The sequence below is a fragment of the Cornus florida genome, unplaced genomic scaffold (genome assembly GCF_030987335.1).
Source record: "Cornus florida cultivar Cherokee Brave unplaced genomic scaffold, ASM3098733v1 CherokeeBrave_3.0.0_Hap2_Chr04, whole genome shotgun sequence".
Classification (NCBI taxonomy): Eukaryota; Viridiplantae; Streptophyta; class Magnoliopsida; order Cornales; family Cornaceae; genus Cornus; species Cornus florida.
This window is the reverse complement of record NW_026775574.1, coordinates 89,709,156-89,781,244: the sequence shown is the minus strand read 5'-3', so window position 1 is coordinate 89,781,244 and position 72,089 is coordinate 89,709,156. Positions and strand designations below refer to the sequence as shown.

Here is a 72,089-nt window from a genome sequence, read left to right as displayed (position 1 = left end):
GCTGGGCTTCATAATGGATTAAAACAGTTTTGGTATTTAATTAAAATTAAAATCATAAAACAATTTTATGTTAACCATTATGAACCAATGGTTGCACCCTTTTCTAGAATAAACAACCTGCAGTTTTTCCTAAAACATTGTGAACCAATGGTTGCACCCATTTGGAAAAAGGCACCATGTAGCCTATAAATACCCCTCCTTGGGTTCATTCCAAATTACACCAAAATTCAGAGAATTCTTCTCTTCTTCTAAATTTTCTTCTTGTGAGTTCGAACCTTAGTACTTGGATTCGAGCCTTAGTCAGCCTCCTCTCTTTAGTCTGTGAGTTCGAACCTTAGTACTTGGATTCGAGCCTTAGTCACTCACTCCGAATCCAAATTTGAGTCAGAGAGTACTACACCGAACCAGTTCGCCTATTCCTTTGATTTGCAGTGCTATTACCAAAGGAAGACAAGCTGTTCTATTCTAAAAGATAAACACCACTGAATCCGTTAACACCATAGCAGGACAAATCTGTCTTAAGAATATCGAATCAAATTCTAACCTCGACTTTTAATCAGATTTATTTATTTTATAATTTTATTTGATTATATTAAACTTTATATTATAATAAATTATATATTTATAGATTATTATTTTATAATAATAATTATATATATATACATTATATTTTCAAATAATACTTAAATAAATAATATTATAGTGTATTGTATAATTAGATTGTACTTTTGGACAAGATCATAGATAGATATTAGTACATTTTGCTCCAACAGGAAGTATGTACTTGTAACATATAATCAAAGAATTATAGGATTACTAAAGCTACTCTAGCAGGAAGTTTGGTTCGGAAATGCTTGGCACGCTTTCTTGCTGCTTTTCTCTCCTTGGTATCCTTGTGCTCCCATGGAGTTCCTATTAGAAACGGTCTGTGAGAATCAAAAGTAATCTTCTCAAGCATGACGGCGTTTTTGATTAAATACCTTGCAAGCTCAGCATCATTTGTACGCCCAACAAACCCGATGAATTCCACCACCTTAAGATACTGATGGGGCCGAGACGCAAAACTTTGTCGTATTCTTTTCTGCTTTTCCCTGAATAATTCCAACCGTAACGAGGAGGAATGGAGTCATACAATGACATATACATTTAAGTAGATCATTAGCATACAAAACCGAAATACCAAGTATCAAATCGTAACTCAAGACAAGTTAGAATCATGACATTGCTAGACTCAATAGAATAGCCAAAACGAAACGTTCCACAGGCTCCATATAGATTGAACATATTCTGTTATATATATGATTCTACAATCAAATATTTTGTCTTCATGACATTAGTCACCCTGCTGGAGCAACCATAAAATTCATCAAGCATTTAAGAAATAAAATCAAGAAAAGTTTAATTGCTTAGGAATGACAACATGATTACACTAGTATTCCATGTTCGTTACAAAGACACAAAATGATAAAACCAAAGAAGAAGAGAATACAACTTTAGAGATGGATTCACACTGTTTTGAAAAGGGTCCTAAGGTAATTGAACAATCATGAGAATAAAGCAAGAACGACCATGTAAAACTCTCGGGCAGAAATATTAAATCAACATGGGAACAACATAATGATATATATTCATTAACAAAATTCTTGATCAATTGGGAGAATAGAGCAAGCTAAACATTGTAAGAGCATTTTTCCTATTACTGGTAAAATTATCATTTGTAAGGCTGAACCTTCTCTCAGTTTCTGAACAGTAACTAGTAAGACTCTTCTTAGAATCACAGGCTCAATCTAGTGGCAGAAATGTTACTGAATGAGTAGCTAAAATTTTCATTTCCAGAAACTATAGGAGTTGATTGAAGTAATTGGTGCAAATTGCTAGATTTGGTCCTGTGGTTTCTAATAGGGGTGCAAAAAAACAAAAAAAGAAAAAAAAATAGGGGGTTGGAATAAGTAAATCGGTACGAATTGAACCAAATTGTCCCTTCAATTTGGTGTTTTATTGTTTGGTTACGATTTCGGTTCCAAGTTCATTAGGATCGAACAGTAGACTATATATATATATATTATAACATTAATAAATAATAATACGTTCACCTCCTCACTGCTGTGAATATCTATATATATTTCTACTAATTAAATCCTCACCGTCAGGTACGGACCCATAATAGGACCAGTGGGGGCCGGATTTATTTATTTATTTTTATTTTTTTTTGCATTTTAAATTTCAATTTTTTGAAAATTTATGAAGATGTTGCCCATTCACAGTCGCGCCTCTTATTAGTTAAAAATCAATTAATTAAGGTATAATTAATGCGTCTTTTCCTATTTTATTGGAACTATAAAATTTCAACTTATAGGACCAAATTACCCTTTTATATTTATTCTTTCTTTTTTTATTCTACTTGTACGTGTATATCTATATTTTTCTATCCTATTTGTACGTGTATACTTATATAATCTTGATTATTTCTTTGCTTACATACCTTATTCTTTCCTCTCTCTCCCTCTTTTTTTTTTTTTTTCAATTGTTTTTAACTATTTATATACTCGGGTTTCTCACTGTTTTCCCCCTCTATTCTCTAGATCCATATTAAAGAAAGAGAGGAAAAAAAAAAAAAAAGGTTTTTTTTTTCCAATTATTTCCTTTTCTTTGTTCACACACATACATAGTAATTTATCTTGTGAATAGATTTTTAAAATTATACTTCTCTTCTTTCCTCTCTCTCTCTTTTTTTTTTCAATTGTTTTTAACTATTTATATACTCGGGTTTCTCACTGTTTTTCCCCTCTATTCTCTAGATCCATATTAAAAAAAAAAAAAAAATTTCAATTATTTCCTTTTCTTTTTTCACACACATATATAGTAATTTACCTTGTGAATAGATTAGCAATAAGGTATGTAAGCAAAGTTTAAATAAGGTATGTAAGCAAAGTTTAATTGAAGTAATATTATAAAATTTGAGTTTTAGTTAATATGTGAAATAAGAGAAGTATGATTTTCTAATTTATTCACAAGGTAAATTACTATATATGTGTTTGAACAAAGAAAAGGAAATAATTGAATTATTATTATTATTATTATTTTTTCTCTAATATGGATCTAGAGAATAGAGGGGAAAAACCCGAGTGTATAAATAGTTAAAGACAATTGAAAGAAAGAGAGAGAGAGAGAGGGGAAAGAATAAGGTATGTAAACAAAGAAAGAATCAAGATTATATAGATATACACGTACAAGTAGGATAAAAAAAGAAAGAATAAATATAAAAGGGTAATTTAGTCTTATAAGTTGAAATTTCATAGTTTCAATAAATTAGAAAAAGACGCATAAATTACACCTTAATTAATTAATTTTTCAACCAATAAGAAGTGCGACTGTGAATGGAGGGCTATGAATAGCATTCCTCTTTTATTAATGATGCTCAAAGAGTTGATAATACAATTAGTTCATAAGATTTCATTTCAGCCATTAGATTCTAATCCATCTAAACCGTTGGTTCTCTAAATTTAAGAGTTAAAATTAAACTCTAGATCTAAAAGTCTACAGAGTGTAGCCCTCCACGTGCGCAACCTATGCAGATCGAATCTATAAAATCTTTTGAGGTTTTATTTCATCCTGAAAAAATACGTTCTGTATTTTTTTTCTTTTTCTTTCTCGTCAAAGACAAAGATTGGATTTCATGAAAACTGTTTTTGTTTTTGTTTTTGAGAATCGTTTTTATAGAATTGATCCAAACATGTCATAATAATACTTTTGAAATTCGGCCAAGCTTAAGTCTTTCGTACTCCCTAACATCTTAAAAGAACAAAAAGTATATACCAATCCGGTGCCCTCTTCCTCAACTCATATATATATGTATATATATATATATATATATATTATATCTTTTCCTCTTATTTGCAACTTTGCAACCATCCAAATTCAGATATTTTACTTTCCAACGAAAAATAAATAAATAAATAAATAAAAACTCAGATCCTTTATCTTATTTTTTTGTCAAATTCTATTTTTTGTCCTTTAGTGAGAAAAAATTGGACGGGTCCTTAATCAGTCTTTGGGACTTTCCAAGTTGGTACAAACCTAATTTAACCTATTGTCCTATTATTATTATTCTTATTATTAAGATAAAGTGCAACAAATTTTCCAGAATTTTTAGGTATTTGCACAAAACTCTTTGATTTAACAAGTAAAGTACCCTCCGGAAGTATTAAAAGTTGCATTCGAAGGCGTATGTAAAATCTCCTGTACCGGAAAAAAAAAGATTACTAAATCATCTGTGAAACTACGTTTTTGGTGATATATAAACTTGTGCTGATGTGTCAAATAAAATTTCAATAACCAGAAAGAATTGGATTTTATCACAAAACAATAACCTACCCCACCACCCTTTTATTTAGCACCTCCATTTAGTCCTCCATCCACGGCCATCACCAACCCTCTCTCCCACAGTTTCTTCTTCCCCCAACCACCTTCACCGTTCACGGGTCCCCCCATCTCCATTTTCCTTCTTCTCACAACACCCCGCTAGCTCAACAACTACACCTTGAGAGCCACAAAAATGGGTTTCGCCGTAACTTTTCTTTCTCTAACCTTAATCTCTCTCCTTGCCGTCAACGATGGCTCAGCCTTCTCAGTGTGCACTTCCGATCGCACCTTCAACGCATTGATTGACCACGTGTCTCACCGAACACCACCACTCTCTCTACCGTCAAAAACCTCTTCGGCGTCGAGAGATGCCGAGCCCTCCTCGGTGCCAACAACCTCCCTCTCTCCACCTTACCCAACCAGCCCATTACAGCGAAGAAAATGATCAAATCCCCTACCTTGTCTTTGCACCATCGACACCTGAATGTCCAACCGCTGGCTGATTTACATGGTGGTCGCCGATGACGTCCTAGACCACATCGCAAGGGATGTATTCTCGATGTTGCTCAGTAGATCTAGAGCGGGAATGAGATTGTGCTGAAAAATATGAACATCTGAGGTTCAATTTTGGTGATCTCGATTTAGGGTTTCAATTTGTGAATTTTTTTTTGGTAAGTATCATCAATTTTGGAAATTTTGTTTTATTTATACACAACAGTTGGGGTAGTAAGGGTAGCTTCGTCATTTTCAAATTACAGCCTGTGCATGTGGTGAGCACCTGTTTAGTCGGAGGAACCAAACGGAACCTATCCAGTGGGTAATTTTTGCAACAATTTCCATAGTTCAAGGGGTTAACCGTAAGATTAGAAGTTTAGGGGGTTTTTTTAGGGAGAGAGTATTGTGCAGGGGGTTTATACTTTACCCTTATTATTATTACTTTCCGTACAAAGACAAAGTTAAATATCAAATTGCACTCTTTTTCTCTCTATCGAACAAAGCAAGCCTCTCTTTTTATCTCTGTGGAACAAAGCAAGCAAGTCTATTTGGATAATCTCTAATCTGTTCCTCTCCTCTTTTGCTTCACGTCTGCAGATGTGTTAAATTATGCAGAAAACTGTTAAATCAGATTCCATGGAGAAAACGACAATACCCACCTCAACATGTTGCGCGAAAAACCAAAGGTAAAAAATTTACACCATCTTTTCAACGTATGTATGTATGGATTTGTATTCCTCTACTTTTTTTTTTTATTTTTTTTTTTATTTTTTTTTTATTTTTATTTTTTTTAAGGCCCCGTCGTTTGTTTGGGTATTTTTTTTATTTTCTTGCTGTGTGGTTGTAGTAAGTATTTTATGAAGAAAAAAAAAAAATAATAAAATCTAATAGATATAACTTACCCATCAATTTTGAGCAAGTTATTTTACACGTTATGTCCTCGACCTCGACCGAACACCAGAAAATAAAAGAAAAAATTTCCGAAGAAAATATTTTATTTAAAAAGGAAAAATTTGGGAAGAAAATATTTTACGGAAATTTGTTACCAAAAATCAGCACTACTGTGGTGTTTTTGTTATTACACTTTCTTAATTATTTTTATTTATTTATTTATTTTTTTTGTGTCTTTAATTGGAATAGTGAGAAGGATGATAAAGGAGGAGGGTTGTGTTTGGAGGATCGCATTAGTGGACTTCCTAATGATGTCATTGTTTTAATCTTGTCACTATTGACAATGAAAGAAGCTGGAAGTAGTAGTCTGCTTTCAAAGAGATGGAGGTACATGTGGACTTAAATTGCTACTTTGAACTTTGATGCCTCACATATAATCGATGCAATTATAGTGGCTGATAATAGTGAAAAGGAAGTTGAAGCAAAAAGGCCTTTGTATTTGAGTTGGGTTAATCAAGTCGTGAAATCGCACAACACTCCAAATATAGATGAATTCAGAGTTCATTTTGATCTTGATGTAATTTGTAGATTTGATATTGACAATTGGCTTAATTTTGCACTGGAAAAGAGAGTAAAAAGTCTTGCCTTAGACTTCACAGGAATGACCGGATTTTCTAGAGAAGAGGGAGAGAATTACAATTTTCCCGACACAAATCACCTTCATTCATTGTCTCCTTGGTTTACTAATTGTCTCCTTGGTTTACTAATCACCTTCAGTCTCAAAAGCATTGGATATGCATCTGATGGACGTGGTTACAGCTTATTTATATGGATCACTAGATAGTGATATATATATGAAAATCCTTGAAGGATTTAAAATGCCTAAAGCAAATAGCTTAAAACCACGTACCATGTATTCAATCAAGTTACAATGATCCTTGTACGGATTGAAACAATCCGGACGCATGTGGTACAATCGACTCAGCGAGTATTTACTCAAAGAAGGATATGTGAATAATCAAGTTTGTCCATGCATTTTCATCAAGAAATCAAAATCTGGATTTGCCATTATAGCTGTATATGTTGACGATCTAAATCTTGTGGGAACTCCTGAAGAGCTCACCACGACTGCTAATTATTTAAAGAAAGAATTTGAAATGAAAGATCTTGGTAGAACAAAATTTTGTCTCGGCCTGCAGATCGAACATTTACCAAGTGGAATTCTTATCTATCAGTCAACATACACCGAAAAAGTCCTGAAGCGCTTTTATATGGATAAAGCTCACCGCTTGAGTTCTCCAATGATTGTCCGATCACTCGATGTGAAGAAAGATCCTTTTCGTACTCTCGAAGAAGGTGAAGAAGTTCTTGGTTCTGAAGTACCATATCTTAGTGCAATCGGTGCTTTAATGTACCTTGCGAATTGTACCAGACCTGATATAACATTTGCAGTCAACCTACTAGCACGGTATAGTTCTGCACTAACTCGAAGACATTGGAATGGGGTCAAACACATTATGCGCTACCTTCGGGGAACGACTGATATGGGGTTGTTTTATTCAAGAAAATCAAAGCTTCAGTTGATCAGATATGCAGATGCAGGTTACCTTTCTGACCCACACACAGCTCGATCACAAACAGGGTACTTGTTTACTTATGGTGGTACTACTATATCATGGCGATCTGTGAAACAGACCATGACTGCAACTTCATCAAATCACTTTGAGATACTCGCAATTCATGAAGCAGGTAGAGAGTGTGTTTGGTTGAGATCTGTTATACAACATATTCGAGAATCATGTGGACTCTCCTTAATCAAAGATAGTCCAACAATATTATATGAAGATAATACAGCATGTATTGCATAGGTAAGAGGAGGATGTATAAAAAGTGACAGAACCAAGCACATTTCACCAAAATTCTTTTCCATACACGAGCTCCAGAAGAGCCGTGATATCGATGTTCGGCAAATACGCTCTAGTGATAATCTAGCAGATTTATTCACTAAAGCGCTTCCAACTACAACATTCAATAAGTTAGTGGACAACATTGGAATGCGTCAACTAAAGGATCTTCAGGGTTGAACTAATGAGGGGGAGCAATTGATTAAAGAGGTATTAGCATATTGTATTCTTTTTCCTTCGTCCATGTTTTATCCCACTGGGTTTTCCTAGCAAGGTTTTAATGAGACAGTTTTAATCTATGCAATATCATACACAAGAATACTGTACTCTTTTTCCTTCACTAGGGTTTTGTCCCACTAGGTTTTCCTTAGTAAGGTTTTAATGAAGCATATTCTTAGTGTAATTCAGTGGACCCCAAGGGAGAGTGTTGTATATATGTTGGTGTGGGGTCCACTTGCAATAAGTTTATATGTTATCATTTTGTGTATCAGTGAAACATATACTAGAAGCTTTGTGTGGCAGTGCAGCTTATACAAGAAGCTGCTTGATGCCCACGACAGTCACGCCTATAAATAGGCTTATAATGTATATAATTGAGTTGTGGTGAAAGAACAAAGTAGTTCTCTTTCTCACTCTCTCTCGTTCTTTCTTTGTGTTCACTTTCTGTATCACTCTCTCTTTATCTGTGTGTGTGAAACTTTATATAACAACTATTACTATATATATACACACACACACATATTCATTACAAATTAACATTTTAACTAAAAACAAATGAACATTGAAGAGTTGGGAATACGAACGGGCCTGGGCCGGGCCAAGTGCAGCCCAACAGACCCGACCGATTGGGCTGCTCACCATACGAAGAATCCATAGTTTAAGCCCAACTGGTTTTTGGTCAAAATTGAAAACATGCCTCCATTTGGGCGTGTTTGCTATAGCAGACCACCCTACAAAGGGGAAGGCCCATCAACCTTCAACCTAGGAGCAAAATGTACGAAATTAGGGCAAGTGTTAGCTTCTATAAATAGAAGCTAGAGAAGGAAAGAAAGGAAAATTATTTGGAGTGTGAGAAAATCTTTTCCTAATATAGAACGACATTTTCTTGCATCTTCATCTAGCGCCGTCTGTGGGAACGATAGAAGGATTCATTAATTTCAAAAACAAATGACACAGCTCCGATTGGGAACTATGATTGGAGAGGAAGGCTCCCGCCAGCAGGAAGAGGACTAACGGGTTAGGCATGACGACCTGATGCAGATCGTGGAGACTCTATGAAAGGAGAACGTTGAGCTGAGATCCAAAATGGAATGGAGAGACGCTCCACCGCTCTTTTGCCCACCAGTTGCAGATGAGCGAGTGGAGCTAACGAACGTTAACCGGCAGGCAAAGAGAGCATGATCCGTCCATCTGGACCCTCAGCACAGAATGCCCGGACCGGAGGAGGAGGTGGAACACGGTGAAGTTGTTCCATCATGCCAGAAAAAATTAATTGCAAACAAGGTGTTCGATGATTTGCGCCAGTCAGAAGTGAGTACTCGCGACTGGAGAGCCACCGGGGAGTAGTAATTGGACCAGAGGGAACCCTCGGCGATCATTGAATCTAATCGATCATCGGCCCGGACAGTCGACTCACCGTTCACAGAAGAGATATTGAAATTGCCAAAACCCAGGAAGTTTTCAATGCCAATATTCATGTTGTTCGACGGAACGAAGGACCCAACCAGGCACATCTATCAGATCTAGCTGAAGATGGCCCTGGATACCGAGGACGACGCCCTGATGTGTAAGGTCTTCCTAACAAGCCTCGTTGGACCTGCACTCAATTGGTTCAAGCACTTACCGAGGGGGTCGGTTGGAAGCTTTCAGACACTTTACAACTTATTCATAGGTCAATACTTTGGTAACCGGTGGATTGAGAAGGATATATCATGTCTTTTCACTATGAGGCAGTAGGAGGGGGTAGCCTTCAGGCCTTTGTCACCAGAATTAATCTGGAAATGAGCATAGTGATTGATTGCCACCTATCATCAGCAGCACATGCGTTTAAACTCGCCATGACTAGAGGGACTTAGTTTTATACGTTCTTGGTAGTGGCGACGCTTAAGACTATAGACAAACATTCAAGAGCGCAAGGCTACGCGCATCTCAAGGAGGATGAGGCAATCAATACAAAGAGGACCACAATGGTTACAATGGAAAACAAGTCAAGAGCAAAGATAACTACTCAGAGACGCCCTAATAACACAACCCCGAATGACGCCTTGGAAAACAAAAAAGAGGCAACGAGAGAATGAGATAGTCACACCACTCAAGGTCATTTTGGCACGGCTGTATCAAGAGAATAAAGGGATGTTCTGAGCATCTCAACCAATCAGACAGCCGATCGAACAAAGGGATCAATCCAAGCACTGTTCGTTCCATAGTGACATCGGACACCAGACAAATGAGTGTAGGAACTTGAGGAGGCAAGTTGAGATGAGAATTGCAAAGAGAGACTTGGCCAACTTTGTCTAGGATAAGGATTAGAACCTCCAGGATGATCACCCAAAGCAGAATGCAAGGGCGAACCCTCACGAGGGACAGCCAGTCCTCATAATTAATGCGATTCATGGGCAACCTAAAGCCGGGGACAAGTAAGAGGAATTAAGATGAACGCGACTCAGGCAAGCTCACAAGATAAGAATGATAGGGAGCGTGAATATGGTCTGCCAAGACAAGGACGTGGCCTTGATCAAATTCGACAAGGATGACCTTCAGAGGAAACAGACACCACATGAGGACTCATTGGTGATCAACCTAATGGTGTCGAATTGCCTGATCAAAAGGGTTTTGATGGATCCTGGCAGCAACACCAATATCATAACCAAGGTGGCATTCTAGCAATTGATGATAGATCCAAGCAGGTTATACAGGGAATCCTTTGGTATTTTTGACGGTAGGAGAGTGGAACCTATTGGAGTTGTCGAGCTGCTCGTATGTGCTACACGACGGAACCTGGAAGAGAACTTCGTCATTGTTTATGTGTACCCTTCTTACAACCTCCTGATGGGAATTTTGAAACATTATTATTATTATTTTTTTGAATTCCGTTTTGGCAAGTAGGTTTAAAAAGTTTGAAACAGGAGCCTCCAAAAATTTTGGACACCGGGCTTGGAGGCCCACTATGTTGTAACAAAATTTGTTTATATATATATATAAACATACAAATCCATACACAAGTAAAAAAGATGTAAATTTCTACCTTGCGTTTTTAGCAAATATTGAGGCGGGTCTTGTGCTTTTCTCCATGGCACTTGACAAATAAATATGCAGATCCAAGATGAAAATAAGAATTACTTTTTGTTCTGCACAGAGAAGAAAAGAGGACAACTTAACCTATAAAACAAACGGGCTCGTTCATACTCTAAGTTGAATTAGGGTTTGCTTGTACTTTTCGTGTCTTTGTAAGTCTAGTAAATTTATTACTCCATATATGGTAAGTGAAGTTTCTTTTCTTTTCTTTTCTTTTCTTTTAATTCGCTTTAATTGGTAAGTAGGTTTTAAGGATTATTACAAATATATGGATTTATGAATCCATATTTATCATTTGATAGAATCAAAGTCATATTTTTTGAAGTTAAAATGCTGATGTATACATTGGAAAGCATTATTTGTTGTTCAAACTACCCTTACTATTTTTATGTACCACTTTTATTTTGGACATAAAGGTATCACTTTTATGCACACCATTTTTTCTACAACACAAAAAAATGATACCGACAACAAAAAGTGGTATGTTCTTGCACAACTGGTACAACAAGAGACACTTATGTTGTGCACAACAAGAGGTACCTATGTGTATAAAAGTGGTACCTCTATGTTCAAAACAAAAGTAATATTTGAAAATAATAGGGTAATTTGGGCAAATGCATGGTATTTTTCTATTTTCACTTCAACATCTTGATCAATTCAAATTTTTTTTTAGGCATTATGACTTTGACTCCCTCGAATGAGTAAATATGGGTCCACACCATGAATGAGCAATAATCCCTAGGTTTGAAAGTTTTGAACCTGCTTCGACCCAATGTTTCATCTGATATCCAATTTATCCCACTCAAGGCCCAATTGCCCAAGCCCCAATTGCCCAAGCCCACTGAGCCGCTGTTACTTTACTCTCACTGGCAGTAATTATATACGCATAATAACTAAGGCTTAAATGCTTTTTTTACCCCTGTTTTCCATTTGATTAATTTTAATTAAGCTATATACCCCAGGTTTTTTTTTTTCCCTCCTCCCCTAGCTGTATACATTAAAATATCTATGTTTATATTTTATAGAACAATACTTAGATCCTTATTAGTGAGGATCTACAACATACTTACGGTTAATGTGGACTAATAATAAATTGACACGTACTATTTTAATTACCAATCATAAATGGTAATCAAATCATTATCTCTAATTTGGTTAGTGAATATCTATCTATCATCTTTGATTTGGTAATTAAAAATCATATCAATTTATTATTGGTCTATATAAGCGGTGAGTATGTTGTAACCTGGGCAGCACTAAAGTGAAGGTAGTGTCCCATGTGCCTTGGTCAAAATTTAAAATTTATACAAATACAAAAACCAATTAATTGAATAAACCCTAACATCATTCTAAGTCATTCTTATGATCCAAGTCCAACAATCAATTATTCTCCGGCTTGTTTTTAAGTTCTTTGCAAACCCAAATCCAATAGGGTTACAATCAATTGCTCTGCTCTCAAATTGCTTTATCTTAATCACACATGACCATGGCGAAATATAAAGTAGGACTATATATATATATATATATGATCCAAAGCCACATTCTGAGAAAGGCAAACCCAAATCCAACAAACAATTGTTCTCCTGCTTGATTTCAAGGTCTTCACGACCCCAAATCCAATACTCAATTGCTTTGTTTTCAAGTTGCTTCATCTTCATCACACATGACCATGATAGAGATATAAGGTAGAACTAATAATTATAGAACAATAACATAAAATCAAATACCCATTCTAGATCTGTGCTAGATGCAAAATTATTCTTAAAATTAAAGAGTGAACATGTAATTCCTTTTTTTAGAAATTCAAAACAAACATGATTTATATATGTATGTCTATATATATAAAGTATATAGTCCACCATTCGGCCTGAAATCACGGCGTCATGAAAAGGCAAACCCATATAGGATTGAAAGTTGAATCAGGAACAGACAGTGAACAAATTCATGTAGTTAGAAGTGTGAAACTAACTACGTAGTTCAACTTCAGGGGTCTCTTCGCAATATTATTTGATAAAAAGCCATAAAATGTATATAATAATGATATACATATACACAATGTTCCAAGTAGTGAACATAAATGATATATGTATCTATATATATTCATTTGCTGTGACATTTCTTCTTTTATCCTTTTGTTGGACTAACCTGGACATGCGTGGATTGATGGGCCAAAGCTGTTTAATGCACTTTCAATTTACTTTAATGATAGGAAAAACCATTAAAACTACTCCCTCTTCCCCAACTTGCTAGGCTAGAAGGATTTTAATAATATTTTTAGTACATTGATATGAGGTGAATTTTCAAATTTATCCTTTTTAAAAGGCCAAAAAGTACCACTCCGTAATAAGATTTTGGGACGAAGCAAGGAGTAAACTTCGTACCTCCACAAAACTATATATATATATAAAGAACACTTTTAATAAAAGGAAAACCTTATTTTTATATTTAAAAAATGTTTATAAATAATATTCCCTCCGTCCCAATTTTAGTGTCACGTTTGGAGAGAAGTAATTTTTAAAGGGACATATGGAACATGCCTTGTCACCCTAGAAAGTTACTAAATTGTTCTTTTAAATTTAGAATGTTTAAGTTTAAAATTTAAAACTTAAAGAACATATATGAAAAGTTGTGAAATATATTATTTAAAAAAGGAAGTTGGACACTTATTTTGGGACAGATAAAAAGGGAAAGCATGACACTTATTTTGGAATAGAGGGAGTAAAAAATTCTTACACTTCTATATGTAGTAAATATAGATCATAGATAGATACTGATACTTGCTCCAACAAGAAGTATGTACTTGTAACATATAATCAAAGAATTATAGGATTACTAAAGCTACTCCAGCAGGAAGTTTCTTTCGGAAATGCTTGGCACGCTTTCTTGCTGCTTTTCTTTCCTTGGTATCCTCATGCTCCCATGGAGTTCCTATTAGAAATGGTCTGTGAGAATCAAAAGTAATCTTCTCAAGCACGACGGCGTTCTTGATTAAATACATAGCAAGCTCAGCATCATTTGTACGCCCAACAAACCCGATGAATTCCACCACCTTAAGATACTGATGGGGCCGAGACGCAAAACTTTGTCGTATTCTTTGCTGCCTTCTCTTGAGTAATTCCAACTGTAACAAGGAGGAATGGAGTCATACAATGACATATACATTTAAGTAGATCATTAGCATACAAAACCAAAATACCAAGTATCAAATCGTAACTCAGGACAAGTTAGAATCATGACATTGCTAGACTCAATAGAATAGCCAAAACAGGCTCCATTTAGATTGAACATATTCTGTTATATGACATTAGTCACCCTGCTGTAGCAACCATAAAATTCATCAAGCATTAAAGAAACAAAATCAAGAAAAGTTTAATTGCTTAGGAATGACAACATGATTACATTAGTATTCCACGTCCGTTACAAAGACACAAAATGATAAAAGCAAAGAAGAAGAGAATACATGCAGCTTTAGAGATGGATTCACACTGTTTTGAAAAGGGTCCTAAGGTAATTGAACAATCATGAGAATAAAGCAAGAACGACCATGTAAAACTCTCGGGCAGAATTATTAAATCAACATGGGAACAACATTAACAAAATTCTTGATCAATTGGGAGACTAGATCAAAGCTAAACATTGTAAGAGCATTTTTCCTATTACTGGTAAAATTATCATTTGTAATAGCAATAAAGAAGTAATTACTTGGGAAAATTGAAATCTTTTAAGCCGAAGTCCAAATGAATCAAAGTTTCCAATTGAAAATTCAATTTCAAAAGAAACAAACCTCACATTTTTAGAAATGAGACTTATTACCTGTAACACAAATTTATTCAAGAAAGGGCACGCCTCTATCAAGAGAGCAAAAACTAGAAGACTTTGATATTCACTTGTAACATAAATTTTCAACTCCAGTTGCTTGAGCTTATCAAAGACTGGAAATTTAGCAAACTTGATACCATTCTGAATAAACCCAAAGAAAAAATAGTAAATCAGCACAAATTGATAATTATGGTTAAAAATGAATAAAATAAAAATTAAGGGGAGGAGATAAAAAGAATTAGTTAAACTAACTAACCTCAACGGAGGTCATGGTCAACGTAAGGCTCTCTAGATGAGAAAGATAGCTTGAAATCTCGAAAAAGTTATAAATTAGATAATCGTAGTAATCACCCCCAATATTCAGTTCAACAAGCTCGTTGACGTTCTTAAATGGCTGGCTTATTTTTGGTCCAGAGTAGTTAAATGACACTAGATTCATAGCAGAAATTTCAATACTTTCCACATTGTCGCAGTAAGTTATCTCCAAGCGCTTCAATTTGAGAGAGTGAACTTTCAGATTTACCAAACATTCGGAGTTCGCCACAGACAACTGCTCCAAAAATGGGCAGTTAGTTAAGAAGTCCTCAAGAACTTGTCCAGTTACATTCACGTCTTTGAGCAGGAGATTGGTCAGCGAATTGCACCTAGTAAACCCAAGGGACAATGAATGCAGGTGATTTGTAATTCGGTCTGTGTCAGGAAAATTGTAACCCTCAGTGGTTCTCCCAGGTTGAAACAAGTCTAAATCAAGCCTTTTTACTCTCTTTTCGATTGCAAAGTTAACCCAGTTGTCGATATCAAATCTACAAGTTTTATCGAGATCAAATTGAACTCTGAATTGATCTATACATGGACCATTGAACGAGTTCAAGACTTGATTAACCCAACTTAAATAAAAAGGCCTACCTTCTTCAAGTTCCTTATCTTCCAGTTCTAGTCCATATATAATATGTGAGGCATCAAAGTTCAAATCAGTAATGTAAGTCCACACATACCTCCATCTCTTTGAAAGCAGGCTACTTCTTCCAGCTTCTTTCATTGTCAATAGTGACAAGATGGAAACGAGTATAACATCAGGAAGTCCACTAATGCGATCCTCCAAACACAACCCTCCTCCTTTATCATCCTTCTCACTATTCCAATAAAAGATTAAAATAATAATAATAATTAAAAAACTGTGAGTTAACAGAAACACCATAGTAGTGCTGATTTTTTGTAACAAAATATCTTCATTTATTTAAAAATAAAAAATATAAAAGAGGCATAGAAATCCATAGATACAGAAGTTAAAAAAGATGGTACCTTGCGTTTTGAGCACAACATATTGAGGTGGTTTTCTCCATGGGATTTGAACTTACAGTTTTCTGCATAATTTTAACAAATAATTCTGCAGATCCAATAGGAGATAGCAGCAGGAGAAGATGAACTGATTAGAGAGATATAAAAACCAAAAAAGAGAGCAAAAGAAAAAAAAGAGCGAGAGCAATTTTGTGTTGAGTCTGGAAAAGAAAACAACTTTATATAGATTAAGGGCGTTAGATTGAGTCTGGAAAGTGATGTTAAATTGGGTTATTACCAACTTGGAAAGTAGTAATTCTGTAGTATGTTTCCTACTAGGATTAGGCAACTAAATAAATAATACTGGTTTAACCGATCTTTTGTTTCTCACAAGAAGGAAAAAGAAAATTTACGGAACAAATTTGCAAGATCTTGTAGATTCCTCCTATTTTGCTGATTCTTAAAAAAAATAAAGAAAAAATCCGATCTTTTGTTTCTCACCAGAAGGAAAAAGGAAATTTACAGAACAAAATTTCATAATGAAAGCAAAACTTACAAGATCTTGTAGATTCCTCCTATTTTGTCTCTGAAAATTTACAGAAGGGATTTTCATGATAGAAACAAAAATTTACAAAATCTTGCGCCTTCAGATCATCATCCTTGAGAGAGAGAGAGAGTTGGGCTCTGAACTGAACATCTCATCTGACACAGGTTATTATTATGTGTCGACAACGGTTGAGATGCTTTTAAATGTAAGGGTTGTGAGATTGGTTAATGAATTAACTTTTTGGGCTTGCCATTGAAATGATGTGAGTTGGGCTCAACCTTTTAATATGGAGAATACTTAGTAAAATACCATTGGGCCTTTCAGTTAACCAGTTTCCAGGGTCTTACGCGGTTTTTTCATCTTGCATAGTCCACCACCACCATTACGTGATGAAGGCAAATAAAATAATTCTCAATTATAAAGGATAATTATTGACGTTTAATAAATAAATATATAAATTTGTAAATTAATCTGTCAAATTTTCTATTAAAAAAAAAAAAAAAAACTTCCAATTTGTGAATTCACGCCAATAAATTTAAACTAATTAAAAAATAAAGTTGATTCGAACGGTAAGTAATAAAATCACAACAAATTTCTTTCACAAATATGTTATAATGTATTATTCATTCACATCCTCACAGACATCCTAGATTTTAAGTGTACTACATAAATCTGGTCCAAGTCGTTTTTCAAGAGAAAAATAGAATAATCACAGGTTTTGCTTCAGGGCATATCAGAAAGGGAAAAAAAAAGCATTGATAGGCTTATTTCTTCATGCGTGTTGGGAAATACAGAAGTATTTGCTAATGTATTTCTTTTATAAATATGGATAAGAAATCGTGCTAATGATGCACAGCCCATTATTATTATTATTATTAAAATAATAATAATAATAAATAAATAAATAAAATCTCTCCACTTTACAATCGTACTAATAAATAGATTATACAAACATATAACTAATTAAAGGATCACCAAAGTTGCTCCGACAAGGAGTTTGGTTCAAAGTTTCTCAGTGCGCTTTCTTGTTACTTTTTTCTGCTTGGTCTTCGTAAACTCAAATGGAGGGTGTGCGAATATCAAAAGTAATCTTCTCAGAATTGAGAACACTCGTGATTAAATACATTGCAAGCTCAAGATCGGTTATTTGAGCAACGAACCCAATGAATTCCACCACCTTAAGATACTGATGGGGCCAACTTCTCACACTTCGCCATTTTCTTCTGTGATTGAGATTGACAAATGCAAGCTGTAACGAGGAGGAGGAGTAATGGAGTCATACAGTGCAAGTAAAGCTTTAGCATACAAAACCATTATAATAATAATTTAAGCTTTAAAAGACCGTGTGTGGATTGATGGGCTAAAGCTGTTGGACCATTTTAATACACTTTTAATTTACTTTAATGATAGGAAAAACCATTAAAACTACTCTCTCTTCCCTAACTTGTTAGGCTAGAAGGATTTTAATAATAATTTTAGCATATTGATAAGAGTGAATTTCAAATTTATCCTAAAGGCAAAAAAATACCACTCCGTAATCAGATTTTGGGACGAAGCAAAACTTCTTGGCCTCCACAAAACTCTCTCTCTCTCTCTCTCTCTATATATATATATATATATATAAAGAACACTTTTAATGATAGGAAAACCATATTTTTATATTTAAAAAAAGTATATAAATAATAAAAAATTCTTACACTTTTATATGTAGTAAGTATAGATTTGTTGGAAACAAGAGCATTAAAAACATAAATTTTGGATGAGATTTTGAATAGATTCTGTTACGAATTATTTTCAGATCTATGGACGAGCGTGTTCCTCTCTGCAAGGAGATGAACCTGGTATATTTACTTCCTCAAATCCGTTTCCGTGTGAATGAGAAATTAGCTCCAAAGTAAGGAATTTGATAAGCCTAAATAGGTTTGCAAGATGTGAGAAATGTTTGTCCCACATCGAAAAAATATTAAAACCAAATTGAGTTCATATAAGCCTAGTATGAGATTTGGGTTTAGGCTCAAGGGTACCCAAGATTTTAAGAGGGGGAGGACCTAGGCAAGCTTGGGTTCGAACCAACTACCACACGTGTGCTGCCCGACCCGGTCCGGTCTAAGGCGGGGCTTGATTGTGAAATATGTTTAATTTTTTATTAAACGAAATTGGGCTTATGTGGTTGGATTTTAATATTTTTTTGCTGGGTTTATTAAGATGGCCGAATTGGGCCAGCTGTTTGCTGGGCTTCATAATGGATTAAAACAGTTTTGGTATTTAATTAAAATTAAAATCATAAAACAATTTTATGTTAACCATTATGAACCAATGGTTGCACCCTTTTCTAGAATAAACAACCTGCAGTTTTTCCTAAAACATTGTGAACCAATGGTTGCACCCATTTGGAAAAAGGCACCATGTAGCCTATAAATACCCCTCCTTGGGTTCATTCCAAATTACACCAAAATTCAGAGAATTCTTCTCTTCTTCTAAATTTTCTTCTTGTGAGTTCGAACCTTAGTACTTGGATTCGAGCCTTAGTCACTCACTCCAAATCCAAATTTGAGTCAGAGAGTACTACACCGAACCAGTTTGCCTATTCCTTTGATTTGCAGTGCTATTACCAAAGGAAGACAAGCCGTTGTATTCTAAAAGATAAACACCACTGAATCCGTTAACACTATAGCAGGACAAATCTGTCTTAAGAATATCGAATCAAATTCTAACCTCAACTTTTAATCAGATTTATTTATTTTATAATTTTATTTGATTATATTAAACTTTATATTATAATAAATTATATATTTATAGATTATTATTTTATAATAATAATTATATATATATACATTATATTTTCAAATAATACTTAAATAAATAATATTATAGTATATTGTATAATTAGATCGTACTTTTGGACAAGATCATAGATAGATATTAGTATATTTTGCTCCAACAGGAAGTATGTACTTGTAACATATAATCAAAGAATTATAGGATTACTAAAGCTACTCTAGCAGGAAGTTTGGTTCGGAAATGCTTGGCACGCTTTCTTGCTGCTTTTCTCTCCTTGGTATCCTTGTGCTCCCATGGAGTTCCTATTAGAAACGGTCTGTGAGAATCAAAAGTAATCTTCTCAAGCATGACGGCGTTTTTGATTAAATACCTTGCAAGCTCAGCATCATTTGTACGCCCAACAAACCCGATGAATTCCACCACCTTAAGATACTGATGGGGCCGAGACGCAAAACTTTATCGTATTCTTTTCTGCTTTTCCCTGAATAATTCCAACCGTAACGAGGAGGAATGGAGTCATACAATGACATATACATTTAAGTAGATCATTAGCATACAAAACCGAAATACCAAGTATCAAATCGTAACTCAAGACAAGTTAGAATCATGACATTGCTAGACTCAATAGAATAGCCAAAACGAAACGTTCCACAGGCTCCATATAGATTGAACATATTCTGTTATATATATGATTCTACAATCAAATATTTTGTCTTCATGACATTAGTCACCCTGCTGGAGCAACCATAAAATTCATCAAGCATTTAAGAAATAAAATCAAGAAAAGTTTAATTGCTTAGGAATGACAACATGATTACACTAGTATTCCATGTCCGTTACAAAGACACAAAATGATAAAACCAAAGAAGAAGAGAATACAACTTTAGAGATGGATTCACACTGTTTTGAAAAGGGTCCTAAGGTAATTGAACAATCATGAGAATAAAGCAAGAACGACCATGTAAAACTCTCGGGCAGAAATATTAAATCAACATGGGAACAACATAATGATATATATTCATTAACAAAATTCTTGATCAATTGGGAGAATAGAGCAAGCTAAACATTGTAAGAGCATTTTTCCTATTACTGGTAAAATTATCATTTGTAAGGCTGAACCTTCTCTCAGTTTCTGAACAGTAACTAGTAAGACTCTTCTTAGAATCACAGGCTCAATCTAGTGGCAGAAATGTTACTGAATGAGTAGCTAAAATTTTCATTTCCAGAAACTATAGGAGTTGATTGAAGTAATTGGTGCAAATTGCTAGATTTGGTCCTGTGGTTTCTAATAGGGGTGCAAAAAAACAAAAAAACGAAAAAAAAAATAGGGGGTTGGAATAAGTAAATCGGTACGAATTGAACCAAATTGTCCCTTCAATTTGGTGTTTTATTGTTTGGTTACGATTTCGGTTCCAAGTTCATTAGGATCGAACAGTAGACTATATACATATATATTATAACATTAATAAATAATAATACGTTCACCTCCTCACTGCTGTGAATATCTATATATATTTCTACTAATTAAATCCTCACCGTCAGGTACGGACCCATAATAGGACCAGTGGGGGCCGGATTTATTTATTTATTTTTATTTTTTTTGCATTTTAAATTTCAATTTTTTGAAAATTTATGAAGATGTTGCCCATTCACAGTTGCGCCTCTTATTAGTTAAAAATCAATTAATTAAGGTATAATTAATGCGTCTTTTCCTATTTTATTGGAACTATGAAATTTCAACTTATAGGACCAAATTACCCTTTTATATTTATTCTTTCGTTTTTTATTCTACTTGTACGTGTATATCTATATTTTTCTATCCTATTTGTACGTGTATACTTATATAATCTTGATTATTTCTTTGCTTACATACCTTATTCTTTCCTCTCTCTCCCTCTTTTTTTTTTTTTTCAATTGTTTTTAACTATTTATATACTCGGGTTTCTCACTGTTTTCCCCCTCTATTCTCTAGATCCATATTAAAGAAAGAGAGGAAAAAAAAAAAAAAGGTTTTTTTTTTCCAATTATTTCCTTTTCTTTGTTCACACACATACATAGTAATTTATCTTGTGAATAGATTTTTAAAATTATACTTCTCTTCTTTCCTCTCTCTCTCTTTTTTTTTCAATTGTTTTTAACTATTTATATACTCGGGTTTCTCACTGTTTTTCCCCTCTATTCTCTAGATCCATATTAAAAAAAAAAAAAAAATTTCAATTATTTCCTTTTCTTTTTTCACACACATATATAGTAATTTACCTTGTGAATAGATTAGCAATAAGGTATGTAAGCAAAGTTTAATTGAAGTAATATTATAAAATTTGAGTTTTAGTTAATATTTGAAATAAGAGAAGTATGATTTTTTAATTTATTCACAAGGTAAATTACTATATATGTGTTTGAACAAAGAAAAGGAAATAATTGAATTATTATTATTATTATTATTTTTTCTCTAATATGGATCTAGAGAATAGAGGGGAAAAACCCGAGTGTATAAATAGTTAAAGACAATTGAAAGAAAGAGAGAGAGAGAGAGGGGAAAGAATAAGGTATGTAAACAAAGAAAGAATCAAGATTATATAGATATACACGTACAAGTAGGATAAAAAAAGAAAGAATAAATATAAAAGGGTAATTTAGTCTTATAAGTTGAAATTTCATAGTTTCAATAAATTAGAAAAAGACGCATAAATTACACCTTAATTAATTAATTTTTCAACCAATAAGAAGTGCGACTGTGAATGGAGGGCTATGAATAGCATTCCTCTTTTATTAATGATGCCCAAAGAGTTGATAATACAATTAGTTCATAAGATTTCATTTCAGCCATTAGATTCTAATCCATCTAAACCGTTGGTTCTCTAAATTTAAGAGTTAAAAATAAACTCTAGATCTAAAAGTCTACAGAGTGCAGCCCTCCACGTGCGCAACCTATGCAGATCGAATCTATAAAATCTTTTGAGGTTTTATTTCATCCTGAAAAAATACGTTCTGTATTTTTTTTCTTTTTCTTTCTCGTCAAAGACAAAGATTGGATTTCATGAAAACTGTTTTTGTTTTTGTTTTTGTTTTTGAGAATCGTTTTTATAGAATTGATCCAAACATGTCATAATAATACTTTTGAAATTCGGCCAAGCTTAAGTCTTTTGTACTCCCTAACATCTCAAAAGAACAAAAAGTATATACCAATCCGGTGCCCTCTTCCTCAACTCATATATATATGTGTATATATATATATATATATATATATTATATCTTCTCCTCTTATTTGCAACTTTGCAACCATCCAAATTCAGATATTTTACTTTCCAACGAAAAATAAATAAATAAATAAATAAAAACTCAGATCCTTTATCTTATTTTTTTGTCAAATTCTATTTTTTGTCCTTTAGTGAGAAAAAATTGGACGGGTCCTTAATCAGTCTTTGGGACTTTCCAAGTTGGTACAAACCTAATTTAACCTATTGTCCTATTATTTTTATTCTTATTATTAAGATAAAGTGCAACAAATTCTCCAGAATTTTTAGGTATTTGCACAAAACTATTTGATTTAACAAGTAAAGTACCCTCCGGAAGTATTAAAAGTTGCATTCGAAGGCGTATGTAAAATCTCCTGTACCGGAAAAAAAAAGATTACTAAATCATCTGTGAAACTACGTTTTTGGTGATATATAAACTTGTGCTGATGTGTCAAATAAAATTTCAATAACCAGAAAGAATTGGATTTTATCACAAAACAATAACCCAACCCACCACCCTTTTATTTAGCACCTCCATTTAGTCCTCCATCCACGGCCATCACCAACCCTCTCTCCCACAGTTTCTTCTTCCTCCAACCACCTTCACCGTTCACGGCTCCCCCCATCTCCATTTTCCTTCTTCTCACAACACCCCGCTAGCTCAACAACTACACCTTGAGAGCCACAAAAATGGGTTTCGCCGTAACTTTTCTTTCTCTAACCTTAATCTCTCTCCTTGCCGTCAACGATGGCTCAGCCTTCTCAGTGTGCACTTCCGATCGCACCTTCAACGCATTGATTGACCACGTGTCTCACCGAACACCACCACTCTCTCTACCGTCAAAAACCTCTTCGGCGTCGAGAGATGCCGAGCCCTCCTCGGTGCCAACAACCTCCCTCTCTCCACCTTACCCAACCAGCCCATTACAGCGAAGAAAATGATCAAATCCCCTACCTTGTCTTTGCACCATCGACACCTGAATGTCCAACCGCTGGCTGATTTACATGGTGGTCGCCGATGACGTCCTAGACCACATCGCAAGGGATGTATTCTCGATGTTGCTCGGTAGATCTAGAGCGGGAATGAGATTGTGCTGAAAAATATGAACATCTGAGGTTCAATTTTGGTGATCTCGATTTAGGGTTTCAATTTGTGAATTTTTTTTGGTAAGTATCATCAATTTTGGAAATTTTGTTTTATTTATACACAACAGTTGGGGTAGTAAGGGTAGCTTCGTCATTTTCAAATTACAGCCTGTGCATGTGGTGAGCACCTGTTTAGTCGGAGGAACCAAACGGAACCTATCCAGTGGGTAATTTTTGCAACAATTTCCATAGTTCAAGGGGTTAACCGTAAGATTAGAAGTTTAGGGGGTTTTTTTAGGGAGAGAGTATTGTGCAGGGGGTTTATACTTTACCCTTATTATTATTACTTTCCGTACAAAGACAAAGTTAAATATCAAATTGCACTCTTTTTCTCTCTATCGAACAAAGCAAGCCTCTCTTTTTATCTCTGTGGAACAAAGCAAGCAAGTCTATTTGGATAATCTCTAATCTGTTCCTCTCCTCTTTTGCTTCACGTCTGCAGATGTGTTAAATTATGCAGAAAACTGTTAAATCAGATTCCATGGAGAAAACGACAATACCCACCTCAACATGTTGCGCGAAAAACCAAAGGTAAAAAATTTACACCATCTTTTCAACGTATGTATGTATGGATTTGTATTCCTCTACTTTTTTTTTTTTTTTTTAAGGCCCCGTCGTTTGTTTGGGTTTTTTTTTTTATTTTCTTGCTGTGTGGTTGTAGTAAGTATTTTATGAAGAAAAAAAAAATAATAAAATCTAATAGATATAACTTACCCATCAATTTTGAGCAAGTTATTTTACACGTTATGTCCTCGACCTCGACCGGAAAAAATTTCCGAAGAAAATATTTTATTTAAAAAGGAAAAATTTGGGAAGAAAATATTTTACGGAAATTTGTTACCAAAAATCAGCACTACTGTGGTGTTTTTGTTATTACACTTTCTTAATTATTTTTATTTATTTATTTATTTATTTTGTATCTTTAATTGGAATAGTGAGAAGGATGATAAAGGAGGAGGGTTGTGTTTGGCGGATCGCATTAGTGGACTTCCTAATGATGTCATTGTTTTAATCTTGTCACTATTGACAATGAAAGAAGCTGGAAGTAGTAGTCTGCTTTCAAAGAGATGGAGGTACATGTGGACTTAAATTGCTACTTTGAACTTTGATGCCTCACATATAATCGATGCAATTATAGTGGCTGATAATCGTGAAAAGGAAGTTGAAGCAAAAAGGCCTTTGTATTTGAGTTGGGTTAATCAAGTCGTGAAATCGCACAACACTCCAAATATAGATGAATTCAGAGTTCATTTTGATCTTGATGTAATTTGTAGATTTGATATTGACAATTGGCTTAATTTTGCACTGGAAAAGAGAGTAAAAAGTCTTGCCTTAGACTTCACAGGAATGACCGGATTTTCTAGAGAAGAGGGAGAGAATTACAATTTTCCCGACACAAATCACCTTCATTCATTGTCTCCTTGGTTTACTAATTGTCTCCTTGGTTTACTAATCACCTTCAGTCTCAAAAGCATTGGATATGCATCTGATGGACGTGGTTACAGCTTATTTATATGGATCACTAGATAGTGATATATATATGAAAATCCTTGAAGGATTTAAAATGCCTAAAGCAAATAGCTTAAAACCACGTACCATGTATTCAATCAAGTTACAATGATCCTTGTACGGATTGAAACAATCCGGACGCATGTGGTACAATCGACTCAGCGAGTATTTACTCAAAGAAGGATATGTGAATAATCAAGTTTGTCCATGCATTTTCATCAAGAAATCAAAATCTGGATTTGCCATTATAGCTGTATATGTTGACGATCTAAATCTTGTGGGAACTCCTGAAGAGCTCACCACGACTGCTAATTATTTAAAGAAAGAATTCGAAATGAAAGATCTTGGTAGAACAAAATTTTGTCTCGGCCTGCAGATCGAACATTTACCAAGTGGAATTCTTATCTATCAGTCAACATACACCGAAAAAGTCCTGAAGCGCTTTTATATGGATAAAGCTCACCGCTTGAGTTCTCCAATGATTGTCCGATCACTCGATGTGAAGAAAGATCCTTTTCGTCCTCTCGAAGAAGGTGAAGAAGTTCTTGGTTCTGAAGTACCATATCTTAGTGCAATCGGTGCTTTAATGTACCTTGCGAATTGTACCAGACCTGATATAACATTTGCAGTCAACCTACTAGCACAGTATAGTTCTGCACTAACTCGAAGACATTGGAATGGGGTCAAACACATTATGCGCTACCTTCGGGGAACGACTGATATGGGGTTGTTTTATTCAAGAAAATCAAAGCCTCAGTTGATCAGATATGCAGATGCAGGTTACCTTTCTGACCCACACAGAGCTCGATCACAAACAGGGTACTTGTTTACTTATGGTGGTACTACTATATCATGGCGATCTATGAAACAGACCATGACTGCAACTTCATCAAATCACTTTGAGATACTCGCAATTCATGAAGCAGGTAGAGAGTGTGTTTGGTTGAGATCTGTTATACAACATATTCGAGAATCATGTGGACTCTCCTTAATCAAAGATAGTCCAACAATATTATATGAAGATAATACAGCATGTATTGCATAGGTAAGAGGAGGATGTATAAAAAGTGACAGAACCAAGCACATTTCACCAAAATTCTTTTCCATACACGAGCTCCAGAAGAGCCGTGATATCGATGTTCGGCAAATACGCTCTAGTGATAATCTAGCAGATTTATTCACTAAAGCGCTTCCAACTACAACATTCAATAAGTTAGTGGACAACATTGGAATGCGTCAACTAAAGGATCTTCAGGGTTGAACTAATGAGGGGGATCAATTGATCAAAGAGGTATTAGCATATTGTACTCTTTTTCCTTCGTCTATGTTTTATCCCACTGGGTTTTCCTAGCAAGGTTTTAATGAGACAGTTTTAATCTATGCAATACCATACACAAGAATACTGTACTCTTTTTCCTTCACTAGGGTTTTGTCCCACTAGGTTTTCCTTAGTAAGGTTTTAATGAAGCATATTCTTAGTGTAATTCAGTGGACCCCAAGGGAGAGTGTTGTATATATGTTGGTGTGGGGTCCACTTGCAATAAGTTTATATGTTATCATTTTGTGTATCAGTGAAACATATACTAGAAGCTTTGTGTGGCAGTGCAGCTTATACAAGAAGCTGCTTGATGCCCACGACAGTCACGCCTATAAATAGGCTTATAATGTATATAATTGAGTTGTGGTGAAAGAACAAAGTAGTTCTCTTTCTCACTCTCTCTCGTTCTTTCTTTGTGTTCACTTTCTGTATCACTCTCTCTTTATCTGTGTGTGTGAAACTTTATATAACAACTATTACTATATATATACACACACACACATATTCATTACAAATTAACATTTTAACTAAAAACAAATGAACATTGAAGAGTTGGGAATACGAACGGGCCTGGGCCGGGCCAAGTGCAGCCCAACAGACCCGACCGATTGGGCTGCTCACCATACGAAGAATTCATAGTTTAAGCCCAACTGGTTTTTGGTCAAAATTGAAAACATGCCTCCATTTGGGCGTGTTTGCTATAGCAGACCACCCTACAAAGGGGAAGGCCCATCAACCTTCAACCTAGGAGCAAAATGTACGAAATTAGGGCAAGTGTTAGCTTCTATAAATAGAAGCTAGAGAAGGAAAGAAAGGAAAATTATTTGGAGTGTGAGAAAATCTTTTCCTAATATAGAACGACATTTTCTTGCATCTTCATCTAGCGCCGTCTGTGGGAACGATAGAAGGATTCATTAATTTCAAAAACAAATGACACAGCTCCGATTGGGAACTATGATTGGAGAGGAAGGCTCCCGCCAGCAGGAAGAGGACTAACGGGTTAGGCATGACGACCTGATGCAGATCGTGGAGACTCTATGAAAGGAGAACGTTGAGCTGAGATCCAAAATGGAATGGAGAGACGCTCCACCGCTCTTTTGCCCACCAGTTGCAGATGAGCGAGTGGAGCTAACGAACGTTAACCGGCAGGCAAAGAGAGCACGATCCGTCCATCTGGACCCTCAGCACAGAATGCCCGGACCGGAGGAGGAGGTGGAACACGGTGAAGTTGTTCCATCATGCCAGAAAAAATTAATTGCAAACAAGGTGTTCGATGATTTGCGCCAGTCAGAAGTGAGTACTCGCGACTGGAGAGCCACCGGGGAGTAGTAATTGGACCAGAGGGAACCCTCGGCGATCATTGAATCTAATCGATCATCGGCCCGGACAGTCGACTCACCGTTCACAGAAGAGATATTGAAATTGCCAAAACCCAGGAAGTTTTCAATGCCAATATTCATGTTGTTCGACGGAACGAAGGACCCAACCAGGCACATCTATCAGATCTAGCTGAAGATGGCCCTGGATACCGAGGACGACGCCCTGATGTGTAAGGTCTTCCTAACAAGCCTCGTTGGACCTGCACTCAATTGGTTCAAGCACTTACCGAGGGGGTCGGTTGGAAGCTTTCAGACACTTTACAACTTATTCATAGGTCAATACTTTGGTAACCGGTGGATTGAGAAGGATATATCATGTCTTTTCACTATGAGGCAGTAGGAGGGGGGAGCCTTCAGGCCTTTGTCACCAGAATTAATCTGGAAATGAGCATAGTGATTGATTGCCACCTATCATCAGCAGCACAGGCGTTTAAACTCGCCATGACTAGAGGGACTTAGTTTTATACGTTCTTGGTAGTGGCGACGCTTAAGACTATAGACAAACATTCAAGAGCGCAAGGCTACGCGCATCTCAAGGAGGATGAGGCAATCAATACAAAGAGGACCACAATGGTTACAATGGAAAACAAGTCAAGAGCAAAGATAACTACTCAGAGACGCCCTAATAACACAACCCCGAATGACGCCTTGGAAAACAAAAAAGAGGCAATGAGAGAATGAGATAGTCACACCACTCAAGGTCATTTTAGCACGGCTGTATCAAGAGAATAAAGGGATGTTCTGAGCATCTCAACCAATCAGACAGCCGATCGAACAAAGGGATCAATCCAAGCACTGTTCGTTCCATAGTGACATCGGACACCAGACAAATGAGTGTAGGAACTTGAGGAGGCAAGTTGAGATGAGAATTGCAAAGAGAGACTTGGCCAACTTTGTCTAGGATAAGGATTAGAACCTCCAGGATGATCACCCAAAGCAGAATGCAAGGGCGAACCCTCACGAGGGACAGCCAGTCCTCATAGTTAATGCGATTCATGGGCAACCTAAAGCCGAGGACAAGTAAGAGGAATTAAGATGAACGCGACTCAGGCAAGCTCACAAGATAAGAATGATAGGGAGCGTGAATATGGTCTGCCAAGACAAGGACGTGGCCTTGATCAAATTCGACAAGGATGACCTTCAGAGGAAACAGACACCACATGAGGACTCATTGGTGATCAACCTAATGGTGTCGAATTGCCTGATCAAAAGGGTTTTGATGGATCCTGGCAGCAACACCAATATCATAACCAAGGTGGCATTCTAGCAATTGATGATAGATCCAAGCAGGTTATACAGGGAATCCTTTGGTATGTTTGACGGTAGGAGAGTGGAACCTATTGGAGTTGTCGAGCTGCTCGTATGTGCTACACGACGGAACCTGGAAGAGAACTTCGTCATTGTTTATGTGTACCCTTCTTACAACCTCCTGATGGGAATTTTGAAACATTATTATTATTATTTTTTTGAATTCCGTTTTGGCAAGTAGGTTTAAAAAGTTTGAAACAGGAGCCTCCAAAAATTTTGGACACCGGGCTTGGAGGCCCACTATGTTGTAACAAAATTTGTTTATATATATATATAAACATACAAATCCATACACAAGTAAAAAAGATGTAAATTTCTACCTTGCGTTTTTAGCAAATATTGAGGCTGGTCTTGTGCTTTTCTCCATGGCACTTGACAAATAAATATGCAGATCCAAGATGAAAATAAGAATTACTTTTTGTTCTGCACAGAGAAGAAAAGAGGACAACTTAACCTATAAAACAAACGGGCTCGTTCATACTCTAAGTTGAATTAGGGTTTGCTTGTACTTTTCGTGTCTTTGTAAGTCTAGTAAATTTATTACTCCATATATGGTAAGTGAAGTTTCTTTTCTTTTCTTTTCTTTTCTTTTCTTTTTTTTTTTTTTTTTTTTTTTTTAATTCGCTTTAATTGGTAAGTAGGTTTTAAGGATTATTACAAATATATGGATTTATGAATCCATATTTATCATTTGATAGAATCAAAGTCATATTTTTTGAAGTTAAAATGCTGATGTATACATTGGAAAGCATTATTTGTTGTTCAAACTACCCTTACTATTTTTATGTACCACTTTTATTTTGGACATAAAGGTATCACTTTTATGCACACCATTTTTTCTACAACACAAAAAAATGATACCGACAACAAAAAGTGGTATGTGCTTGCATAACTGGTACAACAAGAGACACTTATGTTGTGCACAACAAGAGGTACCTATGTGTATAAAAGTGGTACCTCTATGTTCAAAACAAAAGTAATATTTGAAAATAATAGGGTAATTTGGGCAAATGCATGGTATTTTTCTATTTTCACTTCAACATCTTGATCAATTCAAATTTTTTTTTAGGCATTATGACTTTGACTCCCTCGAATGAGTAAATATGGGTCCACACCATGAATGAGCAATAATCCCTAGGTTTGAAAGTTTTGAACCTGCTTCGACCCAATATTTCATCTGATATCCAATTTATCCCACTCAAGGCCCAATTGCCCAAGCCCCAATTGCCCAAGCCCACTGAGCCGCTGTTACTTTACTCTCACTGGCAGTAATTATATACGCATAATAACTAAGGCTTAAATGCTTTTTTTACCCCTGTTTTCCATTTGATTAATTTTAATTAAGCTATATACCCCAGGTTTTTTTTTTTTCCCTCCTCCCCTAACTGTATACATTAAAATATCTATATTTATATTTTATAGAACAATACTTAGATCCTTATTAGTGAGGATCTACAACATACTTACGGTTAATGTGGACTAATAATAAATTGACACGTACTATTTTAATTACCAATCATAAATGGTAATCAAATCATTATCTCTAATTTGGTTAGTGAATATCTATCTATCATCTTTGATTTGGTAATTAAAAATCATATCAATTTATTATTGGTCTATATAAGCGGTGAGTATGTTGTAACCTGGGCAGCACTAAAGTGAAGGTAGTGTCCCATGTGCCTTGGTCAAAATTTAAAATTTATACAAATACAAAAACCAATTAATTGAATAAACCCTAACATCATTCTAAGTCATTCTTATGATCCAAGTCCAACAATCAATTATTCTCCGGCTTGTTTTTAAGTTCTTTGCAAACCCAAATCCAATAGGGTTACAATCAATTGCTCTGCTCTCAAATTGCTTTATCTTAATCACACATGACCATGGCGAAATATAAAGTAGGACTATATATATATATATATATGATCCAAAGCCACATTCTGAGAAAGGCAAACCCAAATCCAACAAACAATTGTTCTCCTGCTTGATTTCAAGGTCTTCACGACCCCAAATCCAATACTCAATTGCTTTGTTTTCAAGTTGCTTCATCTTCATCACACATGACCATGATAGAGATATAAGGTAGAACTAATAATTATAGAACAATAACATAAAATCAAATACCCATTCTAGATCTGTGCTAGATGCAAAATTATTCTTAAAATTAAAGAGTGAACATGTAATTCCTTTTTTTAGAAATTCAAAACAAACATGATTTATATATGTATGTCTATATATATAAAGTATATAGTCCACCATTCGGCCTGAAATCACGGCGTCATGAAAAGGCAAACCCATATAGATTTGAAAGTTGAATCAGGAACAGACAGTGAACAAATTCATGTAGTTAGAAGTGTGAAACTAACTACGTAGTTCAACTTCAGGGGTCTCTTCGCAATATTATTTGATAAAAAGCCATAAAATGTATATAATAATGATATACATATACACAATGTTCCAAGTAGTGAACATAAATGATATATGTATCTATATATATTCATTTGCTGTGACATTTCTTCTTTTATCCTTTTGTTGGACTAACCTGGACATGCGTGGATTGATGGGCCAAAGCTGTTTAATGCACTTTCAATTTACTTTAATGATAGGAAAAACCATTAAAACTACTCCCTCTTCCCCAACTTGCTAGGCTAGAAGGATTTTAATAATATTTTTAGTACATTGATATGAGGTGAATTTTCAAATTTATCCTTTTTAAAAGGCCAAAAAGTACCACTCCGTAATAAGATTTTGGGACGAAGCAAGGAGTAAACTTCGTACCTCCACAAAACTATATATATATATAAAGAACACTTTTAATAAAAGGAAAACCTTATTTTTATATTTAAAAAATGTTTATAAATAATATTCCCTCCGTCCCAATTTTAGTGTCACGTTTGGAGAGAAGTAATTTTTAAGGGGACATATGGAACATGCCTTGTCACCCTAGAAAGTTACTAAATTGTTCTTTTAAATTTAGAATGTTTAAGTTTAAAATTTAAAACTTAAAGAACATATATGAAAAGTTGTGAAATATATTATTTAAAAAAGGAAGTTGGACACTTATTTTGGGACAGATAAAAAGGGAAAGCATGACACTTATTTTGGAATAGAGGGAGTAAAAAATTCTTACACTTCTATATGTAGTAAATATAGATCATAGATAGATACTGATACTTGCTCCAACAAGAAGTATGTACTTGTAACATATAATCAAAGAATTATAGGATTACTAAAGCTACTCCAGCAGGAAGTTTCTTTCGGAAATGCTTGGCACGCTTTCTTGCTGCTTTTCTTTCCTTGGTATCCTCATGCTCCCATGGAGTTCCTATTAGAAACGGTTTGTGAGAATCAAAAGTAATCTTCTCAAGCACGACGGCGTTCTTGATTAAATACATAGCAAGCTCAGCATCATTTGTACGCCCAACAAACCCGATGAATTCCACCACCTTAAGATACTGATGGGGCCGAGACGCAAAACTTTGTCGTATTCTTTGCTGCTTTCTCTTGAGTAATTCCAACTGTAACAAGGAGGAATGGAGTCATACAATGACATATACATTTAAGTAGATCATTAGCATACAAAACCAAAATACCAAGTATCAAATCGTAACTCAGGACAAGTTAGAATCATGACATTGCTAGACTCAATAGAATAGCCAAAACAGGCTCCATTTAGATTGAACATATTCTGTTATATGACATTAGTCACCCTGCTGTAGCAACCATAAAATTCATCAAGCATTAAAGAAACAAAATCAAGAAAAGTTTAATTGCTTAGGAATGACAACATGATTACATTAGTATTCCACGTCCGTTACAAAGACACAAAATGATAAAAGCAAAGAAGAAGAGAATACATGCAGCTTTAGAGATGGATTCACACTGTTTTGAAAAGGGTCCTAAGGTAATTGAACAATCATGAGAATAAAGCAAGAACGACCATGTAAAACTCTCGGGCAGAATTATTAAATCAACATGGGAACAACATTAACAAAATTCTTGATCAATTGGGAGACTAGATCAAAGCTAAACATTGTAAGAGCATTTTTCCTATTACTGGTAAAATTATCATTTGTAATAGCAATAAAGAAGTAATTACTTGGGAAAATTGAAATCTTTTAAGCCGAAGTCCAAATGAATCAATGTTTCCAATTGAAAATTCAATTTCAAAAGAAACAAACCTCACATTTTTAGAAATGAGACTTATTACCTGTAACACAAATTTATTCAAGAAAGGGCACGCCTCTATCAAGAGAGCAAAAACTAGAAGACTTTGATATTCACTTGTAACATAAATTTTCAACTCCAGTTGCTTGAGCTTATCAAAGACTGGAAATTTAGCAAACTTGATACCATTCTGAATAAACCCAAAGAAAAAATAGTAAATCAGCACAAATTGATAATTATGTTAAAAAATGAATAAAATAAAAATTAAGGGGAGGAGATAAAAAGAATTAGTTAAACTAACTAACCTCAACGGAGGTCATGGTCAACGTAAGGCTCTCTAGATGAGAAAGATAGCTTGAAATCTCGAAAAAGTTATAAATTAGATAATCGTAGTAATCACCCCCAATATTCAGTTCAACAAGCTCGTTGACGTTCTTAAATGGCTGGCTTATTTTTGGTCCAGAGTAGTTAAATGACACTAGATTCATAGCAGAAATTTCAATACTTTCCACATTGTCGCAGTAAGTTATCTCCAAGCGCTTCAATTTGAGAGAGTGAACTTTCAGATTTACCAAACATTCGGAGTTCGCCACAGACAACTGCTCCAAAAATGGGCAGTTAGTTAAGAAGTCCTCAAGAACTTGTCCAGTTACATTCACGTCTTTGAGCAGGAGATTGGTCAGCGAATTGCACCTAGTAAACCCAAGGGACAATGAATGCAGGTGATTTGTAATTCGGTCTGTGTCAGGAAAATTGTAACCCTCAGTGGTTCTCCCAGGTTGAAACAAGTCTAAATCAAGCCTTTTTACTCTCTTTTCGATTGCAAAGTTAACCCAGTTGTCGATATCAAATCTACAAGTTTTATCGAGATCAAATTGAACTCTGAATTGATCTATACATGGACCATTGAACGAGTTCAAGACTTGATTAACCCAACTTAAATAAAAAGGCCTTCCTTCTTCAAGTTCCTTATCTTCCAGTTCTAGTCCATATATAATATGTGAGGCATCAAAGTTCAAATCAGTAATGTAAGTCCACACATACCTCCATCTCTTTGAAAGCAGACTACTTCTTCCAGCTTCTTTCATTGTCAATAGTGACAAGATGGAAACGAGTATAACATCAGGAAGTCCACTAATGCGATCCTCCAAACACAACCCTCCTCCTTTATCATCCTTCTCACTATTCCAATAAAAGATTAAAATAATAATAATAATTAAAAAACTGTGAGTTAACAGAAACACCATAGTAGTGCTGAATTTTTGTAACAAAATATCTTCATTTATTTAAAAATAAAAAATATAAAAGAGGCATAGAAATCCATAGATACAGAAGTTAAAAAAGATGGTACCTTGCGTTTTGAGCACAACATATTGAGGTGGTTTTCTCCATGGGATTTGAACTTACAGTTTTCTGCATAATTTTAACAAATAATTCTGCAGATCCAATAGGAGATAGCAGCAGGAGAAGATGAACTGATTAGAGAGATATAAAAACCAAAAAAGAGAGCAAAAAAAAAAAAAAAAGAGAGAGCAATTTTGTGTTGAGTCTGGAAAAGAAAACAACTTTATATAGATTAAGGGCGTTAGATTGAGTCTGGAAAGTAATGTTAAATTGGGTTTGTACCAACTTGGAAAGTAGTAATTCTGTAGTATGTTTCCTACTAGGATTAGGCAACTAAATAAATAATACTGGTTTAACCGATCTTTTGTTTCTCACAAGAAGGAAAAAGAAAATTTACGGAACAAATTTACAAGATCTTGTAGATTCCTCCTATTTTGCTGATTCTGAAAAAAAATAAAGAAAAAATCCGATCTTTTGTTTCTCACCAGAAGGAAAAAGGAAATTTACAGAACAAAATTTCATAATGAAAGCAAAACTTACAAGATCTTGTAGATTCCTCCTATTTTGTCTCTGAAAATTTACAGAAGGGATTTTCATGATAGAAACAAAAATTTACAAAATCTTGCGCCTTCAGATCATCATCCTTGAGAGAGAGAGAGAGTTGGGCTCTGAACTGAACATCTCATCTGACACAGGTTATTATTATGTGTCGACAACGGTTGAGATGCTTTTAAATGTAAGGGTTGTGAGATTGGTTAATGAATTAACTTTTTGGGCTTGCCATTGAAATGATGTGAGTTGGGCTCAACCTTTTAATATGGAGAATACTTAGTAAAATACCATTGGGCCTTTCAGTTAACCAGTTTTCAGGGTCTTACGCGGTTTTTTCATCTTGCATAGTCCACCACCACCATTACGTGATGAAGGCAAATAAAATAATTCTCAATTATAAAGGATAATTATTGACGTTTAATAAATAAATATATAAATTTGTAAATTAATCTGTCAAATTTTCTATTAAAAAAAAAAAAAAAAACTTCCAATTTGTGAATTCACGCAAATAAATTTAAATTAATTAAAAAATAAAGTTGATTCGAACGGTAAGTAATAAAATCACAACAAATTTCTTTCACAAATATGTTATAATGTATTATTCATTCACATCCTCACAGACATCCTAGATTTTAAGTGTACTACATAAATCTGGTCCAAGTCGTTTTTCAAGAGAAAAATAGAATAATCACAGGTTTTGCTTCAGGGCATATCAGAAAGGGAAAAAAAAAGCATTGATAGGCTTATTTCTTCATGCGTGTTGGGAAATACAAAAGTATTTGCTAATGTATTTCTTTTATAAATATGGATAAGAAATCGTGCTAATGATGCACAGCCCATTATTATTATTATTATTAAAATAATAATAATAATAATAAATAAATAAAATCTCTCCACTTTACAACCGTACTAATAAATAGATTATACAAACATATAACTAATTAAAGGATCACCAAAGTTGCTCCGACAAGGAGTTTGGTTCAAAGTTTCTCAGTGCGCTTTCTTGTTACTTTTTTCTGCTTGGTCTTCGTAAACTCAAATGGAGGGTGTGCGAATATCAAAAGTAATCTTCTCAGAATTGAGAACACTCGTGATTAAATACATTGCAAGCTCAAGATCGGTTATTTGAGCAACGAACCCAATGAATTCCACCACCTTAAGATACTGATGGGGCCAACTTCTCACACTTCGCCATTTTCTTCTGTGATTGAGATTGACAAATGTAAGCTGTAACGAGGAGGAGGAGTAATGGAGTCATACAGTGCAAGTAAAGCTTTGGCATACAAAACCATTATAATAATAATTTAAGCTTTAAAAGACCGTGTGTGGATTGATGGGCTAAAGCTGTTGGACCATTTTAATACACTTTTAATTTACTTTAATGATAGGAAAAACCATTAAAACTACTCTCTCTTCCCCAATTTGTTAGGCTAGAAGGATTTTAATAATAATTTTAGCATATTGATAAGAGTGAATTTCAAATTTATCCTAAAGGCAAAAAAATACTACTCCGTAATCAGATTTTGGGACGAAGCAAAACTTCTTGGCCTCCACAAAACTCTCTCTCTCTCTCTCTCTCTCTCTCTCTCTATATATATATATATATATATATATATATATAGATATATAAAGAACACTTTTAATGATAGGAAAACCATATTTTTATATTTAAAAAAAGTATATAAATAATAAAAAATTCTTACACATTTATATGTAGTAAATATAGATTTGTTGGAAACAAGAGCATTAAAAACATAAACTTTGGATGAGATTTTGAATAGATTCCGTTAAGAATTATTTTCGGATCTATGGACGAGCGTGTTCCTCTCTGCAAGGAGATGAACCTGGTATATTTACTTCCTCAAATCCGTTTCCGAGTGAATGAGAAATTAGCTCCAAAGTAAGGAATTTGATAAGCCTAAATAGGTTTGCAAAATGTGAGAAATGTTTGTCCCACATCGAAAAAATATTAAAACCAAATTGAGTTCATATAAGCCTAGTATGAGATTTGGGTTTAGGCTCAAGGGTACCCAAGATTTTAAGAGGGGGAGGACCTAGGCAAGCTTGGGTTCGAACCAACTACCACACGCGTGCTGCCCCACCCGGTCAGGTCTAAGGCGGGGCTTGATTGTGAAATATGTTTAATTTTTTATTAAACGAAATTGGGCTTATGTGGTTGGATTTTAATATTTTTTTGCTGGGTTTATTAAGAGGGCCGAATTGGGCCAGCTGTTTGCTGGGCTTCATAATGGATTAAAACAGTTTTGGTATTTAATTAAAATTAAAATCATAAAACAATTTTATGTTAACCATTATGAACCAATGGTTGCACCCTTTTCTAGAATAAACAACCAGCAGTTTTTCCTAAAACATTGTGAACCAATGGTTGCACCCATTTGGAAAAAGGCACCATGTAGCCTATAAATACCCCTCATTGGGTTCATTCCAAATTACACCAAAATTCAGAGAATTCTTCTCTTCTTCTAAATTTTCTTCTTGTGAGTTCGAACCTTAGAAAATTAAATTTGTGGGATAGAAATACAGTTATTATTAACGATATATTCTCCTTTGCAGTTGTTCTTGATATTGCAGGTGCTAATGAGGATCCTGAACCTCAAAACATCGAAGAGTGTCGATGTAGAAATGATTGTCTATTTCTTATAGAAAATTAAATTGCTGAGCCTGAAGTCTCGCAAGTATTAAATTATTTAATATGCAAACTCGAAGTTTTGCATATATTAATTTACTGTTTGTGAGCCTGAAGTTTCGCAAATATTTGGTATTCTTTGCAAACCCGAAGTTTTGCAAAATTTATTAGCCTGAAGTCCAAATGAATCTGAAATTCTTTGACCTGAAGTCATTTCCATGGAGTACCCTTACAAACCTGAAGTTTTGTAAAACGTAGAAATATAAATTATATGTGCCTTTTAGTGTAAACATAGTTTATCTTTTTGTTATTGTTTTGTTTATTGAAAGCACATGACTAACTTTTGACATTATATATTTACTGACAAATCACATTATAGTGATTGCAGTATTTTTATAATCTCAAATTGATTATTCTTTTTGTGAAATAATTCTAACTATATTATTTTATCATTTATAGTTCATAATGTTAAATCTTACCAAACTTGAATTTGTGGCACTTTGATATCTCGGGCAAAAACTACTTGTCATGGATCCTTGATGCCGAGATCCACTTGGAAGCCATGAATCTTGGTGAAACAATTAAGGAGAAAATAATGCGTCCCTGTAGGACCGTGCAAAAATCATGATCTTTCTTCGCCATCACCTCTATGAGGAATTAAAAACAGAGTACCTCACGGTTAATGATCCACTTACACTGTGGAAAAATCTGAATGAACGATATGAGCATCAGAAAACTGTGATCCTTCCAAAAGCTCGCTATGACTGGATCCACCTGCGATTGCAGGATTTTAAAAGTAATAATGAGCTTTTGATGCAAAACCACCAGTCCCGTCCCACTGGATCTGTACCATTCCCAGAAGCGAATGTGTCATCATTTCACGGCCATAGACGTGAACGTGGACGCAGACGTCGTGGTGGTCGTGGATATGGTCACAATAGAAATAATAATAATAATCGTGGTGGTCATAATTCCTCATTGGTTCCTAGAAGGAAATCCACACCGTCCCACCAGAAGTGGAATTCAAATGCGACCAAGCAGGCAAAAGAAAAAACTTTGCAGAACAAAGCTCCTGAGATATATGATGACAAGCCTTGCTATAGATGTGGAATGAATGGTCATTGGTCGCGTACCTGTCGTACGTCCAAACATCTAGTTGATCTTTACCATGCCTCAATGAATCATAAAGGAAAAGGAAAGGAAATTGAAATGAATTTTATGGATGATGACTTGCCTGTTGATATTACTCACCTTGATGTTTCTGACTTCTTTGTTGATACTAGCAGTAGTATTGATCATTTGATTGGTGATGAAAATGTCCATACCAATTAATGTATCATTCTCTAGTATGTTATCCCTTGTGTGTTTTATCTTATCTGTATCAATATATCTCTATCTAGGTTGTACTAGTATGTTTTTATTTTCGCTATTTTGCATGTAAATCTAGTTTGCATTTCAAGTTTGAAGTAATGAAATATATATTTTGTATATATGAAGAAGCATGGATTTGACTAAGGCATTGAGTGTACCCAAGAAAAATGGTGAAGATATATGTCTGGCAGACAGTGCAACAACGCACACTATACTCCGAAATAGAAAATATTTTTCGAGTATAACATTAGTTGAAGCTCGTGTCAATACAATGTTAGGTCCAGCAGACCTAATTGAAGGCTCCGGAAGAGCTATCATTGTGTTACCATGTGGAACATAATTGAATATTGATGATACTTTATACTCTACCAAATCCAAAAGAAATTTATTAAGTTTTAAAGATATACGTTTCCACGGTTATCATATTGAGACTATAAATGAAGGGACCGTTGAATATCTCTATATTATATGCCAGAAGCATGTATTAGAAAAACTCCCTATTTTATCTTCTGGGTTATATTATACAAATATAAGAGTAATTGAGTCACATGCAGTGACGCACCAGAAGTGCTCCGACCCAAATATTTTTGTACTTTGGCATAATCGCCTTGGTCATCTTGGGTCAACAATGATGCGCCGAATAATTGAAAATTCACATGGTCATCCACTAAAGAACCAGAAGATTCTTTTAGCAAATGATTATTCTTGTACCGTTTGTTCACAGGGTAAATTAATAGTCAGACCATCACCTTCTAAGGTCGTCGTTCAATGCCCACCATATTTACAACGAATTCAAGGGGATATATGTGGACCAATTCATTCAGCGTGTGGACCATTTCGGTATTTTATGGTCTTAATTGATGCATCAACACGGTGGTTACACGTAAGTTTACTTTCTACTCGTAATGTTGCATTTGCTTGACTCCTTGCTCAAATAATCCGATTACGAGCACAATTTCCGGATTATCCAATCCAGACTATCCGTCTTGATAATGCCGGGGAATTTACATCTCAATCATTTGATGACTATTGCATGTCAATTGGCATTCTTATTGAACATCCTGTTGCACACACTCACACCCAAAATGGTCTTGCAGAATTTTTTACCAAGCGTCTTCAGTTAATAGTTAGACCATTACTCATGAGAACTAAACTACCTGTTTCTGCTTGGGGACATGCGATATTACATGCAGCATCACTAGTTCGCATTAGACCAATTGCATATCATAGTTTTTCACCACTACAACTTGTGATGGGTCAACAACCAAGTATCTCTCACTTATGAGTTTTTGGTTGCGCTGTATATGTTCCCATTGCACCCCCACAACGCACCAAAATGGGTCTTCAACGACGACTTGGTATTTATGTAGGTTTTGATTCTCCATCTATTATTAGATATTTTGAACCTATGACAGGTGATGTTTTTAAGGCGCGATTTTCTGACTGTCATTTTGATGAGTCTATTTTCCCTCCATTAGGGGGAGAAAAGAAAAAGCCAGAAGAGCAACGAGTTATTAATTGGAATGTCTCGACTTTATCTCATTTAGATTCTCGCACAAATCAATGTGAACTAGAAGTTCAAAGGATCATTCATTTGCAAAGTATTGCAAATCAATTACCCGATGCATTCATTGACACAAAGAAAGTAATGAAATCACATATACCAGCTGCAAACATTCCAGCAAGAATTGATGTCCTGTAGGATAGTCTGTCAGTGTTGTTGCAAATGCATCTAAGACACGCCAGAAGCGTGGTAGACCAGTCGGTGCAAAAGACACTGTTCCCCGGAAGAGGAAAGTGCAAGAGAAATCAAATAAAGAAATTGGCGCTCCTGGAGAGGTCACACTTGCAAAAGAAATTGATGCTCCTTAAGAGGTCACACTTGCAAAAGGAACAACGAAAATGATTGATCAATCTAAATTTTATAAGCAAGTAGCCCCAGAAGATATGCATACTCCGGAAGTGGCAAAAGCCCCTGAAGAGGCAATGGTACCTGAAAATAATGAGATCTCAATAAACTATAGAGAATTGTGGGATAGAAATACAGTTATTATTAACGATATATTCTCCTTTGCAGTTGTTCTTGATATTGCAGGTGCTAATGAGGATCCTGAACCTCAAAACATCGAAGAGTGTCGATGTAGAAATGATTGGCCAAAATAGAAGAGTGTCGATGTAGAAATGATGGCCCTGGATACCGAGGACGACGCCCTGATGTGTAAGGTCTTCCTAACAAGCCTCGTTGGACCTGCACTCAATTGGTTCAAGCACTTACCGAGGGGGTCGGTTGGAAGCTTTCAGACACTTTACAACTTATTCATAGGTCAATACTTTGGTAACCGGTGGATTGAGAAGGATATATCATGTCTTTTCACTATGAGGCAGTAGGAGGGGGGAGCCTTCAGGCCTTTGTCACCAGAATTAATCTGGAAATGAGCATAGTGATTGATTGCCACCTATCATCAGCAGCACAGGCGTTTAAACTCGCCATGACTAGAGGGACTTAGTTTTATACGTTCTTGGTAGTGGCGACGCTTAAGACTATAGACAAACATTCAAGAGCGCAAGGCTACGCGCATCTCAAGGAGGATGAGGCAATCAATACAAAGAGGACCACAATGGTTACAATGGAAAACAAGTCAAGAGCAAAGATAACTACTCAGAGACGCCCTAATAACACAACCCCGAATGACGCCTTGGAAAACAAAAAAGAGACAACGAGAGGATGAGATAGTCACACCACTCAAGGTCATTTTGGCACGGCTGTATCAAGAGAATAAAGGGATGTTCTGAGCATCTCAACCAATCAGACAGCCGATGGAACAAAGGGATCAATCCAAGCACTGTTCGTTCCATAGTGACATAGGACACCAGACAAATGAGTGTAGGAACTAGAGGAGGCAAGTTGAGATGAGAATTGCAAAGAGAGACTTGGCCAACTATGTCTAGGATAAGGATTAGAACCTCCAGGATGATCACCCAAAGCAGAATGCAAGGGCGAACCCTCACGAGGGACAACCAGTCCTCATAATTAATGCGATTCATGGGCAACCTAAAACCGAGGACAAGTAAGAGGAATTAAGATGAACACGACTCAGGCAAGCTCACAAGATAAGAATGATAGGGAGCGTGAATATGGTCTGCCAAGACAAGGACGTGGCCTTGATCAAATTCGACAAGGATGACCTTCAGAGGAAACAGACACCACATGAGGACTCATTGGTGATCAACCTAATGGTGTCGAATTGCCTGATCAAAAGGGTTTTGATGGATCCTGGCAGCAACACCAATATCATAACCAAGGTGGCATTCTAGCAATTGATGATAGATCCAAGCAGGTTATACAGGGAATCCTTTGGTAGGTTTGACGGTAGGAGAGTGGAACCTATTGGAGTTGTCGAGCTGCTCGTATGTGCTACACGACGGAACCTGGAAGAGAACTTCGTCATTGTTTATGTTTATGTGTACCCTTCTTACAACCTCCTGATGGGAATTTTGAAACATTATTATTATTATTTTTTTGAATTCCGTTTTGGCAAGTAGGTTTAAAAAGTTTGAAACAGGAGCCTCCAAAAATTTTGGACACCGGGCTTGGAGGCCCACTATGTTGTAACAAAATTTGTTTATATATATATATAAACATACAAATCCATACACAAGTAAAAAAGATGTAAATTTCTACCTTGCGTTTTTAGCAAATATTGAGGCGGGTCTTGTGCGTTTCTCCATGGCACTTGACAAATAAATATGCAGATCCAAGATGAAAATAAGAATTACTTTTTGTTCTGCACAGAGAAGAAAAGAGGACAACTTAACCTATAAAACAAACGGGCTCGTTCATACTCTAAGTTGAATTAGGGTTTGCTTGTACTTTTCGTGTCTTTGTAAGTCTAGTAAATTTATTACTCCATATATGGTAAGTGAAGTTTCTTTTCTTTTCTTTTTTTTTTTTTTTTTTTTTTTTTTTTTTTTTTTTAATTCGCTTTAATTGGTAAGTAGGTTTTAAGGATTATTACAAATATATGGATTTATGAATCCATATTTATCATTTGATAGAATCAAAGTCATATTTTTTGAAGTTAAAATGCTGATGTATACATTGGAAAGCATTATTTGTTGTTCAAACTACCCTTACTATTTTTATGTACCACTTTTATTTTGGACATAAAGGTATCACTTTTATGCACACCATTTTTTCTACAACACAAAAAAATGATACCGACAACAAAAAGTGGTATGTGCTTGCACAACTGGTACAACAAGAGACACTTATGTTGTGCACAACAAGAGGTACCTATGTGTATAAAAGTGGTACCTCTATGTTCAAAACAAAAGTAATATTTGAAAATAATAGGGTAATTTGGGCAAATGCATGGTATTTTTCTATTTTCACTTCAACATCTTGATCAATTTAAAATTTTTTTTAGGCATTATGACTTTGACTCCCTCGAATGAGTAAATATGGGTGCACACCATGAATGAGCAATAATCCCTAGGTTTGAAAGTTTTGAACCTGCTTTGACCCAATATTTCATCTGATATCCAATTTATCCCACTCAAGGCCCAATTACCCAAGCCCCAATTGCCCAAGCCCACTGAGCCGCTGTTACTTTACTCTCACTGGCAGTAATTATATACGCATAATAACTAAGGCTTAAATGCTTTTTTTACCCCTGTTTTCCATTTGATTAATTTTAATTAAGCTATATACCCCAGGTTTTTTTTTTTTCCCCTCCTCCCCTAGCTGTATACATTAAAATATCTATGTTTATATTTTATAGAACAATACTTAGATCCTTATTAGTGAGGATCTACAACATACTTACGGTTAATGTGGACTAATAATAAATTGACACGTACTATTTTAATTACCAATCATAAATGGTAATCAAATCATTATCTCTAATTTGGTAAGTGAATATCTACCTATCATCTTTGATTTGGTAATTAAAAATCATATCAATTTATTATTGGTCTATATAAGCGGTGAGTATGTTGTAACTTGGGCAGCACTAAAGTGAAGGTAGTGTCCCATGTGCCTTGGTCAAAATTTAAAATTTATACAAATACAAAAACCAATTAATTGAATAAACCCTAACATCATTCTAAGTCATTCTTATGATCCAAGTCCAACAATCAATTATTCTCCGGCTTGTTTTTAAGTTCTTTGCAAACCCAAATCCAATAGGTTTACAATCAATTGCTCTGCTCTCAAATTGCTTTATCTTAATCACACATGACCATGGCGAAATATAAAGTAGGACTATATATATATATATATATATATATATATATATATATATATATATATATATGATCCAAAGCCACATTCTGAGAAAGGCAAACCCAAATCCAACAAACAATTGTTCTCCTGCTTGATTTCAAGGTCTTCACGACCCCAAATCCAATACTCAATTGCTTTGTTTTCAAGTTGCTTCATCTTCATCACACATGACCATGATAGAGATATAAGGTAGAATTAATAATTATAGAACAATAACATAAAATCAAATACCCATTCTAGATCTGTGCTAGATGCAAAATTATTCTTAAAATTAAAGAGTGAACATGTAATTCCTTTTTTTAGAAATTCAAAACAAACATGATTTATATATGTATGTCTATATATATAAAGTATATAGTCCAACATTCGGCATGAAATCACGGCGTCATGAAAAGGCAAACCCATATAGGATTGAAAGTTGAATCAGGAACAGACAGTGAACAAATTCATGTAGTTAGAAGTGTGAAACTAACTACGTAGTTCAACTTCAGGGGTCTCTTCGCAATATTAGTTGATAAAAAGCCATAAAATGTATATAATAATGATATACATATACACAATGTTCCAAGTAGTGAACATAAATGATATATGTATCTGTATATATTCATTTGCTGTGACATTTCTTCATTTATCCTTTTGTTGGACTAACCTGGACATGCGTGGATTGATGGGCCAAAGCTGTTTAATGCACTTTCAATTTACTTTAATGATAGGAAAAACCATTAAAACTACTCCCTCTTCCCCAACTTGCTAGGCTAGAAGGATTTTAATAATATTTTTAGTACATTGACAAGAGGTGAATTTTCAAATTTATCCTTTTTAAAAGGCCAAAAAGTACCACTCCGTAATAAGATTTTGGGACGAAGCAAGGGGTAAACTTCGTACCTCCACAAAACTATATATATATATATAAAGAACACTTTTAATAAAAGGAAAACCTTATTTTTATATTTAAAAAATGTTTATAAATAATATTCCCTCTGTCCCAATTTTAGTGTCACGTTTGGAGAGAAGTAATTTTTAAGGGGACATATGGAACATGCCTTGTCACCCTAGAAAGTTACTAAATTGTTCTTTTAAATTTCGAATGCTTCAGTTTGAAATTTAAAACTTAAAGGACATATATGAAAAGTTGTGAAATATATTGTTTAAAAAAGGAAGCTGGACACTTATTTTGGGACAGATAAAAAAGGAAAGCATGACACTTATTTTGGGATAGAGGGAGTAAAAAATTCTTACACTTCTATATGTAGTAAATATAGATCATAGATAGATACTGATACATTTTGCTCCAACAAGAAGTATGTACTTGTAACATATAATCAAAGAATTATAGGATTACTAAAGCTACTCCAGCAGGAAGTTTCTTTCGGAAATGCTTGGCACGCTTTCTTGCTGCTTTTCTTTCCTTGGTATCCTCATGCTCTCATGGAGTTCCTATTAGAAACGGTCTGTGAGAATCAAAAGTAATCTTCTCAAGCACGACGGCGTTCTTGATTAAATACATAGCAAGCTCAGCATCATTTGTACGCCCAACAAACCCGATGAATTCCACCACCTTAAGATACTGATGGGGCCGAGACGCAAAACTTTGTCGTATTCTTTGCTGCCTTCTCTTGAGTAATTCCAACTGTAACAAGGAGGAATGGAGTCATACAATGACATATACATTTAAGTAGATCATTAGCATACAAAACCAAAATACCAAGTATCAAATCGTAACTCAGGACAAGTTAGAATCATGACATTGCTAGACTCAATAGAATAGCCAAAACAGGCTCCATTTAGATTGAACATATTCTGTTATATGACATTAGTCACCCTGCTGTAGCAACCATAAAATTCATCAAGCATTAAAGAAACAAAATCAAGAAAAGTTTAATTGCTTAGGAATGACAACATGATTACATTAGTATTCCATGTCTGTTACAAAGACACAAAATGATAAAAGCAAAGAAGAAGAGAATACATGCAGCTTTAGAGATGGATTCACAATGTTTTGAAAAGGGTCCTAAGGTAATTGAACAATCATGAGAATAAAGCAAGAACGACCATGTAAAACTCTCGGGCAGAATTATTAAATCAACATGGGAACAACATTAACAAAATTCTTGATCAATTGGGAGACTAGATCAAAGCTAAACATTGTAAGAGCATTTTTCCTATTACTGGTAAAATTATCATTTATAATAGCAATAAAGAAGTAATTACTTGGGAAAATTGAAATCTTTTAAGCCGAAGTCCAAATGAATCAAAGTTTCCAATTGAAAATTCAATTTCAAAAGAAACAAACCTCACATTTTTAGAAATGAGACTTATTACCTGTAACACAAATTTATTCAAGAAAGGGCACGCCTCTATCAAGAGAGCAAAAACAAGAAGACTTTGATATTCACTTGTAACATAAATTTTCAACTCCAGTTGCTTGAGCTTATCAAAGACTGGAAATTTAGCAAACTTGATACCATTCTGAATAAACCCAAAGAAAAAATAGTAAATCAGCACAAATTGATAATTATGTTAAAAAATGAATAAAATAAAAATTAAGGGGAGGAGATAAAAAGAATTAGTTAAACTAACTAACCTCAACGGAGGTCATAAACTAACTAACCTCAACGGAGGTCATGGTCAACGTAAGGCTCTCTAGATGAGAAAGATAGCTTGAAATCTCGAAAAAGTTATAAATTAGATAATCGTAGTAATCACCCCCAATATTCAGTTCAACAAGCTCGTTGACGTTCTTAAATGGCTGGCTTATTTTTGGTCCAGAGTAGTTAAATGACACTAGATTCATAGCAGAAATTTCAATACTTTCCACATTGCCGCAGTAAGTTATCTCCAAGCGCTTCAATTTGAGAGAGTGAACTTTCAGATTTACCAAACATTCGGATTTCGCCACAGACAACTGTTCCAAAAATGGGCAGTTAGTTAAGAAGTCCTCAAGAACTTGTCCAGTTACATTCACATCTTTGAGCAGGAGATTGGTCAGCGAATTGCACCTAGTAAACCCAAGGGACAATGAATGCAGGTGATTTGTAATTCGGTCTGTGTCAGGAAAATTGTAACCCTCAGTGGTTCTCCCAGATTGAAACAAGTCTAAATCAAGCCTTTTTACTCTCTTTTCGATTGCAAAGTTAACCCAGTTGTCGATATCAAATCTACAAGTTTCATCGAGATCAAATTGAACTCTGAATTGATCTATACATGGACCATTGAACGAGTTCAAGACTTGATTAACCCAACTCAAATAAAAAGGCCTTCCTTCTTCAAGTTCCTTATCTTCCAGTTCTAGTCCATATATAATATGTGAGGCATCAAAGTTCAAATCAGTAATGTAAGTCCACACATACCTCCATCTCTTTGAAAGCAGACTACTTCTTCCAGCTTCTTTCATTGTCAATAGTGACAAGATGGAAACGAGTATAACATCAGGAAGTCCACTAATGCAATCCTCCAAACACAACCCTCCTCCTTTATCATCCTTCTCACTATTCCAATAAAAGATTCCAATAAAAGATTAAAATAATAATAATAATTAAAAAACTGTGAGTTAACAGAAACACCATAGTAGTGCTGAATTTTTGTAACAAAATATCTTCATTTATTTAAAAATAAAAAATATAAAAGAGGCATAGAAATCCATAGATACAGAAGTTAAAAAAGATGGTACCTTGCGTTTTGAGCACAACATATTAAGGTGGTTTTCTCCATGGGATTTGAACTTACAGTTTTCTGCATAATTTTAACAAATAATTCTGCAGATCCAATAGGAGATAGCAGCAGGAGAAGATGAACTGATTAGAGAGATATAAAAACCAACAAAGAGAGCAAAAGAAAAAAAAGAGAGAGAGCAATTTTGTGTTGAGTCTGGAAAAGAAAACAACTTTATATAGATTAAGGGCGTTAGATTGAGTCTGGAAAGTGATGTTAAATTGGGTTATTACCAACTTGGAAAGTAGTAATTCTGTAGTATGTTTCCTACTAGGATTAGGCAACTAAATAAATAATACTGGTTTAACCGATCTTTTGTTTCTCACAAGAAGGAAAAAGAAAATTTACGGAACAAATTTACAAGATCTTGTAGATTCCTCCTATTTTGCTGATTCTTAAAAAAAATAAAGAAAAAATCCGATCTTTTATCTCTCACTAGAAGGAAAAAGGAAATTTACAGAACAAAATTTCATAATGAAAGCAAAACTTACAAGATCTTGTAGATTCCTCCTATTTTGTCTCTGAAAATTTACAGAAGGGATTTTCATGATAGAAACAAAAATTTACAAAATCTTGCGCCTTCAGATCATCATCCTTGAGAGAGAGAGAGAGAGAGAGAGAGTTGGGCTCGGAACTGAACATCTCGTCTGACACAGGTTATTATTATGTCTCGACAACGGTTGAGATGCTTTTAAATCTAAGGGTTGTGAGATTGGTTAATGAATTAACTTTTTGGGCTTGCCATTGAAATGTTGTGAGTTGGGCTCAACCTTTTAATATGGAGAATACTTAGTAAAATACCATTGGGCCTTTCAGTTAACCAGTTTTCAGGGTCTTACGCGGTTTTTTCATCTTGCATAGTCCACCACCACCATTACGTGATGATGGCAAATAAAATAATTCTCAATTATAAAGGATAATTATTGACGTTTAATAAATAAATATATAAATTTGTAAATTAATCTGTCAAATTTTCTATTAAAAAAAAAAAAAGCTTCCAATTTGTGAATTCACGCCAATAAATTTAAATTAATTAAAAAATAAAGTTGATTCGAACGGTAAGTAATAAATATCACAACAAATTTCTTTCACAAATATGTTATAATGTATTATTCATTCACATCCTCACAGACATCCTAGATTTTAAGTGTACTACATAAATCTGGTCCAAGTCGTTTTTCAAGAGAAAAATAGAATAATCACAGGTTTTGCTTCAAGGCATATCAGAAAGGGGAAAAAAAAAGCATTGATAGGCTTATTTCTTCATGCGTGTTGGGAAATACAGAAGTATTTGCTAATGTATTTCTTTTATAAATATGGATAAGAAAACGTGCTAATGATGCACAGCCCATTATTATTATTATTATTAAAATAATAATAATAATAATAAATAAATAAAATCTCTCCACTTTACAATCGTACTAATAAATAGATTATACAAACATATAACTAATTAAAGGATCACCAAAGTTGCTCCGACAAGGAGTTTGGTTCAAAGTTTCTCAGTGCGCTTTCTTGTTACTTTTTTCTGCTTGGTCTTCGTAAACTCAAATGGAGGGTGTGCGAATATCAAAAGTAATCTTCTCAGAATTGAGAACACTCGTGATTAAATACATTGCAAGCTCAAGATCGGTTATTTGAGCAACGAACCCAATGAATTCCACCACCTTAAGATACTGATGGGGCCAACTTCTCACACTTCGCCATTTTCTTCTGTGATTGAGATTAACAAATGCAAGCTGTAACGAGGAGGAGGAGTAATGGAGTCATACAGTGCAAGTAAAGCTTTAGCATACAAAACCATTATAATAATAATTTAAGCTTTAAAAGACCGTGTGTGGATTGATGGGCTAAAGCTGTTGGACCATTTTAATACACTTTTAATTTACTTTAATGATAGGAAAAACCATTAAAACTACTCTCTCTTCCCTAACCTGTTAGGCTAGAAGGATTTTAATAATAATTTTAGCATATTGATAAGAGTGAATTTCAAATTTATCCTAAAGGCAAAAAAATACCACTCCGTAATCAGATTTTGGGACGAAGCAAAACTTCTTGGCCTCCACAAAACTCTCTCTCTCTCTCTCTCTCTATATATATATATATATATATATAAAGAACACTTTTAATGATAGGAAAACCATATTTTTATATTTAAAAAAAGTATATAAATAATAAAAAATTCTTACACTTTTATATGTAGTAAGTATAGATTTGTTGGAAACAAGAGCATTAAAAACATAAACTTTGGATGAGATTTTGAATAGATTCTGTTACGAATTATTTTCAGATCTATGGACGAGCGTGTTCCTCTCTGCAAGGAGATGAACCTGGTATATTTACTTCCTCAAATCCGTTTCCGTGTGAATGAGAAATTAGCTCCAAAGTAAGGAATTTGATAAGCCTAAATAGGTTTGCAAGATGTGAGAAATGTTTGTCCCACATCGAAAAAATATTAAAACCAAATTGAGTTCATATAAGCCTAGTATGAGATTTGGGTTTAGGCTCAAGGGTACCCAAGATTTTAAGAGGGGGAGGACCTAGGCAAGCTTGGGTTCGAACCAACTACCACACGTGTGCTGCCCGACCCGGTCCGGTCTAAGGCGGGGCTTGATTGTGAAATATGTTTAATTTTTTATTAAACGAAATTGGGCTTATGTGGTTGGATTTTAATATTTTTTTGCTGGGTTTATTAAGATGGCCGAATTGGGCCAGCTGTTTGCTGGGCTTCATAATGGATTAAAACAGTTTTGGTATTTAATTAAAATTAAAATCATAAAACAATTTTATGTTAACCATTATGAACCAATGGTTGCACCCTTTTCTAGAATAAACAACCTGCAGTTTTTCCTAAAACATTGTGAACCAATGGTTGCACCCATTTGGAAAAAGGCACCATGTAGCCTATAAATACCCCTCCTTGGGTTCATTCCAAATTACACCAAAATTCAGAGAATTCTTCTCTTCTTCTAAATTTTCTTCTTGTGAGTTCGAACCTTAGTACTTGGATTCGAGCCTTAGTCGGCCTCCTCTCTTTAGTCTGTGAGTTCGAACCTTAGTACTTGGATTCGAGCCTTAGTCACTCACTCCGAAACCAAATTTGAGTCAGAGAGTACTACACCGAACCAGTTCGCCTATTCCTTTGATTTGCAGTGCTATTACCAAAGGAAGACAAGCTGTTGTATTCTAAAAGATAAACACCACTGAATCCGTTAACACCATAGCAGGACAAATCTGTCTTAAGAATATCGAATCAAATTCTAACCTCGACTTTTAATCAGATTTATTTATTTTATAATTTTATTTGATTATATTAAACTTTATATTATAATAAATTATATATTTATAGATTATTATTTTATAATAATAATTATATATATATATATTATATTTTCAAATAATACTTAAATAAATAATATTATAGTGTATTGTATAATTAGATCGTACTTTTGGACAAGATCATAGATAGATATTAGTACATTTTGCTCTAACAGGAAGTATGTACTTGTAACATATAATCAAAGAATTATAGGATTACTAAAGCTACTCTAGCAGGAAGTTTGGTTCGGAAATGCTTGGCACGCTTTCTTGCTGCTTTTCTCTCCTTGGTATCCTTGTGCTCCCATGGAGTTCCTATTAGAAACGGTCTGTGAGAATCAAAAGTAATCTTCTCAAGCATGACGGCGTTTTTGATTAAATACCTAGCAAGCTCAGCATCATTTGTACGCCCAACAAACCCGATGAATTCCACCACCTTAAGATACTGATGGGGCCGAGACGCAAAACTTTGTCGTATTCTTTTCTGCTTTTCCCTGAATAATTCCAACTGTAACGAGGAGGAATGGAGTCATACAATGACATATACATTTAAGTAGATCATTAGCATACAAAACCGAAATACCAAGTATCAAATCGTAACTCAAGACAAGTTAGAATCATGACATTGCTAGACTCAATAGAATAGCCAAAACGAAACGTTCCACAGGCTCCATATAGATTGAACATATTCTGTTATATATATGATTCTACAATCAAATATTTTGTCTTCATGACATTAGTCACCCTGCTGGAGCAACCACAAAATTCATCAAGCATTTAAGAAATAAAATCAAGAAAAGTTTAATTGCTTAGGAATGACAAGATGATTACATTAGTATTCCATGTCCGTTACAAAGACACAAAATGATAAAACCAAAGAAGAAGAGAATACAACTTTAGAGATGGATTCACACTGTTTTGAAAAGGGTCCTAAGGTAATTGAACAATCATGAGAATAAAGCAAGAACGACCATGTAAAACTCTCGGGCAGAAATATTAAATCAACATGGGAACAACATAATGATATATATTCATTAACAAAATTCTTGATCAATTGGGAGAATAGAGCAAGCTAAACATTGTAAGAGCATTTTTCCTATTACTGGTAAAATTATCATTTGTTTTGGTAGGTCTGAAGGCAGTGACCTATTTGACCAAGACACACAAGTGGCGAGGAGGTGTGTCTGTGGTTGATGCCAAAATAGGGCTGAAGAAGGTCATTGAAAATAGTTTTGTTTGTCAATATGCATATATAGTTTTGTTTGTTGTGTGTTTAGTTCAATTGACATGATCCCATAATTTCAGATAGAGGAGAAACTGGAGGGGGTGGATGTTGGAAAACAAGAGTCCTTGGTTTCTTTTCTAGATTTTGTTATTATTCTTCTCCCTGTTATATTTTAAGTTTTGTTAATGTCCTTGTGTCTAGTGCTGAGTATTGCCTCTAAATTTTATATCAGAAGTTAGGTTTTAATGTGATTGTATAGCCATGACCCATTGGCTACTTTGCCCATGAATTCTTCTGTTTTGAAGCCACATCTTGCATGATTTTATATATGTTTTTATATGTTTGGCAACTGAATGTTCCCAGCAACTTGGCTGTTGCAACTTCTAGGTAATGACACTGTCTCTAGTGTCCATCTTCGGTGGCCCCTTGAAAATGAAAATTCTGGCTCCGCTCCTTCCCTCCTTTGCCCTTATATTTGCAGGTTACTACTTGGGCGTGAAGAGGCTGGAGGAGGATTACTTGTGGAAACTCACTCCTCTCTAATCCTCCTCCATCAAACCTCTCCATGGAAGATAAACTAAACCCACTATAGTGGGCCAGGCTGGTCCACAATTAAACGTGGTGGATTGTGAAAGAAAAAAAAAACAATCATTTTCTTAAAAATGGCGCTTTTGTGGGCCTGTTTAGGCTTGTGGTATGCCTTTATTGTGGGCCTTTGTGTCTTTTCCAGTTTCCTTCTTCGTCCCATTGACTTATGTCCCGATTAAATTAGCTTTGTTTTTACGAGATTTTATACGTTTACTTTAGTTTGAAATGTCACAAGGCTTTTTTATTTATAATTTGCATCCACGCCAAAATAAAACATAAATTTAATAATACATACAAATTTAAGTGCAACTTACATTATTCTAACATGCAAGACAAGCAACAATATTAATATTAGATTGATACATCACGCACGCAGAATTTTTTTTTATTCTTGACCCAAGTTCTTTGCTGATCTCCATTAACTAATTCCCAAAAATGTTTCATAATGAATCCCCAATCCACCTGCCATCATCATCTCCGGTACATTCAACTTCCCCTAAAAGTAATACATACAAACATATGTGCGTGTCTTCCAACTTAGTGGTGTTTGATACTGTGTTTGGTCACTGATGACGAGCATAAGTTTAGGGTTGATGTGATGCTAGTTTAGTTGGTTCGGTGGATTTTAATGCATTCCGAGTGTTTGTTTTAATGCCCCACAAGTTCACAACTCAGCCGGTTATGCAAGTGACTGATTCTACTTGCTGCCAGTGTAAGTGTAGCGGCAATAAAATTTCGGAAAATTTGTCATTGTTTTTCTGAATGGGCAGAAGTAAGAGCAGTCACAATGAAGGTTCTTTATCACTTCCTAAGGATGTAATTCTTTACAAAGATGAAGATGAATGGTCCACTTGCTCCGCAAGTGGGCTGATATCATGGTTATTGCCCCATTGGACGGGTCCTTAATCAGTCTTTGGGACTTTCCAAGTTGGTACAAACCTAATTTAACCTATTGTCCTATTATTTTTATTCTTATTATTAAGATAAAGTGTAACAAATTTTCCAGAATTTTTAGGTATTTGCACAAAACTCTTTGATTTAACAAGTAAAGTACCCTCCGGAAGTATTAAAAGTTGCATTCGAAGGCGTATGTAAAATCTCCTGTACCGGAAAAAAAAAGATTACTAAATCATCTGTGAAACTACGTTTTTGGTGATATAAAAACTTGTGCTGATGTGTCAAATAAAATTTCAATAACCAGAAAGAATTAATAAACTGTCCCCCAACCACCTTCACCGTTCACGGCTCCCCCCATCTCCATTTTCCTTCTTCTCACAACACCTGAATGTCCCCTACCTTGTCTTTGCACCATCGACACCTGAATGTCCAAGCGCTGGCTGATTTACATGGTGGTCGCCGATGACGTCCTAGACCACATCGCAAGGGATGTATTCTCGATGTTGCTCAGTAGATCTAGAGCGGGAATGAGATTGTGCTGAAAAATATGAACATCTGAGGTTCAATTTTGGTGATCTCGATTTAGGGTTTCAATTTGTGAATTTTTTTTGGTAAGTATCATCAATTTTGGAAATTTTGTTTTATTTATACACAAACGGTTGGGGTAGTAAGGGTAGCTTCGTCATTTTCAAATTACAGCCTGTGCATGTGGTGAGCACCTGTTTAGTCGGAGGAACCAAACGGAACCTATCCAGTGGGTAATTTTTGCAACAATTTCCATAGTTCAAGGGGTTAACCGTGAGATTAGAAGTTTAGGGGGGTTTTTTTAGGGAGAGAGTATTGTGCAGGGGGTTTATACTTTACCCTTATTATTATTACTTTCCGTACAAAGACAAAGTTAAATATCAAATTGCACTCTTTTTCTCTCTATCGAACAAAGCAAGCCTCTCTTTTTATCTCTGTGGAACAAAGCAAGCAAGTCTATTTGGATAATCTCTAATCTGTTCCTCTCCTCTTTTGCCTCACGTCTGCAGATGTGTTAAATTATGCAGAAAACTGTTAAATCAGATTCCATGGAGAAAACGACAACACCCACCTCAACATGTTGCGCGAAAAACCAAAGGTAAAAAATTTACACCATCTTTTCAACGTATGTATGTATGGATTTGTATTCCTCTACTTTTTTTTTTTTTTTTTTTTTTTAAGGCCCCGTCGTTTGTTTGGGTATTTTTTTATTTTCTTGCTGTGTGGTTGTAGTAAATATTTTATGAAGAAAAAAAATAATAATAAAATCTAATAGATATAACTTACCCATTAATTTTGAGCAAGTTATTTTACACGTTATGTCCTCGACCTTGACCTCGACCGAACACCAGAAAATGAAAGAAAAAATTTCCGAAGAAAATATTTTACCTAAAAAAGGAAAAATTTGGGAAGAAAATATTTTACGGAAATTTGTTACCAAAAATCAGCACTACTGTGGTGTTTTTGTTATTACACTTTCTTAATTATTTTTATTTATTTATTTATTTTTTTTGTGTCTTTAATTGGAATAGTGAGAAGGATGATAAAGGAGGAGGGTTGTGTTTGGAGGATCGCATTAGTGGACTTCCTAATGATGTCATTGTTTTAATCTTGTCACTATTGACAATGAAAGAAGCTGGAAGTAGTAGTCTGCTTTCAAAGAGATGGAGGTACATGTGGACTTAAATTGCTACTTTGAACTTTGATGCCTCACATATAATCGATGCAATTATAGTGGCTGATAATCGTGAAAAGGAAGTTGAAGCAAAAAGGCCTTTGTATTTGAGTTGGGTTAATCAAGTCGTGAAATCGCACAACACTCCAAATATAGATGAATTCAGAGTTCATTTTGATCCTGATGTAATTTGTAGATTTGATATTGACAATTGGCTTAATTTTGCACTGGAAAAGAGAGTAAAAAGTCTTGCCTTAGACTTCACAGGAATGACCAGATTTTCTAGAGAAGAGGGAGAGAATTACAATTTTCCCGACACAAATCACCTTCATTCATTGTCTCCTTGGTTTACTAATTGCATCTCCCTAACCAATCTTGTGTTGTCATACGTGGATGTAATTGGGCAAGTTCTCTTAATCGACTGTCCATTTTTGGAACAATTGTCTGTGGAAGAATCTGACAGTCTCGTAAATCTGAATGTTCCTGAAATATCACTCAGATTGAAACGCTTGGAGATAACATACTGCTTCAATGTGGAAAGTACTGAAATTTTTGCTACGAATCTAGTGTCATTTAAGTGCTTTGGACCAAAGATAAACACGCCATTCAAGAACGGCCAGGAGCCTGTTGAATTGTATATTGGGGGTGACTATAACTTTTTGAAGATTTCAAGCTATCTTTCTCAGTTAGAGAGCCTCACGTTGCACATGCCTCACGTTGTGAATGTTAGCAAGTTTAACTAGCTAATTCATTCTATCTCCTCCCCTTCATTTTTAATTGTCAATCTGTGCTGATTTACTTTTTCTTTGGTTTATTCAGAATAGTATTGAGTTTTCTAAATTTCCAGCAATTAACAAGCTCAAGCAACTGGAGTTGAGAATTATTGCTGCTGATGATGAAAGCCTTCTTGTATTTACTCCTCTGATAGAGGCATGTCCTTCTTGTCTAAATTTGTGTTGGAGGTAATAAGTTTTACTTTAGAACCCCCATCTCTAAACTGTGATGTTTATTGCTTTCGGAATTGAATTTTCAAATTGAAATTTTGATTCATTGGACTTCAGCTTAAAAGCTTTCAATTTTCCCAAGTAATTGCTTCTTTTTGGCTATTTCAAGTTACAATATTATTAGGAACAATGTTTAGCCTTCCCTTTTCTCCTGATTGTTCAAATTTCTTAGATTGTTTTTAATCCATCTGGTATCATTACTTAAGCATTTAAAGTTGTCTTGATTGCATGCTTGGGGAAATTTTTTTATGGATCGATTAAAGGTCTTTTAAATTGCGTTCAGTCAATCTTATATTTAAAGCAGAATAGTTATTTATGGTGAGTGACTATTGTAAAAAACAAAAAAAATTCCCTAGATCAACGTTTCATTTTAGCTATTTTATTGAGTCTTGCAATGTTGTGATTCTGATTTGTCCTGAACAATTATGATTTGTTGTTCGGTAATTTGGTTTTGTATTTTAATGGTTTACTTGCATGTATAAATTCTGTTCCTCCTTGTTACTACTTTCATGGTCCAAGTGCAAGCCGGGAAGAGAATTTCGAAGTGCGAATTTTTTTGCCCCGGCAGTACCTTAAGGAGGTGGAATTCATTGAATTCGTTGGGCAGATAATTGATATCGAGCTTGCATTGTATTTAATTAAGGGTGCTGTCAAGCTTGAGAAGATTATTCTTGATACTCGCCAACTATTTCTTATAGGAACTCCATTTGAGTTTACGGAGATGAAGCAGAAAAAAATAGCTAGAAAGCGAGAAAAAAATAGCTAGAAAGTGCGCCGAGAAGCTTTGAAACAAACTTCTTTCCTGCTGGAGCAGCTTTGGTAATTCTTTAATTAATTATATGTTTGTATGACACTATAACCTATTGGTGGTATATCCTTCTCTTCTAAATTTATTTGAGGACAGAGATATATTTTATTTTATTTTATTTATTTATTATTATTTTAACAGTAATAATGGTTGCCCACCATTAGTATTGATTAGAGATCATCTTATATAGGATAATAAGAATAAGTTTATCCACGTATACATACTTCAGTGAACATCTTTGATATTTTAAAGCATTATGGTTTAAATTTTTAACATTTTATCTCACAATTTTTTCCGTATGTATGTACAATTTGCACTTAAAATGACAAAAGACATTTTTTAATGGGGTAAATTACATTGACACCCCTCCTTGTGGTTGGGTCAAATTTCACACAGAGAGACATTTTGTTTTTAATTTTCACTCGTGTTAGGAAGAGTTGATTGATAGTATTTCACTCACACTCCAAAAATCACTTGACAGTAGTGCCAGAGTACTTTTTACATGTAAAATGACATTAATATGGCATTAAAATCATTCCGACTCTATGTTAATTTCTTTCATGTGTAAAAAGACTTTACTACCTCAAGAGACTCATTTTAAGTGTCCAAAATGTCTTAAAATTGAATCCATATCTCTTATGTAATGTAATATGTATGTACAAAAGTATATATTCATGCACACACACAAATATGCTCTAGAATATTACTAGTGTCTCAACAACCAAAAGCAAAGACTAGTAACAAATCAAAATTCATGCTTTTCAAGGTCAGAAAACAAAGTTGGATTTTACTTTGTTTTAACTTGTTTAAATTAAACGAACTAGTAATTATTTATTTACTTGATACGTAACCTATATATTATTTGAGTCAATGATACATTGAGATCATATTTTACAAATTATCTTTCAATGTCAATAATAATAATAATAGTGTTAACAAATATAAAGAAAATGATGTTATTTACTCATTGCACCCTACATGCTTTGAAGAAATTGGGATCAATTTCCCGTGTGTCAGATTGACACGTGTGGCAAAGAAGACTAATGTAAACTACATAAGGTGTGAGGGTGATATCAGCTAGGTGAATCCGTGTGTTTGTGTGTGTGAAGATGTGTATGAAGAAAATGTATTCCGAAGAAAGCAATAACAACTCTCACGCTGCTGCTGCTGCTGCTTTCTTTCTTTAATTTGCTGTCTCTCTCTCTTAACTTTCGTAAACTTTCATGGACTTCTTATGGTGTGTGAGTATTAAGAGTAATCTTTTCAAGCTTGACAGCATCCTTAATTAAATACAATGCAAGCTCAACATCAATTGACTGCTCAACAAATCTAATGAATTCCGTCTCCTTAAGGTACCAATGTGAGCAAACTTGTTATTAACAAAATTTCATTAAAAATGTAAATAAATTACGCTCACACCCCCAAGATTTGCCTAGACACTCATCCACAGCTTATGGAGTGTGAAATGCAATTGCCTTCTAAAACTATGTAATCTTGGACAATGATACCATTTGAAAAATAAACTGCCAAACACTGCTTAAGTGATACAAAACGTCTTATATAAGCCCGCAATAAAATATTGTATACCACCTAGAATGACCAAACTACCCTCATTCACATTTTCTCTCTCTAAACCTTCATCCCGCGGCTGGAACCAGGCACCATTGTCATCGCTCCATCGCCAACACCACCAACATACTAGTCCTGGAACCAGACCCACCTCCAAAACCCTTCCCTCTCTACCCAAAAATGCTTCCAAAACCCTCATTCTGCCCTCCCAACCCTTTTTTTTTTTTTTTTTTTTTTTTTTTTTCACATACCCACAAAACCCATCTCCGGTGGAGTTTGACAGACAGGCCGTTTGATGGTTGTCTTGATCGGATGGTTTGTTTTAATGAGGGCTTTTGGGTTTTGAAGGGGTTGGGTTGTTAAGGTGAGGGGTTTGGTTATAATTGATGGTACATACAGAAATATATGGTCATTTATTTATGAAAAAAACATATACATACATATATATATATATATATATATATATATATATATATATAGTCTTTTTTTCGTCAATACAAAAGTCTCCAAGCTGTTTTACTGGCGAAAAAAGGGCAACGTGAACGAAGAGATTGAACTGATCGGCCATGAAGCAACTGAACGGCGGTGAAGAGGACGGCGGGACTATTCGGCGAGTAAGGAAAGATGGGTTTGTGGATGGCTAGCAAGGAAGAAAAGAGAGAACATCAAGATGGAATATACATACATACATACATACATACAGAGCTTGAGATAGACCCGAAGGAAAGATGGGACTGTTTTCATTGCATATGCTTATATCTTGTATATCAACAAATCTAATTATGTTGTATATATGTTGGTGTGGGGTCCACTTGCAATAAGTTTATATGTTATCATGTTGTGTATCAGTGAAGCATATACTAGGAGCTTTGTGTGGCAATGCAGCTAATACAAGAAGCTGCTTCATGCCCACGACAGTCACGCCTATAAATAGGCTTGCAATGTATACAATTGAGTTGTGGTGAAAGAACAAAGCAGTTCTCCCTCTCACTCTCTCTCGTTCTTCTTTGTGTTCTCTCTCTGTATCACTCTCTCTATCTGTGTGTGTAAAACTTTATATAAAAACTATTACTACATATACACACACATATTCATTACACGTTATCAGTACGAGGCTCTGTCAACTGAGAAGAAAATTCTATTTTTCTGTCTCACTTCAAAGGGTAAGAAAAATAATTATTTATATTCAACTGTTGTTGTTCAAATTTTACATACAATTAAAATTGTTGAGCTCGCAGTCTCGCAACTATTTATTTATTTATTTATATTAGAGTATTTTTGTCCATTCCTTATAGAAAATTAAATTGCTGAGCCTGAAGTCTCGCAAATATTAAATTATTTAATATGCAAACTCGAAGTTTTGCATATATTAATTTACTGTTTGTGAGCCTGCAGTTTCACAAATATTTGGTATTCTTTGCAAACCCGAAGTTTCGCAAAATTTATTAGCCTGAAGTCCAAATGAATCTGAAATTCTTTGACCTGAAGTCATTTCCATGGAGTACCCTTACAAACCTGAAGTTTTGTAAAACGTAGAAATATAAATTATATGTGCCTTTTAGTGTAAATATATTTTGTCTTTTTTGTTATTGTTTTGTTTATTGAAAGCACATGACTAACTTTTGACATTATATATTTACTGACAAATCACATTATAGTGACTGCAGTATTTTTATAATCTCAAATTGATTATTCTTTTTGTGAAATAATTCTAACTATGTTATTTTATCATTTATAGTTCATAATGTTAAATCTTACCAAACTTGAATTTGTGGCACTTTGATATCTTGGGCAAAAACTACTTGTCATAGATCCTTGATGCCGAGATCCACTTGGATGCCATGAATCTTGGTGAAACAATTAAGGAGAAAATAATGCGTCCCTGTAGGATCGTGCAAAAATCATGATCTTTCTTCGCCATCACCTCTATGAGGAATTAAAAACAGAGTACCTCACGGTTAATGATCCACTTACACTGTGAAAAAATCTGAAAGAACGATATGAGCATCAGAAAACTGTGATCCTTCCAAAAGCTCGCTATGACTGGATCCACCTGCGATTGCAGGATTTTAAAAGTAATAATGAGCTTTTGATGCAAAACCACTAGTCCCGTCCCATTGGATCTGTACCATCCCCAGAAGCGAATGTGTCATCATTTCACGGCCATGGACGTGAACGTGGACGCAGACGTCGTGGATATGGTCACAATAGAAATAATAATAATAATCGTGGTGGTCATAATTCCTCATTGGTTCCTAGAAGGAACTCCATACCGTCCCACCAGAAGTGGAATTCAAATGCGACCAAGCAGGCAAAAGAAAAAACTTTGCAGAACAAAGCTCCTGAGATATATGATGACAAGCCTTGCTATAGATGTGGAATGAATGGTCATTGGTCGCGTACCTGTCGTACGTCCAAACATCTAGTTGATCTTTACTGTGCCTCAATGAATCATAAAGGAAAAGGAAAGGAAATTGAAATGAATTTTATGGATGATGACTTACCTGTTGATATTACTCACCTTGATGTTTCTGACTTCGTTGTTGATACTAGTAGTAGTATTGATCATTTGATTGGTGATGAAAATGTCCATACCAATTAATGTGTCCTTCTCTAGTATGTTATCCCTTGTGTGTTTTATCTTATCTGTATCAATATATCTCTATCTAGGTTGTACTAGTATGTTTTTATTTTGGCTATTTTGCATGTAAATCTAGTTTGCATTTCAAGTTTGAAGTAATGAAATATATATTTTGTATATATGAAGAAGCATGGATTTGACTAAGGCATTGAGTGTACCCAAGAAAAATGGTGAAGATATATATCTGGCAGACAGTGCAACAACGCACACTATACTCCGAAATAGAAAATATTTTTCGAGTATAACATTAGTTGAAGCTCGTGTCAATACAATATTAGGTCCAGTAGACCTAATTGAAGGCTCCGGAAGAGCTATCATTGTGTTACCATGTGGAACACAATTGAATATTGATGATACTTTATACTCTACCAAATCCAAAAGAAATTTATTAAGTTTTAAAGATATACGTTTCAACGGTTTTCATATTGAGACTATAAATGAAGGGACCGTTGAATATCTCTATATTACATGCTAGAAGCATGTATTAGAAAAACTCCCTGTTTTATCTTCTGGGTTATATTATACAAATATAAGAGTAATTGAGTCACATGCAGTGACGCACCAGAAGTGCTCTGACCCAAATATTTTTGTACTTTGGCATAATCGCCTTGGTCATCTTAGGTCAACAATGATGCGCCGAATAATTGAAAATTCACATGGTCATCCACTAAAGAACCAGAAGATTCTTTTAGCAAATGATTATTCTTGTACCGCTTGTTCACAGGGTAAATTAATAGTCAGACCATCACTTTTTAAGGTCGTCGTTGAATGCCCACCATATTTACAACAAATTCAAGGGGATATATGTGGACCAATTCATCCAGCGTGTGGACCATTTCGGTATTTTATGGTCTTAATTGATGCAATAACACGGTGATCACACCTAAGTTTACTTTCTACTCGTAATGTTGCATTTGCTTGACTCCATACTCAAATAATCCGATTACGAGCACAATTTCCAGATTATCCAATCCAGACTATCCGTCTTGATAATGCCGGGGAATTTACATCTCAATCATTTGATAACTATTGCATGTCAATTGGCATTCTTATTGAACATCCTGTTGCACACACTCACACCCAAAATGGTCTTGCAGAATTTTTTACCAAGCGTCTTCAGTTAATAGTTAGACCATTACTCATGAGAACTAAACTACCTGTTTCTGCTTGGGGACATGCGATATTACATGCAGCATCACTAGTTCGCATTAAACCAATTGCATATCATAGTTTTTCACCACTACAACTTGTGATGGGTTAACAACCAAGTATCTCTCACTTACGAGTTTTTGGTTGCGCTGTATATGTTCCCATTGCACCCCCACAACGCACCAAAATGGGTCTTCAACGACGACTTGGTATTTATGTAGGTTTTGATTCTTCATCTATTATTAGATATTTTGAACCTATGACAGGTGATGTTTTTAAGGCGCGGTTTGCTGACTGTCATTTTGATGAGTCTATTTTCCCTCCATTAGGGGGAGAAAAGAAAAAGCCAGAAGAGCAACGAATTATTAATTGGAATGTCTCGACTTTATCTCATTTAGATTCTCGTATTAATCAATGTGAACTAGAAGTTCAAAGGATCATTTATTTGCAAAGTATTGCAAATCAATTACCCGATGCATTCACTGACACAAAGAAAGTAATGAAATCACATATACCAGCTGCAAACATTCCAGCAAGAATTGATGTCCCTGTAGGATAGTCTGTCAGTGTTGTTGCAAATGCATCTAAGACACGCCAGAAGCGTGGTAGACCAGTCGGTGCAAAAGACACTGTTCCCTGGAAGAGGAAAGTGCAAGAGAAATCAAATAAAGAAATTGGCGCTCCTGGAGAGGTCACACTTGCAAAAGAAATTGACGCTCCTTAAGAGGTCACACTTGTAAAAGGAACAATGAAAATGATTGATCAATCTAAATTTTATAAGCAAGTAGCCCCAGAAGATATGTATGCTCCGGAAGTGGCAAAAGCCCCTGAAGAGGTAATGGTACCTGAAAATAATGAGATCTCAATAAACTATAGAGAATTGTGGGATAGAAATACAGTTATTATTAACGATATATTCTCCTTTGCAGTTGCTCTTGATATTGCAGGTGCTAATGAGGATCCTAAACCTCAAAACATCGAAGAGTGTCGATGAAGAAATGATTGGCCAAAATAGAAAGAAGCAATATAGGCAGAGCTAAACTCATTAGCAAAACGTGAAATATTTTGACCTGTAGTCCAGACACCTGAAGATGTCATGCCTGTAGGATACAAATGGGTGTTTGTAAGGAAATATAATGAGAAAAATGAAATTGTAAGATACAAAGCCCGACTTGTAGCCCAAGATTTCTCGCAGAGACCTGGTATTGATTATGAAGAGACATACTCTCCTGTGATGGATGCAATCACATTTCGCTTCTTGATCAGTTTGACAGTCTCAGAAGCATTGGATATGCGTCTGATGGACGTGGTTATAGCTTATTTATATGGATCACTAGATAGTGATATGTATATGAAAATCCCTGAAGGATTTAAAATGCCTAAAGCAAATAGCTTAAAACCACGTACCATGTATTCAATCAAGTTACAATGATCCTTGTACGGATTGAAACAATCCGGACGCATGTGGTACAATCGACTTAGCGAGTATTTACTCAAAGAAGGATATGTGAATAATCAAGTTTGTCCATACATTTTCATCAAGAAATCAAAATCTGGATTTGCCATTATAGCTGTATATGTTGACGATCTAAATCTTGTGGGAACTCCTGAAGAGCTCACCACAACTGCTAATTATTTAAAGAAAGAATTCGAAATGAAAGATCTTGGTAGAACAAAATTTTGTCTCGGCCTGCAGATCGAACATTTACCAAGTGGAATTCTTATCTATCAGTCAACATACACTGAAAAAGTCCTGAAGCGCTTTTATATGGATAAAGCTTACTGCTTGAGTTCTCCAATGATTGTCCGATCACTCGATGTGAAGAAAGATCCTTTTCGTCCTCTCGAAGAAGGCGAAGAAGTTCTTGGTTCTGAAGTACCATATCTTAGTGCAATCGGTGCTTTAATGTACCTTGCGAATTGTACCAGACCTGATATAACATTTGCAGTCAACCTACTAGCACGGTATAGTTTTGCACTAACTCGAAGACATTGGAATGGGGTCAAACACATTATGCGCTACCTTCGGGGATCGACTGATATGGGGTTGTTTTATTCAAGAAAATCAAAGCCTCAGTTGATCAGATATGCAGATGCAGGTTACCTTTCTGACCGACACACAGCTCGATTACAAACAGGGTACTTGTTTACTTATGGTGGTACTACTATATCATGGCGATCTATGAAACATACCATGACTGCAACTTCATCAAATCACTCTGAGATACTCGCAATTCATGAAGCAGGTAGAGAGTGTGTTTGGTTGAGATCTGTTATACAACATATTCGAGAATCATGCGGACTTTCCTTAATCAAAGATAGTCCAACAATATTATATGAAGATAATACGGCATGTATTGCATAGGTAAGAGGAAGATGTATAAAAAGTGACAGAACCAAGCACATTTCACCAAAATTCTTTCCCACGCACGAGCTCCAGAAGAGCCGTGATATCGATGTTCGGCAAATACGCTCCAGTGATAATCTAGCAGATTTATTCACTAAAGCGCTTCCAACTACAACATTCAATAAGTTAGTGGACAAAATTGGAATGCGTCAACTAAAGGATCTTCAGGGTTGAACTAATGAGGGGGAGCAATTGATCAAAGAGGTATTAGCATATTGTACTCTTTTTCCTTCGTCCAGGTTTTATCCCACTGGGTTTTCCTAGCAAGGTTTTAATGAGACAGTTCTAATCTATGCAATACCATACACAAGAATACTGTACTCTTTTTCCTTCACTAGGGTTTTGTCCCACTAGGTTTTCCTTAGTAAGGTTTTAACGAAGCATATTCTTAGTGTAATTCAGTGGACCCCAAGGGAGAGTGTTGTATATATGTTGGTGTGGGGTCCACTTGCAATAAGTTTATATGTTATCATTTTGTGTATCAGTGAAGCATATACTAGAAGCTTTGTGTGGCAGTGCAGCTTATGCAAGAAGCTGCTTGATGCCGACGACAGTCATGCCTATAAATAGGCTTGCAATGTATATAATTGAGTTGTGGTGAAAGAACAAAGCAGTTCTCCCTCTCACTCTCTCTCGTTCTTTCTTTGTGTTCACTTTCTGTATCACTCTCTCTTTATCTGTGTGTGTGAAACTTTATATAACAACTATTACTATATATATACACACACACACATATTCATTGCAAATTAACATTTTAACTAAAAACAAATGAACATTGAAGAGTTGGGAATACGAACGGGCCTGGGCCGGGCCAAGTGCAGCCCAACAGACCCAACCGATTAGGCTGCTCACCATACGAAGAATCCATAGTTTAAGCCCAACTGGTTTTTGGTCAAAATTGAAAACATGCCTCCATTTGGGCGTGTTTGCTATAGCAGACCACCCCATAAAGGGGAAGGCCCATCAACCTTCAACCTAGGAGCAAAATGTAAGAAATTAGGGCAAGTGTAAGCTTCTATAAATAGAAGCTAGAGAAGGAAAGAAAGGAAGATTATTTGGAGTGTGAGAAAATCTTTTCCTAATATAGAACGACATTTTCTTGCATCTTCATCTAGCGCCGTCTGTGGGAATGATAGAAGGATTCATTAATTTCAACAACAAATGACACAGTTCCGATTGGGAACTATGATCGGAGAGGAAGGCTCCCGCCAGCACGAAGAAGACTAACGGGTTAGGCATGACGACCTGATGCAGATCGTGGAGACTCTATGAAAGGAGAACGTTGAGCTGAGATCCAGAATGGAATGGAGAGACGCTTCACCGCTCCTTCGCCCACCAGTTGCAGATGAGTGAGTGGAGCTAACGAACGTTAACCAGCAGGCAAAGGGAGCACGATCCGTCTATCTGGACCCTCAGCACAGAATGCCCGGACTGGAGGAGGAGGTGGAACACGGTGAAGTTGTTCCATCATGCCAGAAAAAATTAATTGCAAACAAGGTGTTCGATGATTTGCCCCAGTCAGAAGTGAGTACTCGTGACTGGAGAGCCACCGGGGAGTAGTAATTGGACCAGAGGGAACCCTCGGCGATCATTGAATCTAATCGATCATCGGCCCGGACAGTCGACTCACCGTTCACAGAAGAGATATTGAAATTGCCGAAACCCAGGAAGTTTTCAATGCCAATATTCACGTTGTTCGACGGAACGAAGGACCCAACCAGGCACATCTATCAGATCCAGCTGAAGATGGCCCTGGATACCGAGGACGACGCCCTGATGTGTAAGGTCTTCCTAACAAGCCTCGTTGGACCTGCACTCAATTGGTTCAAGCACTTACCGAGGGGGTCGGTTGGAAGCTTTCGGACACTTTACAACTTATTTATAGGTCAATACTTTGGTAACCGGTGGATTGAGAAAGATATATCATGTCTTTTCACTATGAGGCAGTAAGAGGGGGGAGCCTTCAGGCCTTTGTCCCCAGATTTAATCTGGAAATGAGCATAGTGATTGATTGCCACCTATCATCAGCAGCACAGGCGTTTAAACTCGCTATGACTAGAGGGACTTAGTTTTATACGTTCTTGGTAGTGGCGACGCTTAAGACTATAGACAAACATTCAAGAGCGCAAGGCTACGCGCATCTCAAGGAGGATGAGGCAATCAATACAAAGAGGACCACAATGGTTACAATGGAAAACAAGTTAAGAGCAAAGATAACTACTCAGAGACGCCCTAATAACACAACCCCGAATGACGCCTTGGAAGACAAAAAAGAGGCAACGAGAGGATGAGATAGTCACACCACTCAAGATTATTTTGGCACGGCTGTATCAAGAGAATAAAGGGATGTTCTGAGCATCTCAACCAATCAGACAGCCGATCGAACAAAGGGATCAATCCAAGCACTGTTCGTTCCATAGTGACATCGGACACCAGACAAATGAGTGTAAGAACTTGAGGAGGCAAGTTGAGATGCGAATTGCAAAGAGAGACTTGGCCAACTATGTCTAGGATAAGGATTAAAACCTCCAGGATGATCACCCAAAGCAGAATGCAAGGGCGACCCCTCACGAGGGACAGCCAGTCAGCATAATTAATGCGATTCATGGGCAACCTAAACCCGAGGACAAGTAAGAGGAATTAAGATGAACGCGACTCAGGCAAGCTCACAAGATAAGAATGATAGGGAGCGTGAATATGGTCTGCCAAGACAAGGACGTGGCCTTGATCAAATTCGACAAGGATGACCTTCAGAGGATACAGACACCACATGAGGACTCATTGGTGATCAACCTAACGGTGTTGAATTGCCTGATCAAAAGGGTTTTGATGGATCCTGGCAGCAACACCAATAACATAACCAAGGCGGCATTCTAGCAATTGATGATAGATCCAAGCAGGTTATACAGGGAATCCTTTGGTAGGTTTGACGGTAAGAGAGTGGAACCTATTGGAGTTGTTGAGCTGCTCGTATGTGCTACACGACGGAACCTGGAAGAGAACTTCGTCATTGTTTATGTGTACCCTTCTTACAACCTCCTGATGGAATTTTGAAACATTATTATTATTATTTTTTTGAATTCCGTTTTGGCAAGTAGGTTTAAAAAGTTTGAAACAGGAGCCTCTAAAAATTTTGGACACCGGGCTTGGAGGCCCACTATGTTGTAACAAAATTTGTTTATATATATATATATAAACATACAAATCCATACATAAGTAAAAAAGATGTAAATTTCTACCTTGCGTTTTTAGCAAATATTGAGGCGGGTCTTGTGCTTTTCTCCATGGCACTTGACAAATAAATATGCAGATCCAAGATGAAATTAAGAATTACTTTTTGTTCTGCACAGAGAAGAAAAGAGGATAACTTAACCTATAAAACAAACGGGCTCGGTCATACTCTAAGTTGAATTAGGGTTTGCTTGTACTTTTCGTGTCTTTGTAAGTCTAGTAAATTTATTACTCCATATATGGTAAGTGAAGTTTCTTTTCTTTCATTTTTTTTTTTTTTTTTTTTTTTCTTTTTTTAATTCGCTTTAATGGGTTAGTAGGTTTTAAGGATTATTACAAATATATGGATTTATGAATCCATATTTATCATTTGATAGAATGAAAGTCATATTTTTTGAAGTTAAAATGCTGATGTATACATTGGAAAGCATTATTTGTTGTTCAAACTACCCTTACTATTTTTATGTACCACTTTTATTTTGGACATAAAGGTATCACTTTTATTCGCACCATTTTTTCTACAACACAAAAAAATGATACCGACAACAAAAAGTGGTATGTGCTTGCACAACTGGTACAACAAGAGACACTTATGTTGTGCACAACAAGAGATACCTATGTGTATAAAAGTGGTACCTCTATGTTCAAAACAAAAGTAATATTTGAAAATAATAGGGTAATTTGGGCAAATGCATGGTATTTTTCTATTTTCACTTTAACATCTTGATCAATTAAAATTTTTTTCGGCATTATGACTTTGACTCCCTCGAATGAGTAAATATGGGTCCACACCATGAATGAGAAATAATCCCTAGGTTTGAAAGTTTTGAACCTGCTTCGACCCAATATTTCATCTGATATCCAATTTATCCCACTCAAGGCCCAATTACCCAAGCTCCAATTGCCCAAGCCCACTGAGCCGCTGTTACTTTACTCTCACTGGCAGTAATTATATACGCATAATAACTAAGGCTTAAATGCTTTTTTTACCCCTGTTTTCCATTTGATTAATTTAAATTAAGCTATATACCCCAGGTTTTTTTTTTCCCCCTCCTCCCCTAGCTGTATACATTAAAATATCTATGTTTATATTTTATAGAACAATACTTAGATCCTTATTAGTGAGGATCTACAACATACTTACTGTTAATGTGGACTAATAATAAATTGACACGTACTATTTTAATTACCAAATTATAAATGGTAATCAAATCATTATCTCTAATTTGGTAAGTGAATATCTACCTATCATCTTTGATTTGGTAATTAAAAATCATATCAATTTATTATTGGTCTATATAAGCGGTGAGTATGTTGTAACCTGGGCAGCACTAAAGTGAAGGTAGTGTCCCACGTGCCTTGGTCAAAATTTAAAATTTATACAAATACAAAAACCAATTAATTGAATAAACCCTAACATCATTCTAAGTCATTCTTATGATCCAAGTCCAACAATCAATTATTCTCCGGCTTGTTTTTAAGTTCTTTGCAAACCCAAATCCAATAGGGTTACAATCAATTGCTCTGCTCTCAAATTGCTTTATCTTAATCACACATGACCATGGCGAAATATAAAGTAGGACTATATATATATATATATATATATATATATATATATATATGATCCAAAGCCACATTCTGAGAAAGGCAAACCCAAATCCAACAAACAATTGTTCTCCTGCTTGAATTCAAGGTCTTCACGACCCCAAATCCAATACTCAATTGCTTTGTTTTCAAGTTGCTTCATCTTCATCACACACCATGATAGAGATATAAGGTAGAACTAATAATTATAGAACAATAACATAAAATCAAATACCCATTCTAGATCTGTGCTAGATGCAAAATTATTCTTAAAATTAAAGAGTGAACATGTAATTCCTATTTTTAGATATTCAAAACAAACATGATTTATATATGTATGTCTATATATATAAAGTATATAGTCCACCATTCGGCATGAAATCACGGCGTCATGAAATGGCAAACCCATATAGGATTGAAAGTTGAATCAGGAACAGACAGTGAACAAATTCATGTAGTTAGAAGTGTGAAACTAACTACGTAGTTCAACTTCAGGGGTCTCTTCGCAATATTATTTGATAAAAAGCCATAAAATGTATATAATAATGATATACATACACACAATGTTCCAAGTAGTGAACATAAATGATATATGTATCTATATATATTCATTTGCTGTGACATTTCTTCTTTTATCCTTTTGTTGGACTAACCTGGACATGCGTGGATTGATGGGCCAAAGCTGTTTAATGCACTTTCAATTTACTTTAATGATAGGAAAAACCATTAAAACAACTCCCTCTTCCCCAACTTGTTAGGCTAGAAGGATTTTAACAATATTTTTAGTACATTGATAAGAGGTGAATTTTCAAATTTAACCTTTTTAAAAGGCAAAAAAGCACCACTCCGTAATCAGATTTTGGGACGAAGCAAGGAGTAAACTTTGTAGCCTCCACAAAACTATATATATATATAAAGAACATTTTTAATAAAAGGATTTTAGTGTCATGTTTGGAGAGTAGTAATTTTTAAGAGGACATATGGAACATGCCTTGTCACCCTAGAAAGTTACTAAATTGCCCTTTTAAGTTTCGAATGTTTAAGTTTGAAATTTAAAACTTAAAAGGACATATATGAAAAGTTGTGAAATATATTGTTTAAAAAAGGAAGCTGGATACTTATTTTGGGACAGATAAACAAGGAAAGCATGACACTTATTTTGGGATAGAGGGAGTGAAAAATTCTTACACTTCTATATGTAGTAAATATAGATCATAGATAGATACTGATACATTTTGTTCCAACAGGAAGTATGTACTTGTAACATATAATCAAAGAATTATAGGATTACTAAAGCTACTCCAGCAGGAAGTTTCTTTCGGAAATGCTTGGCACGCTTTCTTGCTGCTTTTCTCTCCTTGGTATCCTCATGCTCCCATGGAGTTCCTATTAGAAACGGTCTGTGAGAATCAAAAGTAATCTTCTCAAGCACGATGGCGTTCTTGATTAAATACATAGCAAGCTCAGCATCATTTGTACGCCCAACAAACCCGATGAATTCCACCACCTTAAGATACTGATGGGGCCGAGACGCAAAATTTTGTCGTATTCTTTGCTGCCTTCTCTCGAGTAATTCCAACTGTAACAAGGAGGAATGGAGTCATACAATGACATATACATTTA

The 72,089-nt window shown here is 35.3% G+C and overlaps 5 protein-coding genes across 12 annotated transcripts in view; 1 reads left to right on the top strand and 4 right to left on the bottom strand.

Annotated features, from left to right (window-relative positions):
* Positions 1–13,626: 13,626 nt before the first annotated feature.
* LOC132303841 (F-box/LRR-repeat protein At3g59200-like) lies at positions 13,627–16,779 on the bottom strand. 2 transcript variants are annotated; one of them, XM_059801286.1, is made up of 6 exons: positions 16,600–16,779; positions 16,068–16,152; positions 15,761–15,898; positions 15,022–15,409; positions 14,760–14,906; positions 13,627–14,067 (listed from the first exon to the last, which is right to left on the bottom strand). In XM_059801286.1, the coding sequence occupies exons 2-6, from the start codon at positions 16,133–16,135 to the stop codon at positions 13,768–13,770; spliced, it is 1,041 nt and encodes a 346-aa protein (XP_059657269.1). In that variant the 5' UTR covers positions 16,136–16,152; positions 16,600–16,779; the 3' UTR covers positions 13,627–13,767. The 2 variants fall into 2 exon arrangements, with proteins under 2 accessions (XP_059657269.1, XP_059657268.1); XM_059801285.1 differs by having other exon boundaries at positions 15,022–15,898.
* A 15,568-nt stretch (positions 16,780–32,347) lies between these two features.
* LOC132303840 (F-box protein At5g03100-like) lies at positions 32,348–35,502 on the bottom strand. Of its 4 annotated transcripts, XM_059801284.1 has the most exons (6): positions 35,322–35,502; positions 34,789–34,873; positions 34,482–34,619; positions 33,743–34,130; positions 33,481–33,627; positions 32,348–32,788 (listed from the first exon to the last, which is right to left on the bottom strand). In XM_059801284.1, exons 2-6 carry the CDS (start codon positions 34,854–34,856, stop codon positions 32,489–32,491), a joined length of 1,041 nt encoding a protein of 346 aa, XP_059657267.1. In that variant the 5' UTR covers positions 34,857–34,873; positions 35,322–35,502; the 3' UTR covers positions 32,348–32,488. The 4 variants fall into 4 exon arrangements, with proteins under 4 accessions (XP_059657267.1, XP_059657263.1, XP_059657265.1 ...); XM_059801280.1 differs by having other exon boundaries at positions 33,743–34,619; XM_059801282.1 differs by lacking the exon at positions 35,322–35,502 and adding an exon at positions 35,192–35,236 and having other exon boundaries at positions 33,743–34,619.
* A 3,102-nt stretch (positions 35,503–38,604) lies between these two features.
* LOC132305322 (uncharacterized) lies at positions 38,605–39,312 on the top strand. The gene has a single exon (XM_059802982.1). It carries the CDS (start codon positions 38,605–38,607, stop codon positions 39,310–39,312), a length of 708 nt encoding a protein of 235 aa, XP_059658965.1.
* Positions 39,313–45,860: 6,548 nt separating this feature from the next.
* On the bottom strand, positions 45,861–48,994 carry LOC132303839 (putative F-box/LRR-repeat protein At3g42770). 3 transcript variants are annotated; one of them, XM_059801277.1, is made up of 5 exons: positions 48,838–48,994; positions 48,306–48,390; positions 47,247–48,123; positions 46,958–47,104; positions 45,861–46,265 (listed from the first exon to the last, which is right to left on the bottom strand). In XM_059801277.1, the coding sequence occupies exons 2-5, from the start codon at positions 48,371–48,373 to the stop codon at positions 46,062–46,064; spliced, it is 1,296 nt and encodes a 431-aa protein (XP_059657260.1). In that variant the 5' UTR covers positions 48,374–48,390; positions 48,838–48,994; the 3' UTR covers positions 45,861–46,061. The 3 variants fall into 3 exon arrangements, with proteins under 3 accessions (XP_059657260.1, XP_059657261.1, XP_059657262.1); XM_059801278.1 differs by lacking the exon at positions 48,838–48,994 and adding an exon at positions 48,708–48,734; XM_059801279.1 differs by lacking the exons at positions 48,306–48,390; positions 48,838–48,994 and having other exon boundaries at positions 47,247–47,540; positions 47,986–48,086.
* Positions 48,995–71,601: 22,607 nt separating this feature from the next.
* The window catches only part of LOC132303838 (F-box protein At4g09920-like), a 3,138-nt gene continuing 2,650 nt past the window's right edge, over positions 71,602–72,089 (bottom strand). For both annotated transcript variants that reach the window (XM_059801275.1, XM_059801276.1), the window contains exon 5: positions 71,602–72,045. In XM_059801275.1, coding sequence (XP_059657258.1) covers positions 71,746–72,045 — 300 coding nt within the window. In that variant the 3' untranslated portion in view covers positions 71,602–71,745. The remainder of the gene's footprint in view (positions 72,046–72,089) is intronic.

What these genes read in the sequence shown, in the direction of transcription:
- LOC132303840 (XM_059801280.1), bottom strand. Translation starts at nt 34,856, where the DNA reads ATGCAGAAAACTGTAAGTTCAAATCCCATGGAGAAAACCACCTCAATA. An exon ending in TGACCATGACCTCCGTTGAG is followed by an intron (nt 33,628 to 33,742) that starts GTTAGTTAGTTT and finishes GGGTTTATTCAG; the next exon opens with AATGGTATCAAGTTTGCTAA. An exon ending in TGAATAAATTTGTGTTACAG is followed by an intron (nt 32,789 to 33,480) that starts GTAATAAGTCTC and finishes TCCTTGTTACAG; the next exon opens with TTGGAATTACTCAAGAGAAA.
- LOC132305322 (XM_059802982.1), top strand. Translation starts at nt 38,605, where the DNA reads ATGATCTTTCTTCGCCATCACCTCTATGAGGAATTAAAAACAGAGTAC.
- LOC132303841 (XM_059801285.1), bottom strand. Translation starts at nt 16,135, where the DNA reads ATGCAGAAAACTGTAAGTTCAAATCCCATGGAGAAAACCACCTCAATA. An exon ending in TGTTGTGCTCAAAACGCAAG is followed by an intron (nt 15,899 to 16,067) that starts GTACCATCTTTT and finishes TTATTGGAATAG; the next exon opens with TGAGAAGGATGATAAAGGAG. An exon ending in TGAATAAATTTGTGTTACAG is followed by an intron (nt 14,068 to 14,759) that starts GTAATAAGTCTC and finishes TCCTTGTTACAG; the next exon opens with TTGGAATTACTCAAGAGAAG.
- LOC132303839 (XM_059801277.1), bottom strand. Translation starts at nt 48,373, where the DNA reads ATGCAGAAAACTGTAAGTTCAAATCCCATGGAGAAAACCACCTTAATA. An exon ending in TGTTGTGCTCAAAACGCAAG is followed by an intron (nt 48,124 to 48,305) that starts GTACCATCTTTT and finishes TTATTGGAATAG; the next exon opens with TGAGAAGGATGATAAAGGAG. An exon ending in TGAATAAATTTGTGTTACAG is followed by an intron (nt 46,266 to 46,957) that starts GTAATAAGTCTC and finishes TCCTTGTTACAG; the next exon opens with TTGGAATTACTCAAGAGAAG.